Source organism: Mytilus trossulus, unplaced genomic scaffold, assembly GCF_036588685.1.
Source record: "Mytilus trossulus isolate FHL-02 unplaced genomic scaffold, PNRI_Mtr1.1.1.hap1 h1tg000398l__unscaffolded, whole genome shotgun sequence".
NCBI lineage: Eukaryota > Metazoa > Mollusca > Bivalvia > Mytilida > Mytilidae > Mytilus > Mytilus trossulus.
In genome coordinates, this window is record NW_026963347.1 from 589,914 (window position 1) to 662,002 (window position 72,089).

A 72,089-nucleotide genomic window follows, 5' to 3' on the forward strand; every position below is an offset into this window, starting at 1 on the left:
CCGTCATCCTCCCCCCTTTTATTTGAGTTTTACACGGTAAGAAATAGTTCAAGATTTGAAACTTTAATAGTTGTATATGTACAACATTTATTTTATTTATAACACTTTCATAAATAATGTCAGTCTATATTAAGATTTGGGAATTTCCAAACTATCAGATACTTAACATTCCCGTGACGATCACGTTAGATTTTCAGTAAATTCATTATTCTCTACTTGAACTCACTGTAAGCATGATCTTACTATTGTTTTTAAACCATTTTTGTTTTGATTTTATTAAATTAGTGACAATATTTAGATGAAATTAAACCCCGATTACAGCATCCGAGGATAATGTATTTTCAAATAGCGTTCGAATGTTTTATATTAAAGTTTCTAATAATGTATATGATCATATATGTACTACATTGTAAGTCTTAAGTGTTATAATATTCGGTAGTAATCATTTTTTTGTGTCATACAATTACATTTGTGTAGGTTGTCACATATAAATTTTTTTTAGACATAAACAATATGTTAATGTAGCTTAGGACATTCCTTCTGAATATGCATGAAATTTCAGCATGAAATATTTGCCACAGGATGTTAAACAACCAACCATCAATCAACAGTGGGAAAGCCAGTGACATTGAAGAGCTACTTCCGGTAGTCCCGCGGGAAAGGGGACATAATCTAAAAATTTTGAGGTGGCGCTGTAACCAGCGTGTAAACAAAAAAGGAGCCTGTGCTTCAGACAATAAATCTAATAAAACAACTTATCATCCATCAGTATTTGAGGTTAATTTTTCATTAGAATAGATTTTGTCACACGACTGCCTAATTCGGTATTCAAATAAGTGCTCCGTCACTGAAATATGATAAACCAAAAGACTACCTCCGTTGATTTCCAAAAAAACGCGGGTAATCCCCACGACTACAAACAACTGACACAAATGCATCCTAAAGCTTTTCATTGGTCTAAATATAAATAAATGTGACCTAGAAACATATGGGCACATGACTTTGTACAGGATTCCCCGTCACTCTGAGTCTTGTTTACATAATAAATATCAATATAATATATTGAATATATATATAGGACATTAATTGTCTTAGTATAAAGCTAGCATTTAAGGTAGCGCCTTCCTCATATTATAGTATACTTCTTCTTTTATTTGATTTATGTACACGGTAAGAAATATTCTGGAATTGAAAATTATATTATGCGTAGTACAACCTTTACTTTATTTATAGCACTACTAGGCTAACATTAATGATGTCATTCTATATTTAGATTTGGGAATTTCCAATCTATTAGATATTTAACATTTACGGGACGGTCACGTTAGACTTTCAGTAAATTCTCTACTCGAAATCACTGTAAGTATGATCTTATTGTTTTTAAACCATTTTATTAAATAAGAGACAATATTTAGCAGAACCTTCAAAAGCCAATGATATCTTAGCGTTCGAAGTGTTTTATTATGAGTTTCTGTACATTGTAATTCGTAATTAATGTTTGCCCTACTTAAATCGATAGTAATCATGTATTTATGTCAATATATTAGACTTTAAAGGAATTTGTATCTATTAATTTGATATTTTTAAATTATAATAATTTGTTTTAAGTTACTGACGAGTATTCTTTTTAAATGAGGCATCATGCACAAACTGTACACATCCATCACTGTCATCAATAGCCGGACGGAAACAGAAAATTGCGTATTATTGAATATTAATTGTACGTGTTACATGTAGATTTACAGGAAATGTTGTTTTTCCCACCATTTTGAATAACAATTATAAGTACATTTTAAATACCGTTGTTGATAAAAAAAAATAAGAAAAAAATATTGTTTTTCTATTAAATGATACAATTCATAAAATCCCATTTAAATTTGAATAATGTTTTCGAGACATATTGTTGTTTTCGAGTTTATTATACAATATTAACTGATAAAAACAATGACGTAATTACATGTACCACTCAAACCCGCCATATTGCTTTCAACTGACATAATAAACTATAATATATATTTTGTTTATATAGATTAGACCGTTCTATATAAAACATATCTGTTATACATGTAATAGTTGTCTGATTCAACTGTGACAAACTTATGCGTTAAATAACAAAACGAAAAAAAATTAAATGAATATCATATTTTCATATTTAATACCCAACATTTCATTAATGGAAACAAAAGTTGTTTAGTAATTGGTAAGCATCAATGTCTGCATAAATTATGTTTAACGTTTAGTGTAACATTGGTGCAAAACTGGTTTAAATTGCGCCAATAATTGGAACTATATTTCAAAGTTATTTCAAAGAAACAAGTCTACAAAAAGAAAATTTCGTACAGCTTTAAAAAAAACATTTGACGATTATGAAAGTAATTAAGCAAAAAACTATCGAAAGTAATCTTGATATTGATCAGAAAACGGTTTGGACAATCACAGATAATCGAAAAAAGAAACCAAGCGCCTGTAGTGCGTTAGTGAAAGATGGTGTGGATTATTCTGATCCTAAAAAGATCAACGATATATGTCTATCTCATTTCCAAAATTTCCGACGACAAGTCAGTATATATCATTCCATCTGCACGGCTCAAATAAAAATATAAAGATGTGGCATGAGTACCAATCAGATAACTGTGTATACAGGAGACATAAAAACGCAGAAGGTAGAGTTGTAGCAAAATTAAGGACAGTATTCTTTTAGTAAAAGCATTTCATTCATTTATTTAATTCGTATATTTCCCGGCATATATTTTCACGAAACTAGGTTGTACTCATTTTAACTTTTGCAAAACTTGTAATGGGTAATGATTTTTCGTAGTTACAACCTGATTACCCTTTTTACATGCTATCAATGCATCTTCATATTCCAAATTTTTACTTCAATAAGTCTAGAATGATTAAAAATCCTACTTGTCAACTCGGATGATATTACAGTTTTACTTTCACATTAGCTACTTTTAGAATATATTGACAACGTTTTCAGAAAATTAAGTCAGTTTGAAATTACAAAGTGTAGAGCGTTGAATGAACAAATAGCTGACAGTTCACAGTATTTTGTTGTTTAGGTATTATGGACACACTGCATATCATTTAGCACATATTGACAGTTACTGAATAAACTTTTTACAAAACTGCTCTTATTTATCTAGAACAAAATTGATTTTTTTCCATATATACAAACTAACGAAGTTTGAACTTTCAAAACAGTTTAATACTGTGACTTTTCGAATTTACATTCGCGTATAATTACTGATAACTATGTATGGTATCGGTTGGTGACTAAACTTGTGGCAACACTAATACGTATGGATTTATAATCGATTGTATTATCATTTCGTAACATGTCTACTTCGTACATAACAAATAATATCAGATTATTACATGGCATTTTTCATATCGCATGTATTATCAGCCCTAGGTTCACATGGTTCAATATCAACCTAAGAGCCGCATGGCTCGAAGGCTGATGTTGATCGAGTGCTGATAATACATGCGATATGAAAATAACATGTTATGATCTTTTTATCATATGCTTCAACAATAGAGAAAAACAACAGATTCATATATTGATCCTTTTTCGTTGTCCCCAAATAGAAGTCCAAAGAGTGAAAATTCACGGAAGTTGGACCCCAAATTTAGGATATTCAATAGGAAATCTTTCTATCATATTCCTCAACAGAGAAGAAAAACATTTCATATGCCCGAATCGACAAAAAAATAACATAATGAATATGTTTGGAAAATGCAACTTTTTTTAAAAAGGAACTTTCTAAATTATGTTTGAACCTGTTAAAAATGCATTTATTTAATAATTTTGTTTGTTTGTTTGTTTGTTTGTCTGGGTTTTTTAAATTTTTTTTTACACATTATACTTTCCAGTATCCAAACAATTGTTTTGTACATTTCTTTGTATTGTTTTTCACTGAAAACGTAGCATTGAGGTGTATTTTCCGGAATTTGTCGAGTACATGTATCACCGGATAACGTTACGGTAAGGCATGTGATATCATAACAATCGAAGCATGTGATAAACTTTTCATATCAACTCGCTAAGCATCAATTCAAAAATATGGAATTTACGTTAATTTAATGTTATTATCATACAGTAAAAATCGTATGTTATTTAGTCTAAGTATATGCTAATATATATATAAATTATGTTTGGTTAGTAAACCTCGAGGATAGCCACTTTGATACTAGTACACTGAACAAGTAAATATAATTGTTAAGGATTCAGCTGAAGGACGCCTCCGGGTGCGGGAGTTTCTCGCTGCATTCAAAAACCACTGGTAGCATTCGGCTGTTGTCTGCTGTATGGTCGGGCTTTTGTCTCCTTGACAATTTCTCCATTTTCATTCTAAATTTTATTTCTATTAATTTTGTATTTCTTTTTTCCAGAAATTACATAAGAAATGGAGTATGTTTATAGACTTCTACGTCCTGAGGAAAATTATGAAAACGGTATCAGAGCAAAAAATCCGAATTCTTCAACGTCTGTTTTCCGACACGTCCTTGGCGGAAGTTGGGGTCCTACATCAAAGTACATTTCAACATGCGGAAGTTTGCAGGCCCTCAGGGATTTTGCATCAAAATCAAGGAGGCCAGGGGAAATTATCAAAATAAAAATAGATATGCTGCCGGAAAATGTTGAAATAATAGATCTCCGAGACTACCTCAAAAGGATGGAATACATTGAACACACTAATGACGAAGATGAAATTAGGAAGTTCAATAACTTTGCAAACAAATTTGAGGAAGTACTTTTGGCAGGTTGTATTCCAGCTAGCTGCATTGAGCTTGTTTAAATGGAATTTCAACTTTTATATTTTTGCAACTAGGTCGACAATTGTGGTCTCGGACCATGTTATTGTAGTTTTATGACATACTTATTTATTTATTTATTTGTTTTGTTAATTTATAAGAAACATGTATATATATTGCATGCGGGTTTTAAAATCTGTTTTTAACCATCAAACTGTGATTCGTCATATTTAATTTGTGATATGATTTTTTATACTTTTTTAAAAGTTGTATGTTTACTGACTTTCAATATTTAAATTATAGTTAAGAACTGTTTAAATTGTTATATCTTGTATTATTAAAGTATTTATATTGATAATGGCATTCCTATTTTGTCAATTTATTTCATTTTTCACATTCTTTTTTAAAAATGAAAACTCGCAAACAAAATGAGGCATATTGGGTTACATGCCAAGCTAAGTATGTATTTCAGTCTCATCTTTTAACACTCGATACGAAATGGTCAAAAGACCACATTACATGTACATAGACAATAACTGTTTAGTGTCTTTGAATATCAGCTGTATTTGTACGAGGCTAGGAAACAAGGTGTATGCGAGCTTTTAGCGAGCTACTACACCTGTTTCGAGCCGAGTACAAATACAGCTGATATTTAAAGACACTAAACAGTTATTGTCTTTATCCTGCAATTAATTCTGTATATTGTTTCAACTTGTATTTAAAAAGACACAAAAAACTAACATATTTAGTATTTATTTTCGATTTGTAATCCCTTGTCAGTTGAGGCCCGCGTAGTAATATCAAAATCCCACATTACGCTGAAGACGGGTTCGCAGAGCAAGAATCTCGAATGGTGAACAATAATTCATCGCTCAAGATGAATAATTATCTATTTTAACATAACAACTAATTTCAACAGTAAAAACAAATAACAAAACATTGTTAAATTTGAAACAGAAGTGTACGAGTTGTCCTACGCTTCAGACTTGACATTCACTAAACATGCATGCTGAAATTGACATGGCTGATTTTGTAACACAATCATACACATTCAGTATTCAAGTTTTGAAATCGACAATTGACATAGTCATTGGAATGCAACTGGAATACACATTCTGAGGTCACACAGGTTCAAACAATACTCAGTCCGTCAGTGGGCGGAGCTTTAAAGCGATATCTGTATAGTATACAGATACAGCATAGCGATATCTGTAGGGCTGTATCTGTATAGTAGGACACCCAATTGCAGGATAAATATGAATTATAAGAGCAGCTAAACAAAAAAAAATTGACAAAATTGTGACAAATACGGCTAAGGTCATTTTTGTCTAGAATAATTCAATCAAAATTTCACGTACATTTTTTAGACTTAGCAAAATCAACGAATATGTGGTATGATTGTCAATAAGACAACTCTTCATACGAAACCAAATGGCACATACATATAAACTGTACGGCAATCAACTTTGAGTAAAGACCATATTGCATAGTAAGCTGTAAAGGCCACTAAATGATAAAAAAAGAAGAAAAACAAACACATTTGTACCACAGCAACAAACGACAACCACTCAATTACAGGCTCCAGACTTAGGACATGCACATACATGATCGTTTGATGTGTTTGGGCTTTTGATTTTGCCTTTTGATTTTGGACTTTCCTTTTTTAATTTTCCTCTGAGTTCAGTATTTTTGTGTTTTTACTTTAATTTTATGATACAGAATGTGACGGTGTTAAACATGTTAGCACGATCCAACCATCCCCTAACCTGAGACAAGAGTTGTAACAGTACGACATGAGAACGAACTATATAAATCAATTGAAAAACAACCTTAACTCGTCAGATAGATACAAATAGAAACACATACATAAAAAAAGCACAGAGTGGAAGAGGGTGGGTACTTGTACATGCATCTCAACAACACTTAGTATATTAAATCTGTGAGTACTCGCAGTTACTGACAGCTAGTTTAAAGCATCTTCGCTAGCTAAGGGTTCGATCCACTTCCGCCTCTTCACCCTTGACAGGTTCAGCCAACACTTGTGATAACAATGATGCGCAATCTATCGATTATTTAAGGTAACGCTGATTTCAAATACATTGTTGTTGACAAATTGTAACTCTTGAACTCTCTTCAGTGTTGTGGTAGCGACTAGACTTTACAAACTTCGTGAAGCAGAAACCGAACATATACTAGTAAGCTGATATTCCAACATTAGAGCCAGAATGTGAAGCATACCTAGGAACTTAAACATGTTATATAAGTCAAGTAAGATAAAAAATGAACTGTCACTAGATATCGTTGTATTGAAGGGTAAAACTTTGTTGCACAATTAGAACGTGTCAATTTTTTTTATCTATTACACATTTTCTACATTTACACGTAATCCTATGATGACTTGGCAATTTCATGTAAATTTCATTAGCAACACCACGTGCTTCCTTAGTTTTATGCGACAATTTTACATCTCAAGCGAGGAGCATGATATGACAAATTATCACTCAAAAAGATCAGAGAGAAAATGCATAAAATAACGATAATTGGATGTAACGTATATACAAGAGATCAACCAATCGACACAAAAGTAAAAAAAAATGAATTATAGAAAAACTTATCGTCCCCAATTAACAAGTGCTTTATTAAAATGAACGCGTTTCAAAACTAGGAATAAACTATGCAACTTAAGTTCTTTAGTCAACACAAGATTCCATTAGTTGTTGGCTTAAGTTCAGTGGCAAATATTTCATGCATGTTCAGGACGAAAACAAATGTAAAAGGTGGGTTCTGTTATATAGACCGTTCGGGATAAAGGTAGGACAATTTTGGATTGACATGGAAAAATGAGGGTAACTATGTTTGATATAGGGACAGACCAATTGGCCTTACAATATAGGCTACCTACGTATACGGTTTCATTTTATTGAAAACGGTGTTACAAGTTATCACTTTTGGTGCATATATGTTGATACTTCAAACAGATTGTATAGGCACTTTTTTATGGAATTAGGCTTATTCTGGTTTAAAATGATATGGTGTAGTGGTTAATGCATCGGACTGCTAACACAAAGGTTCCTGGTTCGATTCCCGTTGGGATGAAAATTTCAGGAACTCAATTTTCGGCTCTCTCTTGACACCATTTGCGAGTATGGTCTTAAGGAAACGATGATAGTCCGTCGATAAATGGCTGACCCGTGTTAAGAGAGAGCCATATCGCTTGCACGTTAAAGACACCCTTGTAGATTTCGAAAAAGAGCAGGCTAATGCCGCTACAAGGTAGCACTCGCACCCGCAAAGTGGAAAGGGATTAATAGACATTTGCGAAAACTCGCATACACCTACGATTAGGATTACGATTACACTTACAGATAACATTTAAACTTCGGTCGTCTCAAAGTGTAAATACAAACAGTCGTTCAAAACCAATGCTATCTCTTTTATGATGATTTTAAATATTAAACAATTGAGTTTTCAATCAAAACATGTAACATATTTAATATTGGTTGTTGTGTTTAACTATAATAGTTTTAGGTATGCCATATGTTGAAGGCCGTACATTGACCAATAATGGTTTACTTTTATAAATTGTTATTTGGATGGAGAGTTGCCTCATTGGCACTGATACCACATCTTCATATATCTTTATATGAAAAAATGAACGAACAGAATTTCATACATAATTTGACAACTGAGATTTTTTTTAAGGAGAAAGAGATTCAACAAGTTGTTGTTTAAGAACTACATGTATATATAATATTTTTTGCGTGATATTTCATGTCCCTTTCGGTAATTTTTTATAATCTTTAACTTTATCTCAATCGAGAAAACAGTTTGTTTACGTTTCCTCTATCAACAAACATTTAAAAGTATACGAAAATTTGTTTTTGCTGATTATATTTATGTCGACCTTTTAAATATAGAATTTGAACTATAATTCATCATCGTCAGACTCTGATGAAGAGACACCAAGACTACGTAGGAACGTCGGAACCTTTTTCGTAATAAACTTGCTGTAGGCCTCGTGATTTTTTCTAATCAAATTCATGAGCGGCATTTTTGGGGTTTTGGTTTTTGTAGCTTGGCCCTCTTGCCAGCTTGTGGTTGCTCAATTTCCTCCTCATTCGAATTCGTGTTGTCTCGTTCTTTTGGTTCCTCCGACTCTTTTGGTTCTTCCTGTTCTATATTTTTTTTGTACTGGAGAAGCATTTTTTTTTACGGTTCTGGATTAAGTGGCCCGTTATAATCATCTTCAGAGGATAGATTCTCAAGTATCTTATTCCTTTTGGCATTTGCAGTTGATGGGCCAGGGACATTTTGATGATTTGTTTCTTTGATGCAACTATTGTAGAGATCTTGTGCTTCGGTTGTCAGACTATGGATATTTTCCTTTACTGTGTTAATTATTCTGTCCCCCGAACACGGATGTGTCTGATATACCCTCAGCATAAGTAAAAACTCCTGGTTAGATACTGCGACAGTTTTCTTTTTCCGTTTAAGGAATTGAGGGTCATGTAAAAAAGGGGTCAAATAATTAAAAAAAATATTAAACAAGAAATTGTAAAAGTTATTAAAACCAGGATATGTTTTTGAGAGCAAGACATCCAACGCGAGTTTCTTTAAAATTTTGATTATTATGCAGAGAAAATGTAGAAAGTTAGACTGATAACCCACTATAGAATAAAGATTGAACATGCAATCGGATAATTAAAAAAATATAAAGTTATGGGGACTTTGTGGAGCATCCAAGACAGCGATTAATATCTGTTGTGACCATATGCGCTGCCTTCGTTTGCCGCCGGAAAGATTTATTTACATAATAAAAAAACATCTTTATTTGTTTTTTGTTGTTTTTATCATTTTGAGATGACCCTTTGTTTTTTTAACTGTAATCGTAAGTCTAAGGTGTTATCCTAGGTGTAAACCTAGTTTCCGCAAATGTCTAATATAAGTTGCAAAACTTGTTTCCCAATCCACTCTAAATAAATATGTTTAAACTAAAATGATATCACTTCAAATTATCCTTTTGAAAGATGAAAAGTCTACAAAACCAAATGCAAAAGAACGAATGGTTTTATGATGAACCAGTAAGAACGTTTAGCAAAAGTCAAATCTAGATTGTGAATTTGACCTTAACTCCATTTAAAGGTCATAGGTCAAGTCAGTGATCTCAAATAAAAAGATCACAGGTTATTGTAAGGTTAAGGAGTTATACTGATTACAAATACATAAGGGGAGAACATTCCTATAAAGGATGACCGAAACACTACGACTTGTATTAGATGTGTTGAATTTGCGCCATGTTATAAACAACTATTTGGCAAACGCAGTGTATCCTTAACTATACCGGTTTCATAAAAATAAAGATACTAGTAACAAGCAAAGTTCAAACCATAACCTTGAACTTTGCCATTGACATGTTTTAACTCAAAATGGCTTTAGAACTTCATATCAAAACATTTTAGGCTTATATGATCTATTAGTATGAATTTATATTATAGGAGTCACGGGGATACTTAGTCTTGAATTGGTCGGGTATGTTCAATTTCAGTATAAAAACGTCTTAATTGTTAATGCCCCGTCTCGGCAAAGGGGACATTAAGTGGTACCAATTCAAATAATAACACCTACTGCAGTGCTATCAAACAGAGGTATATAGTACTGTAATAACAAGCTTAAGATAATAGCCAATTTTAATGAGTGTGTAAGTAACCTTAATATCTTTGGTAAGCTTGCTTGCTAGTTGAACCGTGCAGTCATTATTAGGTTAGGTAAACTATCCTCCTTTAAGATTAGACTATTGCGAGAGACAACCAATTAATATGTCTGTAAGACCAGACTACTTCGAAAGCAGGGTATAAAAAAGAGGATGTGGTATGATTGCCAATGATAAAACTCTTCAAAAGATACCAGAATGTCACAGAAACTAACAATCATAGGTAACGGTACGGCCTTCAACAATGAGCAAAGCCCATACCGCATAGTCATCTATAAAAGGTCCCAAAATGACAAGGTAAAACAATTCAAACGAGAAAACTAACGGTCTCATTTATAAATGTATATTAAAAAATGAACGAAAAACAAATATGTAACACATAAACAAACGACAACCACTGAATTACAGGCTCCTGACTTGGGACAGACACATACATACATAATGTGACAGGGTTAAACATGTTAGCGGGATCCCAACCCTCCCCTAACCTGGGACAGTGGTATATATATATACAACAGTACAACATAAGAACGAACTATAAAAATCAGTTGAATAAGGCTTTTAAAACTCATCAGATGGACAAAAATACAAGTGGACGTAGTATACCTTACTGTATAATGACTTCAGGGTTCAGCTAACAATCAAGCTAACCAAAGATAGTATTTTACCTACACACTCATTGCAATCGGCTGTAACATATAAATAAAATATGCTTCAGTTTAGACATTATTTAGTCAAACTATATCTTCCTGTTAGATTGCATTCATAGATTAAATGTATAGTTACTAATTACCTTCTATAACTTACAGATAAAATATGCAAATATCGTATACCAATTTATTGATTAACTTCTCGTTTATCTACTCTTATATAGATTTGAAACGTGTATTATGATATGCCTGGTCCGGAAGAGTTGGGTTATCCAATATTGAATATTACTATATATACTTCCAGCTTAATATTTGACCAAGCCCATTCTTTTTGTTGTTTGAATATAAAATTATCCTATTGTGATAGGTAACCGTATTTCAATACACATTGCAATTTTGTTCCAATTCTCTATACATTTGTACAGTCTTTGATTAAAACTTAAGATGTTCAATAAAATACTCATTTAGTACTTTTGAGACAGGGTGTAGTCCTATAATATAAGACTCTGGAGGTTCATATCATTTACATTCAACGTTTTTTATCGGATATTTTTTTTTTACTATCAATGTTGAACCCCAGAGTCTTATAACAAGTATCCATTTTCTCGTAGTGGATTCCCAACGAATTTTTGTGGGAACTTTGAACGACAATTTGACAATGTTTACGAAAGTTTTAAGTTTACTGATGTCATTATCCTTTCAAGTGAATATCTCAAATAATAAATAAAATGTCTTACCTTATCATATGTTGGATTTATATCCTTTTTTTTAGCCACTTTTCAAACTGTCCCCCCTTATTTCAAATTGTCAAGCGGATCAAGTACGAGAAGTTCCGCAGGTCTTTCCGAATGTTAATCAGTTGTACATATTTCAGAATATTCATTGGAAAACGAATTTTGTTATGACTTTAAGATGATTATAAATGTTGAAATGATTAAATTCATTTTTATTTCGTCATCAATAGAAAAGGAAGCTTACCATCAAATCTTTCTAAACCCTTAAGAGGCGACCATTTAGTATTCATAAAAAGGTAAAAGGATGGTTGTATAAATGAATGCTATGTCCCGATGATAACATGAATTACACGGTGATAATTTCTACAAAGACTTATGAGGGAGGGTAGGAGGGGTCCCAATCCCGAAATCCCGAGCTTAAAAACACGAAATCCCGAAATCCCGGCCTTAAAAACCACATAATCCCGAGGTCCCGAAATTCGAATAAAGAATTCCCGGATCCCGAAAGGGTCAATCTCGAAATCCCGAGCTTAAAAACACCCGGAGTCCCGATAAAGATCCTATCCCCCCTCAGTTATTGAAAGAAAGAAAAACTGTGTAATGAAAATAATGGTCAAAGCTGGAAATGGTGACTATTATTACATACACGAATAAGGTAGTTGGCTTTCTCGATTTACTTTCTTTAGAGATTTTTTTTTCATGTTGGAGATTTGCCATTACAGCGGTTTTTTTTTCCTCTCGCGGAACTGGCCATGTGGTATAAACTGCTTACATCAACTTCATTTAAACTCTATTAATGTAACATTATTTTGTCTCATCGGCTTCAATACCACATCACCTTGCAATTTTGATTAGGGCTAATTGCATAATGCTTGTAGAGTAAAGCTTTGGTCGACTTGCTACCTAAGCTTTGTAAAAAAGATTCACATATCAATACAATATATATGTATACCTAGTTATACATTTAATACATAGCTCACCGGTAATAAGCAGTCTGGGGTCAAATGTAAATAAATAAACTGTAAAATGTGATTCTATAAGTATTTTGTAACATGTTAAAAAGTGATTCAAATAATATGAATATTACACAAATTACGCAAACCAATAATTTTATTAATTTGAATTTATGCATTACAATATCTTTCATGTTTCTTGTGCTGTTCATCTGAAGGCCACTTTTCAATTTCTTTTTCTTATTTATGATTTTAAACGACTTCATGTACTATTTCAAAAAAACTTATTTTCTTCTTGTCATATTCAAACAATAATAATACTTCAATGAGACATCACACAAAAAAACAAACGTAAAATTGCGGGATCAAAATACATGGATAAAAAGTTTAAATATCAAATGTCCAAAATCAGTGTTGTCCTATTACCGGTATATTGGCAATAAGCTGACAGATGCGCTAGGGATGGATTTAGTTTGATTTTATCATGATAACTTTACTTTGTCGCTTAAAGCCACCGGCAATATATAAGCGATATCATAAACTGCACCAGCACTTGTATCAGATGTTAGAGGGTGCAGTCTCTTCACAAGTACCAGTACTCTCTGGTGTACCCCAAGGCACAGTCCTTGGTCCATTACTGTTCCTGGCCTACATTAATGAGATGCCAGAAACAGCATCTACATCAGAGACCAAATTGTTCGCGGATGACAGCCTTCTCTTTCGTACTATCACCAACCAAGCTGACAGTGAACTTCTCCAAAAGGACTTAACAGCATTGGAAGACTGGGAAAACAAATGGCAGATGAGTTTAAATGCCAAAAAATGCCTTGTCATTAGAATATCCCCCCAAAATAGACCAGTGATACAAACATCGTACCATCTTCACGGTCATACTCTAGACACAGAGGAAGCAAGTAAATATCTTGGAGTAACCATCAGTAACAACCTAACATGGGATACACACATAGACAATACAGTAGGCAAAGGAAACAGAACTTTGGGGTTTATACGTAGAAACCTCAAAGGCTGTACAAAACCTGTAAAGGCAGCTGCATATGTGTCCATGGTAAAACCTGCAGTGGAATATGCAAGCACAGTATGGGACCCAACCGCTCAAAATAAAATCAAGGCAATTGAACAGGTTCAGAAAAGAGCTGCACGATTTGTGAATAACAACTACACAGACCGAACACCTGGCTGTGTCACAAATATGGTTAAAAATCTAAAGTGGGAAAGCCTCGAAGAACGGAGGAAAACAAATAGATTGTGCATGCTATTCAAGATCCAGCATGAACTTATAGATATAGACCGTCACCAATATTTGACGCCGAATGATAACCGGACCAGAGGTAAAAACCGCTTCTTCCAAGAAAGAACAAGTACAGACACCTACGGCCAATCTTTCTTCCCGAGGACAATCAGGGACTGGAACAACCTACCAACAACAGTTACAGCGACCAACACCGTTGAGGGATTCAGAGCTGCCCTGAAGGCATGCTCTGAAAGGAAGTAGGAAAACCAGTTGTAAATAATTTTAATTGTATATTTTTTTGCGAACGTTTTAAATGTAATTTGTAAATAGCCAAGAGAAATCTTTCTGTGTTGCCCGACACTGCGTAAAGTTTTCGCGCGGAACCATTAACATTCAGCAATGAATCCGGTTCCTTACCTGGAAGAAGAAGAAGAAGATGTTAAATTGTAAATGCATTGACCGTAGACAACTTCATAGAAGATAAATCAGATACAAAGAAAGACGAACGATGCGATTTTCAGCACTGCCGGTGTCCTTCTTGTAAATGTTGTGCAAAGTGTTTAAAAAAATGTACTTGTCGAGAAAGGAGCACATTTAGTGGACGAGTTTCTAAAAACACCCAGAGATTTAAATTGCATTCTTTCTAGAACTTCCTTCTCTAACAACTTGCTATTATTCTTTGAAACAACTCGATTTTTGCCTCGCCAGCTATTATTAATTTCTATTTATACATACAAGAAAACGTTTGATGAATGAGAATTGGCTCGCTCACCCCCGTTGTTGGAACTCGTATTTTGAAAGATATTTATCTACTCATCCGCCCTCACAACTAGAAATTAACTTCTACTGATGCTTTAATAACAACTTGGACAAGAGAACTTTTGGTGAATGAGAATTGGCTCGCTCACTGTTGTATGAACTCGTATTTCAAAGGATCATCGCCTCGCCCGCTCTCACGACTCGCAATTGATTTATGTTCATTCTTAACAGTTTGGACAAGATAACTGGCTTGCTCACTCCGTTGTATAAACTCATATTTTGAAGGACATGTATGGCCCGCTCTCATAACTTAAAATTAATATCTTGTGATGCTTAACAACTTACTAAAGAACAGTTGGTGAATGTGAATAGCTCACCTCTGTTTTATGAAGCTGTACTTGGAAAATCATGTATTGCACGCTCTCACACTGGTGCACTCTCACGGAACATTTCAACTTTATACCGTTAGCAGCTAGCAGATTTCATGAACATTTGAACTCGTATTTCGAAAGAAATCGCATCGCCCGTTCTATTGAATAGAGAACATTTCTTTTGTGAATTTGGCTCGCACGCCTCCGTTACATGAACTCATATTTTCAAAGACATTTATAACCTCGCCCGCTCTTACAACTCGCCCATGATTTCTGTTGATGCTCAATTAACAACTTGGAGTAGAGAACTTTTTTGTGAAAGACGATTGGTTTGTCCCCCCCTCCGCCCCCGTTATGTGATTGAACTAGCGAATTTGCATTTCACGGAAAGTCGGCAAAATTGGACAGTTATTGGATACGAACTGACTTGCTTAATGAATAAGTTATACCTATAATTAATGTTTAAACATATTTTTTACTAATCTGTTGATACATTATAACTGTATTTTGGACATTGTTCTTTTCAACTGTAAACAATATAATTATACCGTTTTTTTCGGGGGGGGGGGGGGGGGGGGTTAAAATAGAACCATGCCAATTTTTTTTATTCTTTATGTTGTTCTCTATTCTGTTAACCCCATTCGTAATCTCTCAGCACTTTTTATGGTTATCTCAATAATTGCATGACACCATTACAATTGGACGGGTTTTCGTTCGTTGTTCTATACTGGTTAAAAATATTATCGTCAAATTCGTTTCGTTCACGAAATCCTTAAAATAAAGAATCGGCACATATATTTGAAATAAAATGGCGTGAAAAAAATTGTTTGTCAACTCAGGATAAAAGTGATGGATTAGGAACATTATTTTTAACAATTAATACGGTAAGAAGTTACTTTCATTCATATTTAGGTTGTTCCTAATAATTTTATTTGTTTTGGCAGTGGATTATTAATTTTAATTTTTGCTACGAGAAAAAATGACAAATTTTATAAGACTCTGGGGTTCAACATTGATAGTAAAAAAAAAATATCCGATAAAAAACGTTGAATGTAAATGATATGAACCTCCAGAGTCTTATATTATAGGACTAAGACAGGGTGATGAATTGGGCGTTTTTATGTTTTTGATAGTTTTGTAAACTGTTAATTCATAATATGTCAACATATTTTACCCTAACATTCGTTGTTTCTTTCGTCTACTTAGTTAACATTGTCATTGTAATACAGCAAAATAGATTAATTCAGTGTTTTTCTTCTACAAAAAAGTGTGGATACAGATCAGTGTGGATAAAATATGTGTATGTTTGACAGTGTATTCGTGTATACAACTACATGTATATACATTCCTGTGATTATACTTTTTCAATGTGCAACATTCCTTTGGATTTTCCTTTCAACATTTTTAACTTTGGAATAACTTCAAATCTTTTTGAATACATTTATCATTTTTATTTTACCAAGGTGCGCTAATGGAACACAGCGACCATGTAGATGAGAGTGTTCAAACCCTGAAAAAATTAAAGAAGCAGAAGATTTCAAGTATTGCCAATCCCAATGAATATGATTTGCAATTTTTATTATGGAAAGCAGTAAGAAGAGGATCACATAAGATGCACTTCTGTATGATGCGAGATGTTTACCGAGGACCTGCAAGCATGTACGTGTATGGTTCTATTTATGTTACTTTGAGGTATTAAGTTCTTACTTGGGTTTGTCCTCATTAAATTAAATTATATTTTTTTTCATTAGTAAAAGAGTTTGTTGAAATGTCAAAATTGTTGCTATGGAGATACATAATGGATTTAATTAAAAACCATATACGAGATCTCGCAGATACCAATACAGATGCTCATACAGATGTAACTCCTACAAGTTATTAAAATCTTTTAGATTTGAACAGGACTGACGGACAAAAGGATTAAAACCTTTAACTTGCTAACAAAATCAGCACGGCATGTATAAGTGCATGACCATGTACACTCAGGACTAATCAGTGTTAGAAAACTACCATACATTTATTGCTAGTAGCATGCTCATTGTTAGGTAAACTTGTGTTTTTTTATTTGGCTTTCGGACAAAATAATGTTGTGTTTACGTATAAATAGAATGCTTTAATCTCCACTTTAAATATTTACATTGAATGGGTGCTTCTTTAAAAGCTCATTTACTGAAAGTTGTTAATATCATCTTACCGTACAGCAGAACATGTGCAACTGTGAGTTGTGTGTTAAATCTTTATTTTACAAAACGCATTTGCATAACAATGATCTAAAAGAAAAGCAATTTGATAAAAAGCTCCAGATTCGTATCCTCCCAGAGACAGATTACGGGGTGGGGGTTCTCTGGTTGGAATCCTCTTTTTTATGGACGATTAACTCTTCAGAATTTAACATATGGTTGAACCCCTTCCCCCTCCCATCCCACCTTCTACCACAACAACCCATCCCTACTCTCTCCTGGGTTAAGAATCTCTTTTAAAAAAGCTGGATCTGCATCTGACCTTCTCCGTATTTGTATCATAATTGTTACATGTACAGTGCTTTTTGAAATAATTATATCAAAATAAAATAACTTCATCAGCTGTTACTCAAAATATGGACAATTTTATGATTTTTTACAGCTTCCAACATACTTAAGTTTAGCCTTTTTTAGCTTGATCAAAACAGTTCTTTTCTTTAAAATGCATGCAAAAATTTTTACAGTGTTATTTTAGTTTCCCTGAACTTGCTAGGTGATGCATATGACTTAAAGATATACATTTGGAAAGGGTATAATTAGAAATGACAACTACCACACTGTCCACACAAGTGACTATTTATCAGACAATGACAATCAAGGAACGATAACTGTGTTCGCGGAATAGCGTTTGGTTGACACACATTCTGTATTGTATGAATTAAGCTTCATCATTGATACATGTAATGTCTTCATCAAGTTCATCAAGTTCGATTGCATTTTCATCTGCATGTCCTTCGGTATCCCTCTCAAACCGTCCGCCATGTTTTATTCCAACTATTGTCATGATAATGGTGAAAAACATCATACATCCTCCATAAAACACTAACTGATGTAGAAACATGTCATAGCCTTGGTATTCGTAAAGATATCCAAGCACCCATAGATACGAAACGCCACCCAAAGCACCACCCATTAGGGCAAATGTGATCGCTATCCCCGTAAATTCAACATGGAAGTCTCCCCAACCAATTCCGGTTGGGAATAATTGCGAAAGAAAGAATCCCATTGGACAGGTAAGTACCCACAGGGCCAGGTCGTTTTCGCGTGCAAATATTTCCAGTAGGATAGCTGTTACTAGAACGCCAGATGCTTCAATTACAATCAGAATACGGACAGGTATAAATCTTCCAGTTAATAGTCCAGTCAGTCTGCCGATCGCAAAACAGATCCAGAATGTTGTGTTTATAAGAGAACCGTCATCTCCGGAAAAATTATGCTTATCAATGGCATAACTCCTAATAAATTTGCTGTACATTCTCTCGCCACCAACTGCGTTGAAAAAATATAAGAATATTAACAGAAATATTTGCACACCAAAGCAGCGGTTACCATCTGCGCATGTGGCCGGATCCACTAACTTGACTGCTTTCCGGAAGTTGGATTCTTTAACTTCACCTGGAACATGCACATGCGCGTAGACTGTTGTACGATTGCAAAATTGATATAGAAAAAATACAACAGATAATGAAGCAACTATGATTGACACAATCAAGTAGGCCGATTCTATTTTCGACTTTTTAAGAAATATTGCTGTCGTTGTTTTATTTGTGGTAATGGCTGTTACAGTTACTGGATCAATTACAAACGGTGATTTTGTTCCGTTTATGCTTGATACATTTGTTATATCTACCGATGGGGCGAGGACAGCTAAGAACGGATTGGCAATTTGTGGAACGATGAAGGATCCCATTCCAAAACCAAAGTGTAAGATGTGAAGTGGTCCAGTTGCCTTCCGTTTCCAGAGATTTAAAATCAGTTTCTGCCCAGCTGTGGAATAATAAATTGATTTTAATATCAATCAACAATTTATGTTTTTTTTTAATAATTGTTTCGATTTTTTTCTTATTTCGATAATCGATATAAAAAAAACTTTTTATGTTCGTTGAATTGCAGGATAAACAAAAATAATTCATATATATATATACATATAAATGCTTTCAACGTACTGGCTTCGAAGCAGGAGAAAAATGCTGCAAATACATATATATATATATATATACTTGCTATTTTCCAAACTCGAAGTGAGCAATATGCCACTGAGTCAAAAGGTTTCAACTATACATTATAGGAAACGTCTGGTTATATAAAAGGTCGGCACCAAAGTATTGCGCAATACTTGAGGGTTTGGATTTATAGTTGGATGTTCCTCAAGTCTGTATTCTTTAGTTTTTGAAGACATCCTCTCTAATCGCTATAAATTTTGCACACGAGTTCCCTGTATTTTAACACCCCATTATTCTCTTCTTTTTTTCTTTTTTTTTTGGGGGGAGGGGCATTGTTTTTCTATTTTCCTCTTTGTTTAGTCCTTAATTCTTCACTTTTTGGCAATTACTCTCTTTCTGTAAACCCCGTCTATACCCTAATACTTAACCTTCAGTTGATGTTTTTTTTTATTCTTGATATTAATGTTTAGGTTTACAACGTTTATAATGCTTTAATTACTCACCTATATTTATTACTCCTTCAAATGTACCGCCTATTACCAATAAAACTCCTAACATACCAACGTTCGATGAATAAGGTGCTATGATTGTTGCTATGGCTGCTCCGTCTAAACTTATGGCTATCATTAGGTCACAGTAGTTCCCTAGTTTGTCGACTAAGGGACCGCCGATAAACGACCCAATGAAATAGCCAAAACTACGTCCGGAAATTGCTCGTGAAACCAGTTCATAGTCAGAGTTCGTTTTGATGATTAGGTCTTTCTGTGTTATTCCTGATATTTCTGTGTATAGACCCTACAATAGAGTCGTATGAAATTAAGTCATATCGCGAATTCATTTGCCTAATGTTCATTTTTTCTTTTTATGGAAGTTACTTCATTAGTTCCCCCCCCCCCAAAAAAAAAAAATGAGTGATCAGTTATAGTTGACATTTCCCCGACCTTATTCCTTATGACCTCTACTACATTTATATGTCCGACCTATAATACTTACTGTTAAAGTGTTCTCGTCCTCAACATGCATCAAATATTTGCGACTGAACGTTACACAACCGATAATGTACGTATCAATCAAGATTTATAACATTACAGGTGTATTGGGTTACTATCAATACTTTATCGATGAGTGTCAAGGAATTTAGGTTATATCTTAAGTGTTTCCTTATTTGATATTTTATTCAGATAAACGCATTGTCGATATGAATGTTTTTGAAGTTGAAATAGAGTGTCCATATTTTTTTTGTATAAAATATTCAGGCCGTCGCTTTTCTCGTTAAAAACCGTGTCAAAACTTTGTCATCTTTTTATGAGGGTTTGGATGCGGATTACAAAAAAATGTAAATAATAGACTCTGAAAAAACGGACCAAAAATAAAGAATTAAAAAATAATGAGGTGCTTAAATGTAAAAAAAAATAGAAGGTAGTTGGCAAAAGTATATTAAGAAAAAAAAAGATAGTAGTTGGCAAAAGTATAAGATAAAAATAGATAGTAGTTGGCAAAAGTATAAGAAGAAAAATAGAAGTTAGTTGGCAAAAGTATAAGAAAAAAATAGATAGTAGCTTGCAAAAGTATAAGAAAAAAAATTAGAAAGTAGTTGGTAAAAGTACAAAATGTATCAGAAAAAAATAGATAGTAGTTGGCAAAAGTATATTAAGAAAAAAATAGATAGTAGCTTGCAAATGTAAACGAAAAAAATAGAAAGTAGTTGGTAAAAGTATAAGAAAAAATAGATAGTAGTTGGCAAAAGTATATTAAGAAAAAAATAGATAGTAGCTTGCAAAAGTATAAGAAAAAAATAGAAAGTAGTTGGTAAAAGTATAAGAAAAAAATAGATAGAAGTTGGCAAATGTATATTAAGAAAAAAATAGACAGTAGCTTGCAAAAGTATAAGAAAAAAATAGAAAGAAGTTGGCAAATGTATAAGAAAAAAATAGAAAGCAGTTGGTAAAAGTATAAGAAAAAATAGATAGTAGTTGGCAAAAGTATATTTATTTAAGAAAAAAATAGATAGTAGCTTGCAAAAGTATAAGAAAAAAATAGAAAGTAGTTGGTAAAAGTATAAGAAAAAAAGAGATAGTAGTTGGCAAAAGTATATCAAGAAAAAAAAGATAGCAGCTTGCAAAAGTATAAGAAAAAAATAGAAAGTAGTTGGTAAAAGTATAAGAAAAAATAGATAGTAGTTGGCAACAGTATATTAAGAAAAAAAATAGATAGTAGTTGGCAACAGTATATTAAGAAAAAAAATAGATAGTAGCTTGTAAAAGTATATGAAAAAAATAGAAAGTAGTTGGCAAAAATAAAAAAATACAGAAATAAAGGATCCCCATCAAGACCCTCTTTCATACATGTAGTTGACGATATAAGTTTGTTTAGCAGTGAGATAACAATGAAATACAAACTAAATTGATATACTAACCTAAGGTCAAACGGTCTATATAGTGTTATGGGCTAATCTAGCTTAAGTGACAGCACATATGAGCAGTTTAATATTTTGAGTTATTTTCTGGCACAAAAAATGTATTAATATTGAAATCGAGGTGTCAATATGATGAAAAGAGCAAAATGAAAACACAACTAACAAATGTAGGCTATAATAACAAAAAGAAATACGAAAGAAATACGAAAACAAAATGACAAAAAGGATAACAACACGTATACCACCTATGAATTGAATTGAAAACTTAGCCGTATGAACACTTTAAAATCTTCTGGCACTATAATGACACATTTGAAAAAAATCATTTGACCTGACCCCTCTGGCCTACGGAGGCACACATGTGTCCATACCGGCTGCACCTAATGGCCACACATGTTTAAATGTTTAATTGATGCATGCATCTGTTCATTACAGTATTTCTTTGATGGCTCTGATTGATCCATTGGTCGCCACTATGTTCAGGCACACATGTTACAAAATCAAATCAACGGTAGCAAGAGGATTAAGAATAGAAGAAAGGTTGTAATGGTCGTTTCTTGTCCATCTCTTCATCTGAATTGAATCCATCATGTCCATGTTAACGCTGCCCTCCCGAACTGATTTTGGTACGTCGTATTTATAATAGATCCGACACACTCACGTGAGTTAGGGTTTTATTATTGTACCATAGAATATCAATGATCAATGTCTTTCTATACCTAAATATTACTGAAAGAAAATATTCATACATGTACTTACTATCATAGCCCATGTTAACACTAAGAAAATTGTTTTGATTATCTTTTGCGTTAATGTATATTCCGAGTTTTCATTTTCATTTTCCCTCCTTTCTATCTTCACCATCTTAGCAAAAATATTGAGCTATTTACATGCGGATGTCTCTAGGCTATTCGTTTACGAGAAAAGGACTCTTAAAAATAGGATCAAGTGTATAGGTCAGGGACAAAAATAGAAGCACAAATGTATACGGAAGAACCCCTGCATATTTTATTGTTTTACAAATCTGATAATATACAATAATATAACACTTGAAATAGTTTATGCTGATACAAGTTATCTTTAACTCGTATAGTTCAAGCCCTTACCTGTCCGATTCTCTCCACCTTTCTAGGTTATGTAGACGTGAGTGTAATATAACGACTGGATTATTCGGGTTTAGTTATCTACGACAAAAGCTGTGACACTACACTAAATATTATCTAAGACTTTATCGTTAGAATCATTGACAAATAAAAACGAAACCAGGGGTAAACTCATTACAGATTGGACCTTAAATTGAAGGGGTCATGACAAAGTAAAGGGAATTAACAGAACTATTGATGATCTAGTGCAAAAGATAAAACACTAATATTAAAAAAAAAAAAATAAAAAAAAAAAAAAAAAAAAAAAAATCAATTTAATTTATCACGTTTCGTGTTCGGTAAGGACTTCAACTGTTTGAGTTGTTCTACTTTGTACTCGAGGTAAATGTTATGTAAATTTACGAAAAGATGATTTTAGCTTTCCAATTGTCAACTTTCCATTTCTAAGTAGCAACATTCTAGCAGCACCTGCATACTATGGGTGATCGTAATATGCGCTCCGGAAGGGTTAGCAGACCCTGGTCCACATGTGACATCCGTTGTGTTGCTTATGAGATAGCAAATCCGGTTAATTATCTAATTCGGTAGGTCACATTTATGAAAGAGAACGGGATTGTAGTTACGACGTAAGGAACTTATCCGATATCATTTGTGAAACGCTTATTCCATAACGGTCATTCAATAATTCGGGATGGCGTCCGTACAATGTACTAATAGATGATTTCAACTTCACCATTTGGAACTTTTGATTTAAAAGGTTCCTAGTGAGCAACAACCCGCTATCAAGAAAATCATAATAGGAAAAGCACGAGAATATCGTATCAATTGGGAGATACATTGTATATAAGCAACACAACGGATGCCACATGTGGAACAGGGTCTGCTTACCCTTCCGGAGCACATATTAAGATCACCCCTAGTTTTTGGTGGGCTTTGTGTCGTTTATTCTTTAATTTTCTATGTTTTCGATTTATGAGTTTTACTGTTCATGATATCTTTCGTCCCTCTTTTATGTTGTCAACATTCATTTTTTTAAAATAGGACTACTAACACAAAGGTCTCTTACCGGAATGAAAATTTCAGGTAGTGAATTTCATTGCGAGTATGGTCTTGATGATAGTTCGTCGGAAGGGGACGATAAATGGCTGCCCTGTGTTAAGAGAGAGCCACATCTCTTGCACGTAAAAAAAAACCCTTGAAGATTTCGTAAAAAAAACAGACTTATAACACTACAAGGCAGCACTCGCACCCGCAAAGTTGGAAGGGATAAATATAAGTTGCAATTACTTGTTTCCTAATCCACTATTAATACATATGATTAAACTAAAACAGAAATGATGAGAACCTATATGTTTAGACTTATTATAAGTGTGGTTACGGACCAGTGTGAATAGTACTTTTTTATTGTTATTGTTGGTGTGTCTTCCCAGATGTTTTGGATCATTTGCTAAGTCTTCTTGTATTGTTCATTGTGTGAAGTTTTTAAACCGATTCCAATTGCTGTTGTGAGAGCCACACTGAATTTCAGATTACTGTACATGTAAGAGACAAGGTCCCAAATTGCCGTAGTTTCATTCATTCAATATATGGTTATAATGTTCAGTACTGTTTAGGAAAAGGAAGATAGTTGCTTCGATTTCCAGCATGATTTTGTACATGTATACTCTAATTGCATGATAAGTAACATAATTTTGTTTTGATTTACGAGATAGTGAGTCTTCTGGCATGGTTCATTGTGTAAAGTTTTTAAACTGAATCCAATTGCTATTATAAAAGTGAAAGCCAAACTGGATTTCAGATTAGTAATACATTGAAATAGACAGGCCCCCAAATTGTCAAAGTTTCATTCATTCAATATATGGTTATAATGTTCAGTACTGTTTTGTAAAGGATGATACATTTCTTTAGTTGTATCGATTTCCAACATGATTTGGTAAACTGTAGTTGCAAGATAACATAATTTTGTTTTTATTTACGAGATGTGATATATATTTAGATATACGTGTATATGTTTTAATATGTTTTATTCAGTTTATATGTGAAAAGGAATTGTACAAATGATGTCCGGAAACGCCTATTTAGTTTACGCTCTCTCTGTTATTAAATGTCGTAACCTAAGACGTGTTTTTATTTTGATCTAATCCCAACCCAAAACCCCCCAAAAAAATTAGATATAGGCAACACACATTGCCAACTAGTATTAGATTACCTTGGTATCCTTATTGGAAAAAAAATATTTTTAGTAAGTAAAAAGTATCTTTGTTTTATTCACCAGGATGCCTTGATTGAACGCAACCGACAGTCCCAAAAATTGTTGTAGTTGAAGAAGTGAGCTGAGGTAAACCACAATGCGACAACTTTTTCCCTTTTGCGGAAGAGGGGAGGCAACTGCCTTCGTCTGCCATCTCCCCCACTTGCCCGCATTACATAAGTATAACAAAACATTTAAATATTATCAATTTGTCTGCTTTAAAAATATTTGACGAGTATTCATTGAAGAAAGGAATTAATGCATATAACACGCGATAGAAATGTTATTTTGCATTCGATGATTTCTGTGTTAACATTCATCATGTTTATAGTTTCGGGTATACACACAAAACGAATATTATATTAAATAATACCAAATGATACATGATCAATATATAATAATTAGTCAGCTGTACGTGTATATTAGTTGCGCTAGTCCCCAAATACATTTAGTTTCATTCGTTCCATAATAGTGCCTTCGTGATATTCTTTGTTAGTGTAGCTTTCTTGTAATGAAAGTTCTGCTGGCTTCCAATTCGAATTTGGTCTCATAGAGAAAAAGAATTTCTGCAAGGAAAAAAATGGTTTTTAATATCTGAGAGATATAGTATGCTGTATAAATGTATATTAAATAAGTAGTTTATTTTGGTAAACGGACAGAAAGTCACAGGACAAAAAGTCACAGGACATAAAGTCACAAATTTGATAGGACAAAAAGTCACAGGACAAAAAGTCACAAATATTTTTTTGACAATTGTTTAAATATATTTTGATATATTTACTTTTTATTACATATATTCATTTTTAAGTTAGGGAAATTGCTAATAAACCTTGATAAATGTAAATGTGTTAAATTTTAATCATGGAAAGGATATATTTATTGGCAAAATGAAGCCATTTAAGTACTTGAAGGCCGTACTTTAACCTATAATGGTTTAATTTTTAAATTGTTATTTGGATGGAGAGTTGTCTCATTGGCACTCACACCACATCTTCCTATATCTAAGCCACTTTTGACATTTTGTTTTCATAACAATCATGACAATTATTTGATCAATATTGATATTTATTGAATAAATGTCAACTACAAAGTTGCTTCATATATTAAACTTCAAGAAAATTACAATTTTTTTTTTTCAAAATAAGTGTTTAAGAAAAACAATCTCAAAATTGAATTGTGACTTTTTGTCCTGTGACTTTTTGTCTGTGACTTTTTGTCCGTGACTTTTTGTCCTGTGACTTTCTGTCCTACATTCGTTTATTTTTATGCCCCACCTACGATAGCAGAGGGGCATTATGTTTTCTGGTCTGTGCCTCCGTTTGTCCGTCCGTCTGTGCGTCCCGTCCGTCTGTCCCGCTTCGGGTTAAAGTTTTTGGTCAAGGTAGTTTATGATGAAGTTGAAGTCCAATCAACTTGAAACTTAGTATACATGTGCCCTATAATATAATCTTTCTAATTTAAATGACAAATTAGAGTTTAGACCCCAATTTTACGGTTCACTGAACATAGAAAATGATAGTGCAAATTTCAGGTTAGAGTTTTTGGTCAAGTTAGTTTTTGATAAAGTAGAAGTCAAAACAACTTGAAACTTAGTGTACATGTTCCCTTTGATAACATCATTCTTATTTTAATGCCAAATTAGAGAATTTATTGCAATTTCACGGTCCAATAAACATAGAAAACGATAGTGCGAGTGGCGTATCAGTGTACTGTGGACACATTCTTGTTGTTAACATAATATAAGCATAGTTGAAGGTATAATGATACTCGCGATATATAATGAGTACTACATGACAAAATGTTACAAGGTACGATACAAGTCAAATTCCTTTGGAAAATAAACTTTGCAACAACGATCTATGTGTCGATTTAATCATAAACTGAACATTTTCATTACTCAAAAACAAAACTAGTATTATACTGATTGTAAGGACTATATATGTGGTCGCAACTTCATTTGCACTTAGTCTACTCAAAATATAATTTTTGAAAGCAAATAAAAGATGTAAAGTACCAGCTTGAGCTCTTTCAATTCAACTTTGTAATCATTTGTAACGGCAGATTGTTTACTGTCATTTACCCAGACGCATCAACAAACGGTTTCTCAATCAGAAAATTTTCACACATGTACAGTTAACTGATAATACAATCAGACACAAATGTTATAGTTCCATGACAATGCATGCTTGCGTTATTTTTCAATCGAAAATGTCGAGAAAAAAAAATCGCTCGCGAAAATTAGTTGGTTTACCTCTTTTACGGTGTGACCCGGAGCCATCTTTATAGATCGAATAGCAAACACTGGAATAGGTATCAATGGTAACAATGACAATATAAATCCAAAAGCAATGGCGGCATTCGGATACTGGTAATCACCATGCGTTGGAGCCTTATAACTCACCATTCCACTGATAAAAATAGTCTGCAAAGATCATAACTAAATGTAATAGAATGAGTTGGTTTATAGATTCTGTTCTTCAACGACAAAAAACATGATAGTGAAAATGAGATCAATTAAATATCTTGTAAAATCTGTGAAATACTGCCAGAAAAAAATTCGTGAACACTATGTAATTTTAAAGACTTATAACTCCAACAAACTAAATTGATGGATTTTTCTCTTGAGTATGCAACTCTATATATTGTGTCCTAAATAACTAATGATTTTTGTAAATTTTGTTGTGTGGTGTCAGATAAGTTGAGCTGACAAAATGTTGCAAGGATATCTTCAGGTCGATAGTCGACGTTCAACGGGACGAAACTCTATCAAAAGCATAAATAGTTTGGGTGCATTAAACCAATGTGCTTGTTATTTTTTTTCGCTAGGTGCCGGCGTCAAACATTAGCGTATAGACCGGCGGGCACCAAACGCACAGAGAACATTGACAAAGTCGAAAAACGTTAGTTGCACGCCATCGTAATACCGTCGTCGTACATCAGCGTATACATTGTAGCTCCGACGTACGCCGGGCTTGTTAAAAAATCATGTACGCTGCCAACACGCTAGTAATTTTGGATGCATTTAACCTGTCAATAAGCGTGTATTAGACATGTGAGAATCGTACCTAGGCGTGTATTAGACATGTGAGAATCGTACCTAAGCGTGTATCGGGCGCCCTGCGAATGTCGGAGATAATCGCTGATGTGAAACGCCGGTAAAATTGCTATAGTGTCTTACCAGGAGTAGTAAAGGTGCAATAAAACAAATACATATCCTTAAATATATCGGAATTCCTTGTCCATTCATCATCTTAAAATCTTTGGAAAGCTTATTTGTGCCTGCAAAAAGAATAATTTATTGTAAAATATCGTGTACTTTAAATATTTAGTGTGCACTTTTATACAGGGGAGATTTTTCACTTGTTTTTTTTTCATTTTTTTTTTGGAATCGAAACTCGTATTTAAAAAAAATATTCATTTTGGTATTGGTATAAAATAACTCAAAATATTTGGAAAATTATGTGCCGTTCCTACTATTCCAGAGGATTTGGGAGAAAAGGTCAGGAGAGGAGTTGTGATTAAAAAAAAAAGACATGATGAAAATTTATGTCAGGATAAACTTTAAAAAAAAATATACAGGACCGAATAGAGTAAAAATAAAAAGCGTTTAGACGTTACGCGCGATGTTCGTACCTCATTGGAAAATCGGTGTAGTTGACATAATGCAAGTCCAAAATATCTTATTTGGTGATATCATATTCATTGCTATTGTACGCATTTTGAACAAAAGTGGTTTTTTTTAAATAAAAAAGAAAAATATATGTTGAAACTATGTTTTATGCTGCATGCGACAAGCTTCAGTTTCGAAAAACGGCTATTTTTAGGCTGTCCCGCGTAACATATTTCATTTATTGTAACCACTAAACTGTAATTTTCTTCTAAACTATTTAATATTTTGAAAAACGTTTTTTTCCATTATTTAACAAAGAGGTTCCTTCATTTTTTATGCATTTTTTATGACGTTTTGATGACGTCATAGAAAAAATAAAGTGTTCCATACTACAAGGGCAAATCTGTCCCACGGGAGAAAATAAAATGGTATTCCAGATTTGAGAATCAAAAACATTTATCTAAAAGGAAAAAAGTTAGTATTTGTATTTACTACATCAATGTTATTTTGCTTAATTTTATGAATTTAAAAACAAATATCCTGAAAAATGATATATGGTAATTTATGAGCGATTTTTCAAAGGCTTACAAGGTTGTCGCACCGCCATTTTTTGACGTAAAAACGAACTCAACTCAAATTTACGTCAATTGTTTGCTTATCAGAGCTCTTATAATGGTAGAATTTTATTATTTTTCAAAATGTTGTTTTTCTTAATTTTTCAAAAATCTAAAGTACATCAATTTTCGATAAGTAGTTAAAACGCGTCGTCGATTTTGCGGAGTCTTACAAGAATGTCGCACATGCTTAAAACCAACGTTTCAGTCGAAGTTTTGGTTTGAACGTTACGAAATATTAGCGACGTTATGTTACGCTTACATGTACGAACATCGCGCGTAACGTCTTAAAACAAATTCTAGAATCTATACCCTTGTTAATTTCAAAATCTGTCAAAATTTCGGCTTTGGACTATTTTTATGTGTTTAAAACTTGGTTTCATTCATCTCTTCAAAAAAGCACTAGTTTGTAAGAAATTAAAAACGAACGCATGAAGCCGCCATAAATATAAAATTTATCTGACCTGTGAAAAAAATTCAAGGCAAATTGTACAACACTCAAAACTAACGTACATTTGTTTATCATATTTAGAAATGTTGAGAAAATACTTACCATAAATCCACCCAAACACGATACACTCGATCATTCCGATAAATGGCAGAGAAAAGGAACAATACCAGTCCATTATTTGAAATAAGTAGATCCCTGACTTAGAAAATAAACAAAATTATATCAGTTTGACCGACAATTAATTGTCTTTCATTTGATGCCCGTATCTTTACCTACAATGTATAGATGCCTTTTAGTTTATTGAGAGGCACTGCCTCATTCACAAAAATGTTATTTTTTTTTTAATTTGGCGGCTATTTTTCAAGTCCTTTTATAGTTTATCAGATCGTTCACATTTTAATTATTTTTTTTCGTTTTGAACTGTTTTGTCCTCGAGAACAACACTGAAAGAACATACTAGTACATTAAAGAATTGCGCCTCTAGTACATTAAAGTACGGCGTATGTTATAAATGTCGGTATAGATTAAAATGTTTATCTTGTACTGCTTTGTTTTATGTGTGTCATCTCTGTTTTACATCATTGCATTCTTTGAATGCTATACATTGTCAAAATATCAAACCGTATTCGAGAAAACTTTAAGATATTTATACATGTACCTGGAAGCAGAAAATAATTCCAGACATGGCAAAGAAACAACACAATACGATGATCACAATTGTTCTTTTCCTCAACAAAATAGGCCAGATGTCAATAGCTGCTATAACAACGCACTCAAAACTACCAAACTGAAAAAAAGTATAATACAAGTACATTGTCTTGCTGATAATACATGTACAAGTGAACTATTATAGTTTTTGATGTATATTGTAAATATGTTGAACTTAACTAATAGATGAGAAGGAAAATATCGCGAATATTAATTGTCATGCATATGTAACACTTGGGTCTTCCAAGTATATATTAAATACATAAAGAAAACTAACAAATCGCAAAAATAAATATCCTGGCAAAGTCGGCTGCAAGAGCTATAAGCAAAACAGAATAATTGCTTTAAATTTATTGGTAGTTTTTCAATGTTATTTTTTTAATATCTTCTTGTCTTTCAGTATGATAAATTAATCTGTTGTCCTGCTTTTAATGATTGCCGTAGTAAGCGTAGTAAGCTTCCAATAAGACTCTTATAATCCATATAGTTAAAAAAAAATAATAATAAAAAAAAAAAAAAAAGGCTGGAAAACTATATCCGGCATAGTATTTTTCTAATCCTGAATAGGCAAATACCGATTAATTGTTGAAACAGAATTTACTTTTATCTTATGATGTTCGCTTCGTTTGGTTTTTTTTATGAATTTTCACCAAATATTCGAAATCCTCTTGATTTATGGATGTAGTGCTATTAAATATAGACCCATTAACACACACTTTTCTTTTGACTATAATAGTACATTTATTTTTAAAAGTCTTAATTTCAAAATCTTCTAAAATCCTTGTTTTTCCCCATTGTTTTTGAAAGAAAAAAGGTACCAATGTTAAATGTTTAAAATCAAGAGAGAATCATTTTTCGCCAACTTTCTAATGGTTTATATCTCGAAAACTCGTGGACCTACTTTTTTTTGCTTTTTACGTTCCTTTATGTACATTCTATGATTTTAGTAAAGTTTTTATTTTGAAAAAGAGTAGCGAACATCATTGATACTTACTCTTGAATCAAGGGCTAAACTAAGCAGCATGATAAAGAATAAAATGGTCCAGATGTTCTGTCCAGGAAGGTGTGCAAAAGCCTCTGGATACGCAACAAAACCAAGTCCAGGACCTAATAAATTATTGTATGTAACTTATGACCATTGTGAAACTTGATTAATTTTATCTTTATTTATTCATATTTTTAATATTCTTGCACGTTTTTACATGCAGATCTTTAAAACAAACAGAGTAGGTCCAAAAAAGCATTTTATCCTTATCCACATCTCATTTCTTATCTGGGTGATAACCACATTTTGAAACTTGCTCGTAAAAACCTAAACATTACTCAAACTATTTGAGTAATCATACCTTTACATACATGTAAACAAGATACCTAAACACGTGGCCTTTTTTGGCTTCATTGCAAAGAATCATGCAAATTACAGTAAATGAAAATAAAAATAAAATCTACTGAGACGACCAGTCATCGATATTAGAGCACGTTGTGTCTGATTTTATATAAGGAAAAGTTCGGTGAGCAGGTTTACATCATGTACAAGCACTATTTGAGCTGCGTCGGATAGAAATAGACCTTATGTAAATGAATATCATAACATATGTTTACTAATTTCGGGTTGAAAGAAAATCTATGAACAGCCTGTAATATTTCAAAATTGAATTGATATAAGAACCCAACAAAAAAGACCAAAATTCATCTATTATTTCTCATCTGAATATTTCAAAATCCATCAAACACTTATACATAAACATGTTAACGCGGACTTGCATAAGGTCGATTTCTGTCCGTCGCAGCCCATTTTTACCGACTTCTTTATTATCGTTTTCATAATATCTTCCTTTTTTATTTATTGTACCGGAGTTATGTATTTATAAAGGTTACTCGGGAACACGTGTATTTGTTTACTTTTAACACGTGTGTTTAAATCAAAACATGTTTATGTTTAATTTGATTGGACCATCAGTAAGTTATTACCGGTTTAAGTTAATCATGATAACTTCATGCTAGAATTTTAGCGCTAAAATTATAATAAGATATCTAGAATTGTCATTCGAGGTTCGCCTATCCGACAGAAAGGTTCGTTTTTTCTTAAATCGCCACTTGGTAAAATGTCCGAATCTTCTCCACGTCTGGAATTGAATGAAGACATACTACTCGAAGGAGATAATAGTTTACCGCCACCTAATATTCATAAAGCAGCTGATAAGTCGTCTGATTTGGTAGATACTGTAGAGCTTTTTAAGACAATTTTAGACAGCAAGTTAGGTGAGTTGAAATCTGAACTCATACAAGAACAAGATTGCCTTAAGAGAAAAATTAAGGAGGACGTCACTCTAAAATTTCAGGGGGAAGGAAACAGAATTCAGTACACCTTTAACGAGGAATTATTAGACACTGTTAATAAACTTTCAAAATTCATCCCTAACTCCAATACTCAAGCCTATAGATTAGTTCTTGACATAACTGATAAGATCAAAAGCCGTAATAAGAAAATACGCATAGCTGATGCTTCCCCTGCTGGTTGGGGAACCGTTAGGGAATACGAATCCAATGCCGTGGCTTCAGATTCTGAAGATGAGAGAAAGATACGACAAGCTGAGACCAGAGCTATCCGTACCTCCAAGGAGAAGTCAAAATCTCGCCAGCAACCTTACCCTAAAAATCCGCCTCGTCAACAACCTGCGGAATCTTATGGTAACCCTGCTTACGCTCAGCATTATCAACGTAATCAGCAACAGCCCTTTCGTGGGAGCTTCGCAAGGCGTGAGCCTTGCTCAATCGACACGTGCCACTACTGCAAGCAACAAGGCCACTGGAGAAAAAACTGTCCTCTTCTCGCCAGTCTCAGGTCATCCAACAGCAACTCCACAACCTACCAGAAGTAGTAAAGTAGGGCCTGAACGTCACTCTCCAGTCATTGTGAATGATAAGTATTTAGACACTATTAATGACCAATTTTCTACATGTTTTGTTGATAACGATTATATAGAATCTTTTTTAGATCAAGTTCAATATTTTGAAAATTGTCAGTCATATGATAAATTTAAAGGGGTGAAAGGTAGATTAGCTTGTCATGTAAAGTATTGGGAAAATATAGGTGCTTGTCCTTTTGTGCTTGATACAATAAAAAATGGTTATGTTATTCCATTTATAGATACACCTTTTAAAATGTACCACAGAAATAATAGATCAGCACGGCAGAATACTGAATTTGTCACAAAGTCAATTGAAGATTTAGTTCAAATAGGTTGCGTAATTAAAGTGCCTTTTCAACCATATGTGGTAAATCCATTGAGTGTTGCTACTCAAAAGTCCGGTAAGAAACGACTTATTTTAGATATGAGTCAATTGAATAAACACATAAAGCGCGAAAAAATAAAATTTGAGGATTGGAAGTTAGCTATACAATATTTTGACAAAGATATGTATCTGTTTAAGTTTGATTTAAAATCTGGTTATTTTCACTTAGACATATGCTCACAGCAACAGACTTTCTTAGGTTTTCAGTGGGAAGGTCAATTTTATTGCTATACTGTTTTAGCTTTCGGAATTACTACCGGTCCGTACATTTTTACTAAATGTTTGAGGCCACTAGTAAAATTTTGGCGTGGAAACGGTATAAAAGTTGTTTTGTATTTAGATGATGGATTTGGCATGAGTCCAGATGAAAATACATGTAATGAGCAATCGTCCTTCGTAAAAAGGTCTTTGATTGATGCTGGTTTCCTTATTAACGAGGAGAAGTCTGTTTTTAAACCTGTTACCGAGTTAGAATGGTTGGGAATAGTTTGGAACTCGAAAGAATACAAATTATCTATTACTCAACGTCGAGTTGACGATTTGATTTTCTCATTGAATGTAATTTTGGCTAAATTTCCCTATGTTACAGCTAGATCTTTAGCTCAGGTTGTAGGTAGAATTATTTCTATGACTCCCGTAATCGGAAATGTGGCTAGAATTATGTCAAAGTTCTGTTACATGGAAATTGAAAGTAGAATTGGGTGGGATATTCCCATTACAGGGTACAAACCCGTCGAGATTTTATCAGAGTTAAAGTTCTGGTTAGAAAATGTCACCATGATTAACTATCGTAATTTATGTCATTACAGTAAATCTTCTGTTGTCATATACTCAGATGCTAGTAATATTGCCGCTGGTGCATACACCGTTGAATTAGAAAATAAGATTTTCCATAAGATGTGGACATGTAGTGAAACGGTACAAAGCTCCACATGGAGAGAGCTGAAAGCTATAGAGTTGGCCCTTTTTTCTTTTAAGAATAGTTTCACAGGAAAAACTATAAAGTGGTTTACTGACAATCAAAATTGTGTCAAAATTGTTAATTCGGGAAGTATGAAAGAAAATCTTCATGTTATAGCAAAATCTATTTTTTCATTTTGCATTCAAAAAGGAATATCAATTGACATTCAATGGATTCCCAGAAAAGAAAATGAAAAGGCTGATTATATCAGCAAAATGGTTGATTTCGAGGACTGGGGAGTCACACATATATTTTTCAATTTTTTAAATGATATGTGGGGTCCTTATTCGATTGACAGGTTTGCAAGTGTCGAAAATAGAAAAGATATGAGATTTAACTCCTTATTTTGGCAACCTGATTCTGAAGCAGTTGATGCATTTTCCCAAGTTTGGACCAATGAAAATAATTGGCTAGTTCCACCAATTAATCTTGTGATACGATCGATTAAACACATTATAGCTTGTAAAGCTCGAGGCACGTTAGTTGTGCCTAAGTGGATTTCTGCTGCATTCTGGCCTTTGATATTCGATAAACATCTGATTTATCAAGATTACGTAAAAGATGTTATTGTGTTTAAAAATACTGATGGTATTTATAAGCAAGGTTCGAATAAGAATACGATATTCGGAATTGAACCGTTTGGTTCGCCAGTTTTGACTGTTTTGCTAGATGCATCTTAGACATGGCCCTAATATATATAGATATATTTTAGCAGGCATGGTCTGTTTGTGACATGGCCCTAATATATATATAGATATATTGTAGCAGGCATGGTCTGTTTGTGACATGGCCCTAGTATATGTATATTGTAGCAGGCATGGGTGTTTATGTTGACATGGCCCTAGTATCGGTAATGATATTGTAGCAGGCTTGGTTTTTTATTTGACATGGCCCTAGTATCTATAATGATATTTTAGCAGGCATGGTAATTTGTTTTACAGTTTATGGCCCTAGTATCTATAAAGATATTGTAGCTGGCGTTGAAATATTTGAATATATATTATATTTTACTGTGTATAGAAATCTGAAATATGCTAATAATTCGTCCTCTGTATATGTATATAAAATGTTATTGCAATTTTACGTTTTTCAGATATTTTTTCAGTAGGACATTGGTCAGACTTTAATTCACAAGTTGCCTCTAATAATGATCTCAGCAGTTTGTTCAAACAGTTACCAGAATTCCTTCTTTCGTCCAAGGCTGCGAGTACTCAGAAGAAATATAGATATGCCTTCAATTCATGGTGTAAGTGGACTAGTCAATATTCTTTTTCACCATTGCCAGCATCTCATTTACATATTTCTTTATATTTAATTCATTTGTCTGAAACTGCAAAATCGGTTTCAAAATTAAATGATGCTTTTTACGCCATAAAATGGGCACATAAATTAGCTGGCGTTGCTGATCCCAGTGAAAATAATCTAGTTGCATCTGTTCTTGAAGGGGCTCATAGAAAAATAGGTCATTCAGTTGTCAAAAAAGAACCTATCACACCGCATATTTTGAAAAATATTGTATGTAAATATGCTAATAATACTTGTAATTTAAAAGATGTAAGAATAGCATGTATGTGTTTATTAGCCTATGCTGGCTTTTTAAGATTCTCCGAGTTAGCTAACTTGAGAAGGTCTGATATACAGTTTTCCCCTACTTACCTTACACTTCATTTAGTCAAGAGTAAAACTGATGTATATAGGGAAGGGAAAGATGTTGTCATTTCAAAAACTGGGAATATTACATGCCCGGTAGATGTACTTCAGCGTTATCTAAAGTTAGCTAACATTCCTGAAGAATCGAATGATTTTAATTTTAGATCTATTTGTTATTGTAAATCTTTGAATATATACAAACTTAGAAAGAGTAGTCATATTTCTTACACCAGAGCCAGAGAGTTATTGTTATCTGCACTTGACAGTTTAGGTCTTGATAAAAAACAGTTTGGCTTACATAGTTTGAGGTCAGGAGGAGCTACTGCCGCGGCAGAAGCTGGAATAGATGACCGGTTGTTTAAGAAACACGGGAGATGGAAAAGTGATAAAGCCAAAGATGGTTATGTTAAAGAGAGTATACTCAACAGATTGTCAGTATCTAAGAATTTAGGCTTGTAATATATATTGTTTGTCCCCCCTTTTTCTTTATGTCCCTTTCTTTATCAATCGAAGCTTTCTGTGCTGTCGGGGCGAGCTGATAACCAACAACTGTGTTGAGTTTTTACTTTGTAAATGCTTTATGTTCGTTTGAAGTATTGAATAAGAACATAAACGTGTTTTTCTTTTACTGATTTTTCTTTGTCTTTTGTATCAATGAATTTCAATTGTATATTATTTAAGACCATATGTTGGCCCCAAAATGAAATCACGGTTATTCCTATTTAATAAATAACACCAAATGACCAGCTGTAGATTACGCAATTTTAGACACATAACCACAGTCTCCAAATTGCAAACATTAAAAAAACTTAAGTTTTAAATTGAATACCCACACAACAAGCTGTGCCTTGTGGTGAGATTAATTTAACTTTATGGTAATGTTATAGCATGTCGACAAAATACAGTCAGTAATAATTTATAAAAACTATTGAAATCGAAATTAAATAAATTCTCATAAGCAAGATAACAATTTTACATTGAATCACTTCTATTCGATTTGGCCCCGTCATGCTGAATGTTTTTATCCAGTAAAGCGCAGGATAAATAATAACGGTCTATTAAAGGACTAAAACTAGAATAAATAAATATTTATTTAATTGAGTTCCATCAAACGACCTTGTCGCTTGGATGCTGTTCTATTGATGTTTCCTGTACCTTAACGTTTGTTTAGATACCATAAGATGATTCCACCAGGTTAAATTATTTGGCATTTTTAAACTTCATAAATTAAACAAAATAGGACTTAATCCAACAGAAAATTAACATCAGTTTGTGGATATTTTAAATTATGATGACTTTAATATTAGAATATGATGTTTTATTACAATAAACGCAGTGCCGATATAATATAAAAAAGAAGATGTGGTATAATTGTCAATGAAACAGCTCACCACAAGAGACCAAATGACATAGAAATCAACAACTATACCAGGCTTTAACAATGAGCAAAAATCATATAGTCAGATAGTTTCTATGCATTACATTTATTTTATACCTGACTTTACGACATCTTGGATAGGTATAGAATATTTCTTTGCCAAATATCCTAACACAGAAAATATAACTGCACCGGCTAAGATGCTTGACCCTTCACATACAAAGGTTAGAATACATGTATCTCTGTAATATATAAAGGTTAGAATACATGTATCTCTGTAATATACAAATGTAGGTATACATGTATCTCTGTAATATACAAATGTAAGTATACATGTATCTCTGTAATATACAAATGTAAGTATACATGTATCTCTTTAATATACAAATGTAAGTATACATGTATCTCTGTAATATACAAATGTAAGTATACATGTATCTCTGTAATATACAAATGTAAGTATACATGTATCTCTGTAATATACAAATGTTAAAGAAGATTATTTCCTAGTGAATAGATTTGTTTCAAAGAAAAATAATTTAGAAAAATGACATAGGTTTAAAAATGCATTAAGCAATACACACATCCTTCTCGATTTGTTGATTGTTGTTAACGGTTCATGAGCACTTCTACGTCAGAAACCTCCTCAGTCATTTTCACTTTATTCGTTTTTTTATGTAATATCTGATATTAAAGGTTCTAAAGAGAATTTTAACGATTTAGAATTGCTCCTCTTGTATAGAGATTTATCTATGAGTGACGACCATCGTTTTGTTCAGCGCTATTACGTTGGTGTAGACCCAAACTATCCTTATTTTCATAAGGATTATGTAATGTAAAATGGTAAAATTTGAATGTAATGTATTTGAATGTAATGTATTTGAAGAAACAAAGCAAGAATAATCTTCTAATTATTAACGTGTAAATAAAAGAACTATTTATGTGATCCAAAAGTACTTACCGTAGAGTGTTATTGTGAAATTTATTGAAACTGGAAAATGCATACAGTGCACCATTGCTTATGCCCAAGGAATAAAATACTTGAATTGCAGCTGCCACCCACACCTGCAAAAGAGAGGCAACAGATACCAAAGGAAGATTCAAATTCATAAGCAAAAAAAAAACCCAGACAACGCCATAGCTAAAAGATAAAAAATACCTACAGAGAAACAACAGTTCACACAACATAGAAAAATAAGGACTCAGCAACACGAGCCCTACCATAAAAATGGGGATTATTTTAGGTGTTCTGGAAGGATCTGTAGATGCTGCTGCAATCATAGTAATTAAACTGGAAGATATACCAAAATACCACGAAATGAAAGAAAATGTAAAATATGTAATATTTTAGACGATGAATTTCATTTTTTTTTTACCTGAAAAATAAATGAAAATAAAATAAAAATCTTAATAAAATATTATATACAAAAATAAGTAAATTTTAATACACTTAATTTTACTGATAAACACGTGATTACACTAAATCCCTCAACACCAAATGATGTAAAAGCATTTTTTTTTTATTAAAGAGTCATTAAAACTGAGGAAAGGAGAACAATAACTTTATTTATCATATTTCTTATAATATTGTTGAGTTTTCATTATGTTTGATCATGTTTGTTTTGTTAATGTATTTGCCATAACTAAAATTGTTTTTTGTCTGTTTTTGCAAATAAAGAATTATTAGAAAGGTAACACGTGAGCTTGATCATTATAAATTATGTTATTTATGCGTGCTTGTATAGCATTTCGTTATTGTTTGATACTTTTATTGGGTGAAAAAACCCATCAAAAACGATTTATAACTATTTTATAGTTTTCACATGTTGTCGAACTTGTTAGGTCCGTTTGTTGCCTGTTGCAAGGCAACGTTTTTGTGCCTATCCAATATAAATCCACCCTCATTCTCCAGAAACAGTCCAATTTTCCTCGACCTTTGTTCCGGGCGGATTCTATTACACTCATATGCAGCTTAGCTTAGCGAAAGGTAGTGCGACGTTATCAGTCAAACAAACTTTATTAGATTAACTCTCTAAGGAACGATCGTTTCCATTGGTCATTTCAAACCTTCGACCTCACACCTTCGAAAATAGAACACACGTACTACAACGTTGAATGGACTGATTAATATTCACGTATCTGGTCAAGGTCGTTTAAGCTTCCATCGACGTATTATCATACATGATTCCAATCACAATTCTAGCTTTTATAAATGTGCATGTAAAATTTATTAATGGTTTTATAGTTTTCTGCAATTGGTAGTACATATATAATTTTCTGCAATTGGTAGTACATATATAATTTTCTGCAATTGATAGTAAAATTACAAACTTTAAAATCTTAACAGTTTTCACATCGAAATATTTAATTCAAATGTGTCCTCTGGATCAAGGGACGACATCAAAAGTTCAATGAAAAATTAAAAAAAACCTCAATCCACATATTTTTTTTCATTGACTCCACCTTCCCCCCCCCCCCCCCCCCCCCCCCCCACCCCCACCCCAAGTTGCTCATCCTGCCTTTTCTTTCACTCAATCGAATCAATGAATTAGCGTTGTACTTGAAAATGAAACCGTACTTTTCTACAAACACCTTTCATGTTCTTTGACAAGTTTAAGGTATTCGACATAGGATAGTGATTTTTTTTTCTGATTCTGTTTACTTGAGAGAAAAAATCCCGAAATTGTAAGTAAATGCATAACATGTAACCAACCAAGCTTTGTTAAAAAAAAACGCAGATGGCAAACCATGCATGGCACAGGGGAATTAAATGTTGTTTATAAACTACAACGATATACTTCATGAGGTTTTGCTATTCTCGGTTGAAACACGAACGTAAATTGTATATTGTAAATATGTACATATAAATAGAAACAATCAGTTATTAAAAAAAGTGTTTATTCATAAAATGTTTTGATAAAAAATGGGTTTCTTTAAGTACATGCATTTAGTCATCCTTAATTTCTTTATATTTTGTTTATCAGTTAATCATACATGTTTCGTTTTGTATTTCATTTTAAATACGAATACATACTACATGTACTTTAGCAAATAGTTCAACAATGTTATGCAGCTCTATTCTTACAGTATGAAATTAAAAAATAAATGTTCATCCATTTGAAATCGAAAACAGTACATTTATATTCAAAAAAGAAGATGTGGTATGATTGCCCTTCTGATCCCTTCTGTCCGGTGGGTGTCCTGGTTTTTACGGATGTGTTGTTAAAAATTACAAATCTTAAATGCGGGATAATACATTGTTTACTTTAAATAAATATATAAAAGAAGATATGGTATGATTGCCAATGAGACAACTCTCCACAACAGACCAAAATAACACAGAAATTAACAACTATAGATCACCGTTCTGCTTTCAATAATGAGCAAAGCCCATACAGCAAAGTCTGCCATAAAAGGCCACGAAATGACAATGTAAAACAATTCAAACGAGAATTATTCCTTGTAAACTACGACATTTCTCACAAGTATTAATTTATAAATTTGTTCAACACATGCAAAAGAACTGAATAATCTTCGCCGATGTAGCATTTCAATTTATTACAACAACATGCCTTCACTGATCTCATTCAGGTGCACACATGATAAGATTAAAGTTATTTTGTTTCTATTTTGATTCTATTTTGGTGGACAATTTCCTCCTTTTATGGTACGCTTAGCTACTGTGTGTATGTTTTATAGCATGAAAATAATAAAAGAGGAATGTCAGTGTAACCCATCATTAATTATTGTAATGGATCAGTATTATGAGATACTTATTATAAGTGACTACGATATTGTTAGGATTATAACCTATCGTCAGTATGAAAGAAATTAAAAGTGGTTCATATATTCATCCGTATAAAAGCGGCACATGCATTTTTATTTTATCCTTATATTTCTCATCATGCGGTACACGATACTGTAATTGAGTTGCTGCATGCATAAAGAACTTAGAATATTACTTAATACAAAATATCAGTATAATATTTCGACCCCACTATTTGAAATTAACAAAATATTTATTTAATTCTTTTGACCAAAGGTAAGTAAACTAAACAAATCATTGTTTTTACGTTCGTAGTAACATAGTACATTCCATTGTCGGTCACCTGTGTCAATTCACGTTCACACTGACTACATTGTTTTTGTATTTGAATCTTTCGGCCAATGAAATGAGACGTTACAAGTTGTTTGTTTATGATATGCCAGAATGTTATCAATGAACTATCAAATGCTAAACTTCACTGCATTTTAGTATACATAACCTACTGTGTGTATTGTTAATTTTGTTTTCGTCCTAAACATGCATGTAATGTTTGCCACTGGACGACCAATAACTAACAATCATCGAACTTGGTATGCATTTGCAAGAACCCCGACCGTGTGCATGGCAATTGGCAACCCTAGTCAATTAAGAATGGAGTCGAGCGCAGGTGCGGAGTTCTATTCCAAAACACTAGACTGACAGGGTAGTGATACAGTCATTTTAGTTGGACTACTCAGACCACTCGGCCACCGATTCCATCTTTTAGTAAATAATACTTACTTCAAATGTGAAGGCTTTAGCAAAATTTGGTTTAAAAAAGAATATTATGCCATCTACTGAACCATCGAGGGTAAGTCCATGAACCAAAAATATAAATAGAAGTATATATGGAAGGATTGCTGTCACGTATACTATCTGCAAGAAGAAATTAAGATCATAATAAAAAATAAATCCAATCAGCTCGGTATTGTGTTTACGATATTTTCGTAGTAGCCTTAAAAGTTAAACAATCTAAACGAATAAAATAATATACAAAGCTTTGCTTTTTATGCTGTTTTATGATCAAATAATGAATATTTAAAAAAAACAACCATTTACGATAAAGACAAAAATATATTTTAGTATTTTTTAGATTTTTAAACATTCTTTTGATACATGCAATAACAATATTTCTGTAAGTTAAAAGACCAATACATTTTTGATTTTACAAACCTTGCCAATGCTTTTAACGCCTTTAATAACACACAACCCGACAACTAACCAGATGATTAAGAAACACAACATCAACTTCCAGTTAATAGTACCGACTTCACCTATCCCAGAAGACATCTGGAGCACATTCTCCCTGCAACATATGTAAAAGGTTGGAAACATAATTACTGAACAAGTAGACGTATTTGTCTAGTGGCCATGATGCATCCGGGTGCGGGAGTTTCTCGCTGCATTGAAGACCCATTGGTGGCCTTCGGATTTTGTATGCTCTATGGCCGGCTTGTTGTCTCTTTAATTGACACATTTCCCATTTTTATTCTCAATTGTATGATAACATTTCACAGATAATAGTATATATGCTCCTAATGTAGTAACTCAAATCCCGTCCACTTTTCTCTAATGTAACATACCGTATCAGACTTATTACCCACCGTGTACTTACATGTGCAACACGACGGGTGCAACATATGGATCAGGATCATGTTTTTATCGACTTATGAGTTTCAATATCTCTCTTGTATCATTCGATTTTTTCTACAATCCTACATCTCAAACACTTTCTTAATAGTCGGGAATACTGAATTTAAGTAGATTGTAATTACTAGTAGTGGTTAATTTCTATTGCAAAAATATAGACCTAGTAGAAAGATCTAATTGTAATCCTTTAAAAGATTTGTAGTCGTTTGATTGATTGTTGATTGTTTAGTGTCAAGCGATGTACTCGTTTATAACTTCCTCGTTAATCACAAAATACGGGGTTCACAGGTTTGAACAGAAAATTGAATAAGTTAACTTGGTTTTTATCCTTTCATCATTTATCAAAGGTAAATGTCAGATAATGTACCTCCAAAATTCTTCCGGTGCTGTAATCCAAGATCCATTTGTGGTACAAACAACAGTCGCATTCACCAAACTTGCATTGTACTGCGTGTAACTTGTTACTGCATAAGTCAAATTTGTGGTATCGTTTTGGTATTTAGACTGACATTTATACCCTTGATGCGAAATGCAATTTGGACTGTTCCATTCATTGTCACAGGTTGTCCAGGGTAGAGGACTGACGAATGAGTGTCCAATATAATACAATATCCAAGCGTTGATGATAGTATAAATGACACCATAAAGAAAGATAACTGTTGTCATGGAATATCCTACTCCTGAAATGAAAGATGAGGAATCTTTATCTATCAGTACAGAAGGGGAGAACCTATCTCCAGACGTCGGAATTTGGCTTTTCAAGCTGCAGGAATATTGGATATATTGAATATTTATCCCCTCGATACCCCCTTTTTAATATAAAAAAAAATAGATGTGTCAAAGCGACACGAATAGCCCCGTCTCAAAAAGTTTCTGCAACTTCAATAATACATTTGGACACACATATGATATCAGTCTCCCATATCAAAAATCAGCTCCATATCTGGAGGCGTGTAGAAAAAAAAGTCTGTATAACTTTGATTTTCAAAACTTTTCAAAGTTGTGAATTCTTAATTTTGTCAAAAATTAGTGGAGCAGAAAGAAACTTAAACTTGATCTGAAAAATCAGCCCAATATCTGTAATCTTTTAGAAAAAAAAGTCTGTATAACTGAGATTTTCAACAATTTATCGTAGTCCAAAGTCTGTAATTTCGGCAAAAATTAGCCAAGCAGAACAAAACATAAACTTGATCTGTAACTCATCTTGGTTAACTCAAATGCCAAAAATCATCCCTATAGCTGAAATAGTTTAGAAAAAAAGTCTGTATAACTGTGATTTTCAACAATTTATCAAAGCCCAAAGCCCGTAATTTCGGCAAATATTAGCCCAGCGGAATGAAACTTAAACTTGATGTTCACTCATCATGGTTAGATAACATACCAAAAATCATCTCAATATCTGAATAAATTTAGAAAAAAACACCTGTATATCTGCTTTTCAACAATATTTATCAAAGTCCAAAGCCCGTAATTTCGGCAAGAATTAGCCAAGCGGAACGAAACTTCAACTTGATCTGTAACTCATCATGGTTAACTCACATATCAAAAATCAGCCCAATATCTGAAAGTGTTTAGAAAAAAAAACTCCGTATAATTGTGATTTTCAACAATTTATTCAAGTTCAAAGCGCGTAAATTCGACAAAAATTTGCAGAGCGGAACGAAACTTTAACTTGATCTTTAACTTAATCTGTAACTCGTCATGGTTACCTCACACACCAAAAATCAGCCCAATATCTGAAAAAAACTCCTTATAATGCTTTGTTGCGAAATGACGGAATTACGGAATTTCGGAATAACTGACAAGGGTAAACCTTAGTCTATATGGCACCGAAAACTTCGTTGCGGGGCCATAAAAACACTTTGCTGAGAAGTTCTATGTTAAGGTGTTGCTGAATTAATAGATAGAAACAAAAACACATTTGAACGATTGTGTTTTTGTTCCGAAGTTGTTCCGAAGTTGTTTTGTTGTACAAAGTAACATCCTTTAAATGCATTCGTATACCCATCGGTTAGGGATCTGCTATTCCTTTCGGAGCACCTGCATAAGGTCACATCTGTGCTTACCTTTTAGTAATGTACAAACATTCAGAATTTGTCGACGGATGTAGTTCAGAACATCTTTGCTCACCTTTCAGTAATGGACAAAAATTCTGAATTGGTTGATTAATGTTGTTTGGATCATCTGTGCTTACCTTGCAGTAATGAACAAACATTCTGAATTTGTCGACTATTGTTGTTCAGAACATCTATGCTTACTTTTCAGTAATGAACAAACACTCTGAATTTGTCGACTTTTGTTGTTCGGAACAAATATGCTCACCTTTCAGTAACGGACAAACATTAAATACATTTGTACATCCTTTCCCTAAAAACTGCCCAACAGATGCTTCAAGAAAGAAAATCGGCAAGGAGAATGTCACTAGACACACGATGTACGGTATTAGAAAGGCACCTGAAATTATATATTTTCAAATATCATGTAACAACAATTATATATCGTACTGTTGAAAACAAAACAAGTCGATATTGACCAAACATGATACGACGAAAAAGAACAGACAAATGAAGATGACTTTATCAAAAGAGAAAAAGACAATGTATTGTTATAAAAGTTCCTCATAAACACTGTTTTTTTGTTCTTACATCTACCACGTTTTATTTTTATAACAAATTTCGTTGAGAACTAACACTAATTAATGAGTTCAGTTTTCATAATAAAGGAAGACGCTTATAACTTATTGTTTGATGGCAGGTTTGACAATGTGCTATATTCTAACCTCCTCCATTTTTCATGCACACGTAGGGAAATCGCCACAAGTTTCCAAGTCCAACACTCCAACCCATGACTGATAAAATGTAATCCATCTTATTTGACCATTGTCCTCGATCAATTCCTTCATCAGCAGTAACTGTTGTTGTCTTGCTTAACGGCATCTTTAACATCTATGATATGAATACAAAGCAGATGTGTGCTTTATTACATTAAAAACAACAATCAACCAAAATAACCGGAACATGCTTAATATGAATAAGTATGTAACAATATACATAATACTATTATACATGCGTACTATAGTCAGCGTTAACTTTTCCCCCGCAATCAGCCTTCTATTGTACAAATAATAGGTATACAAAATATATTTTTACTAAATTCGTAATTGGCCGTTTCAGAATCAAAAGGACTATGGGTAATCGCATTGTTCGTACCCCAAAATGAAAATAACGTTACTACATTGGTTGAATTTCCATTATTTTTGACGTTTTCAACCAATCACGACGTTTCGGTGTACATTTTTGAAAATATTACCCAGAATGCATTAGATTCTGAAACGGCAAATTGAGCAAATTAGACCTGCTGTTACTCCGTTTCAAAGTTAACGGTATTGTGAATATTTCTTTTTGTATGACAGTTCCTTTTGGGGTCTCCATCGCGGTCTGCAGTCTTCATGTATGTCGGTTTCTTAAAATACAATCAGTATAGATCTGTTTGAAATAAAATAACTAAAACTTAACGTGCATGCTGTTAATTGGAGAATACAAAAATATAAAAATGGCCATTGTCGAAAATATAAAATTTGGTAGTTCTTGATGCGAAACAAGAGCTACAATGTACTTTTAGTTCTTAATTATTTATGTTAATGAAATCATCATAGATACAAGAATTGAAATTTTGATTTTTTGCCAGACGCGCGTTTTGTTTAAAAAAAAAGACTCATCAGTGACGCTCGAATTAAAAAAAAAGTTATGAGGCCAAATCTATTTGTATTCTATTCTTAATGTATTTTAAAAAGTAATTCCACCGGACGTTCTGGACAAACTTATCATAGATTCCAGGATTGAAATTTTGTATTTGCACCAGATGAAAGTTTCGTCTACAAAAGAGTAAAAAAGGCCGGAAAAAGTACAACAGCATCAATTAAGTCAAGGGCGAAGGAAATAAATATATATATATAAATACTTACAAAAAATGTACCTGCTTTTAAGCCTCGTGTATGTCAAAGACTGATAAAACGAAGTCATTGAGCATAGCGAAATTGTCGTAATTAAAAAAAAATGAATAAATTTACACTTCAGTTACAGTATTTAAAAACACGACGTCAAGCATTAGTGATACTAAAAAGAAATTCATTACAAAAATGTTGTCGACTAAACTTGTCTGTCATTCAATTTATTCATTCAAATTATAATAAATACCAAAAATTGAAAAATATAAAAATTTTAACTAAAAAACGTTAACTTGAACAATTAAACATGTTTTTTCTTGTTTATTCCAGCCTTACTGACAAATATGGCATTCATATTTATAACATACTTCATAAATATTTAGATTAGACCCTAACAATACATTTTCAAAGTGGATTTATTTACCAGAACGAAAAACGATTATTTGGTAGGTTAAACAAGTGTACTGATTATTCTAACTTTAAACAGTTTGTCATGGTTAATCTTGTTTTTGTGTAAAAACGTCTATAAATTTTTTTTATTATTATTTTTCTTTAAAATTTTTAAATTTAGAGTGTACAATACGTGTAGCTAATTACAAAAGCACATACACGTTTTTCACTGTAGGTGAGAGTAGACGAAAAATCAAGCAACTGACCTTGTAAATAAAAGTACTGAAGTACTGAACATCGGAAGTCCGCAATTTATAATTGTAGATGGTCACTAGCACTTGTTTCAAAAGACAAAATCACATCTTTTTCCCGGAGGAAAAAATCACATGTCCATATCTGAAAGTGAGGTTTATGTACAGATATATATATTTTTTACTGAGACAAGTTCGTGTGTTGATGAATAATAAATGACAGGAAATTCAACCTCATCGTGATAACTGTCACCGGGGAAATAAGGGTGACTTGTAAGGTGTGCAACAAGAGCCTGACTGAATGGCCTCTTGTTACGGAAATTGTGTGATGCACCTGATCACACAACGAACGATTGCTGTGAATAGCAATGAAAACTCTAATACTGAAACTCTGGTGAAAACTGACTACTGAGACTCTGGAACTAGCGATAAATAAACCAATAATTCAGCATGGAATACTTTTACTTTTATTACGGATGGACTGTGTTCAGGGTAAAGTCCTGAGTCCGAATCTTGCTTATAAAAATTATAAGCAAGTATTTATACAGAATTGAATTAACAAGTATAGACATAACAAATAACAATTAATTTGAGTGATATTGTTCACTGACAAAGATTAAACTATTTTTAGAACTTGAAGAGTAGATATTAAATGATAATCTGATTATAACAATTAAGAACATACATAATGAATAAGGTAGAATGTCACTAATTACCCAACAGATTGAAACATGTCACTCAATGTCCAAACTAAGAATTAAATTGCATATCAAAGCATGTTGATTTTAAGTCCTGGATATGAAATGTAAATAGAAACGAAAATATAAAATAAAATGAATTATAAAACACAGAGAATTAAAGTCTAAAATATCAAAATTGAGAATTTTATATTAAAGTCCAAAATATTAAACGAAGCTGCTTTTTCCACTGTCACATAACCATTAAATTGTAGTGATACAAATCAGTATAGTCTGGTTAGTTGTTATGTATTATATTATTATTTGTATATGATAATAGTTACATGTATATTATTTTCATCCATTTGTACAGTGTATTATTTTATTCTACTATTCTAATAGTGTAGTGCAAGTGCATGGTGGACTCTGTTGTAATAAATCGTCATCTGACAGCTTTAAATTTCGAATCAGGACAACTATAAAATGTAGGACCAAAGCCTATTCTGACCACTCGGGCCAATTTAAAGACAACTCGGACCTCTGTTATAGAGAGTTCAGACTAGTTTGAAACGCTTGTCAGACAAGTGGCTCTTCGCTGTTCTTACGTTTACTGATTTGTTTGTTTGTTTGTTTGACAATGTTGTTTAATTTCGTCTTAATATTATACGGTCCCTTTAGTTGTAGTAAATGATCATAAAATCTTTAAAATGATTGAAATGTCTTTTACCGCCAGCACCAAAGGGTAATTTTCTACTACATTTGTATCCCTAGCGTCGATCAACTTGATTAAATTTGATATTGTGGTTTGTAAAATCTCTACTTGTCAGATATCTCAACAATTTTAAATATTACCGTTATAATAAAAATATATATATACCATGATTCGGCAAAATAAGTTGAATTTTTGTTATCGTCATGGAGAAATTAATTCTTCGTTTCTTTGTGGATTTTTTTAATGGAATTTCTGTTTGTAATTTTGTCCAGTTTTTATCATGATAGTGGAATCTTTCTCTTCGACTAATGGGGTCAAATGCCTTTTTATCTCATCTGGCCCGAAAGGCCGAGTGAGCTATTCTCATTACTTGACGAAAAATTCTTCTTCTCAGAAACTACTGGGCCAAATTTAACCCTAACTTGGCCACATTCATCATTGAGGTATCTTGTTTTAAAAATGTGTTCGGTGACCCGACCATGCCGCCTAGATGACCAACATGGCTAAAAATAGAGTATAGGGGATACAATATAGATTTCGGCCTATATCTCAAACCAAAGCACTTAGAGAAAATCTTACGTGAATAAAATTATTTATCAAATCAATATCTATTGGCCCTGAAATTTTCAGATGCAACGGACAACCCGTTGTTAGTTTGCTACCCCTAAATTAGTTATTTGAAGGAAATTTTGCCGTGTTTGGATATTATTTTGACCCTTTAAGGAGTTATTGCCCTTCTAAAAAAAAGTTCAACGGGAGATACCAAGAACTTGTTGGTAAATATTCCGTATCAACTTCACAAATGATACAAGATGGTCTTGAGGTATAGATTTTGCATACCGACGTTGGTTATCATCTTAATAACGTGTTATAGTATTCTTTTATTTGTCTTTACTAATATTACTTTTACTGTTAAGTCATTTTTTTTTAGATATTCATTTGACTTGACTCTGTGCGTATTTAAAACATCATACGTTGAACGACAAAATTATTTCATTTATTAATATTACTTTTACCTATGGATCTGACATACTTTGAATGACAAAACAATTTTATTCAATAATACTACTTTTTCTGTTTAGTCTGATTTTTATTATATACATTTGACGTGAAACTGTACTTATGTATCCTGTCATACTTTAAAACCACACAATTATTTTATTTATTATTAATTTATTACTTTTACTGTTAAGTCTGTTTTTTGTTATATCTACTTTACGTGACTCTGCATTTATGTATGCCGTCATACTTTGAACGACAAAAATATTTTATGTCTACCTCTGCGAATTTCAAACGCGCAATTTTACACCAGTACTGAAAACCTTCCATCCTTTACGGGTAGACTTTACATAGATAAAAAAAGTCGTATAAGATAAACAAAATATGTATTTTAAATTTGATGTATCCCTGTTTGTGCTTTTTCGTTAAATTTGTTGTTTTTATAGTGATTAAGATGATAACTCAATATTGACTGCTGTCCCCCTATTTTTGACATTTTTACTCTTTGGATATGTTTGTTTTGGTCATGCATCGTTGACAATGTAATGGAATCTGATGCGACTGTCATAAAAGTGAGAGATTAAGCTAGCTATACAACCAGGTTCAATCCACCATTTTCTACATTAGAAAATGCCTGTACCAAGTCAGGAATATGACAGTTGTTATCCATTTGTTTGATGTGTTTGGACTTTTGATTTTGCCTTTTGGTTTTGGCCTTTGCTTTTTGAATTTCCTCGGAGTTCAGTATTTTTGTGTTTTTACTTTTTAAAGTCAATTTTTAACAATTTTTCGTAAATGTTTGTAATCTTGTTTTAAAAATGTGTTCGGTGACCCGACCATGCCGCCTAGATGACCAACATGGCTAAAAATAGAGTATAGGGGGTACAATATAGATTTCGGCCTATATCTCAAACCAAAGCACTTAGAGAAAATCTTACGTGAATAAAATTATTTATCAAATCAATATCTATTGGCCCTGAAATTTTCAGATGCAACGGACAACCCGTTGTTAGTTTGCTACCCCTAAATTAGTTATTTGAAGGAAATTTTGCCGTGTTTGGATATTATTTTGACCCTTTAAGGAGTTATTGCCCTTCTAAAACGTTCTTTGAACGTTATGTGTTTAGTGGGTATTAGGTCAAGATCTATCTGCCCTGAAATGTTCAGACCATTCAGGCAATCCGTGGTTGGGTTGCTGCCCCTGAATTTGTGATTTTTAGAAAATTTTGGAATTTTTGATTATGTTGAATATTATTATAGATAGAGATAAACCGTAACACATTAATAATGTTCAGCAAAGTAAGACCTGAAAAAAGTCAACATGATCAAAATTGTCACTTGATCCCTGAAGGAGTTATTGCCCTTTAAAGTAAATTTTTAAAAATCTTCATAATTTTTTGTAAATTTATGCAAAATCATGCAATATTTTCCACTGTAACAACTTGGCCAAGTTCATTATAGATGGAGATAATTGTGAGGAGCAAGAATGTTCAGTAAAGTAGGATCTACATACACAATAACAGAAACTTAAGTTTAGTTGCCTTCAACATGTTCAACGTAATAAACATGCATTACATTTTATAATAACGTAAGCATTTAAATGTATGGACCCTAAGAAATTTGTTTAAATATTCTCACAGCTTTTTTTTTAAGTACATGGTTGATGATGTCTGTGAACTCTATTTTAGATTGAATTTCAACTTTTTTGTGAAAAAATGATTTTTCTTATTTTTTTAAGAAATAAGTTTGATATCATATTACATGTATCATGTAAAACTATTTTACATCATCTAAACTTATCCGCTTTCAATTGCTAGTATAATCTATAATAATAATTGGTTCATGACACATCATTTATAACGAAATATCTTCATATTTTTTTAGAATAAATTATATAATGAATATTCTAAAAAAAATCGACAACGCGAAATTTATAAGATGTACATGTATCATTCACGTCACAAACATTTGTAAAATACCGTTTTAAATTATATAATTTGACAAGATTTAAACGCTATTGATAAAAAGACCACAAAATCTAAGTCGGTGAAGCATAAGATTCGAATACAAAAGTATAATTATAATAAAATGAAAGACTCCCAATTACTATATACCTCCCGTGTTTGTTAAGTGTGGAACTATTGATACGGAAAAAATCAAGGACGTATTACTAATATACGTCCTTGGAAAAAATAAATAAATGCTAAGTGTATTTCGTGCATTTAACCTATTTCTCCCCGTTATGGACGAAGAACATATATTCACCATAGCAGCATTGCCTGCCCTAATAAAGACTCTATCAGTTCTTTTGGAATACATTTCATTCGTCATCTGATTCTTACTCTTAGTCTGACTTGACCACCGACAAACCAATCTTTTAATTCATATTCAGGGAAATATCCTAGTCACATTGTAATAACTGACGTTGTGAGTCTTTTTAGACAGAGTTCCGGTCAGGATGGTTAGCTTTCCCAGGGAAATAAAACCCTTCTTTTTGCAATGGTTTCAATCGTACCAGTTTCATCATATGATATCAAAAATAGTTGAAGTTAGTGTTTCGACTACTTAAGATGAAACCCATACATGTTTACCTAATACAAGAAGCATATGTAACCGTCTAATTTATTGGCCTTCTTTGAATGATTGGCAGAAATTACAAGATGGGTGGCCAAAACTTCTGTTTGCAATAAGCCTAGACTTTAGACGAACAGTTTGTACATGGCCAATAACGGACTAACAAGAACAGTAGTTTTCAGGAAACAGACAAAGTAACATAAAAAATGTGGTACACACATTTTAAACACGGGTTATTTGAGTGTCCGTTATTACAAGATGGGTGGCCAAAACTTCTGTTTGTAGTAAGCCTAAGGCGTTGGACGAACTGTCTGTGCATGGCCAATAACTTACTAACAAGAACAGTAGGTTTTCAGGAAACAGACAAAGTAACATAAAAAATGTGGTACACACCTTTTAAACACGGGTTATTTGAGGGTCCGTGTAACACTTATCAATTCAAAATATTAAAAAGTTTTCAAATTTTACATTTTTCGATTTTTAAACAAAATTTCAAATTTTTTTTTTTTTTAGGATTTTGATTTTGATATTTTGAAATTTTGATTAAAAAATCAAAAAATGTAAAATTTGAAAACTTTTTAATATTTTGAATTGATAAGTGTTACACGGACCATTTGAGTGTGTATCACATTTGTTATGACATTTCTTCACAGACAGAAAAACTACAAAATGTATTCTTTAAATATTATTTTTAAATCTATTTTTGCGAGGAAATAGTCATCATGGTCATTGTTGAACATGTTTCAATTGTTTATCTGTCTTAGTGCCTCAAAATATTATGGATATGAAAAATATTATCGCCTACATGAATCATTATATTACATTTTAATATGTTTATACAAAATCAACAATCAGATTAGACCTAAAACTACATGTAGATGTGTCAAAGCGACACGAATTGTCCCGTCCCAAAAAGTTAAAAAATCTTCAATTTTAATAACACGTGTGGACACAAACATGATGGTAGTCTCACATATCAAAAATAAGGTCAAAATCTAGAGGTGTATAGAAAAAAAATTTGTATAACTGATTTTCAATAATTCATCTAAGTCCAAAGTCTATAATTTTAGCAAAAATTAGCGGAGCGGAACGATACTTAAACTTGATCTGTAAATCGTCATGGTACACTCACATACCAAAAATCAGCCCAATATCTGAAGGCGTTTGGAAAAAAAGTCCGTATAACTGTGATTTTTAACATTTAACAAGTCCAAAGCTCGTAATTTCGGCAAAAATTAGTGGAGCGGAACGAAACTTCAACTTGATTTGTAACTTATCATGGTGAACGTATAAACCAAAAATCAGCCCAATATTTGAAGACGTTTAGAAAAAAAAAATCCATATAACTGTGATTTTCAACAATTTCTCAAAGTCCAAAGCCAATCATTTCGGCAAATATTAGTGGAGCGTAATGAAACTTAAACTTGATCTGTAACTCATCATGGTGAGCCCACAAACCAAAAATCAGCCCAATATCTGAACGTTTAGAAAAATAATGGCTTGTTGCGGAATGACGGAATTTTGGAATTTCGGACAAAGGTAAAACTAATTGGCACCGACAACTTCGTTGCGGGGCCATAACAATAATGACCCGAGGTATTTTATAGGTGTGTGTTTCCTAGTTGTTTGAAAACATGTGTGAATTGATAGCACAGAAAGGCTGCATTTTTGAATTTCTAAGATTCAATATAATTTGATGGTTTTATTGATAGAGTAAGGAAAAAGAATATAATGTATAAAGTTGTCGAATACAAATTATTTCCGACTTCAAATTTCAAATGTTCAATGAATCACTTTTACGTCATCGTCAGTGATTAGTGTCAATCTAGAATTGCTTGATGGTTCTTGTTGATTCCGTCGGTTGTTGACCAAATCCCGGAAATTGCCGAATATGTCTGCCATAGAATCGGCTACTCTCGAAATATGCTTATGACTGTTTTCTAGAAAATCTCTATTGTTTTCGATAGCTTCCATTGCTTTTTTCATTGCGTGTTCTGCTACTCTGGAAAGTCCATTCTGACCATTCTCAATTATGTCCTGTCCTCTCTGAACCACCTGACTTGTTATATTATTTATTCTTTTGCCTGTCTCGTTAATTCTTTCACGTGGGACGCCTAGGTCTTCTAAATGGTCTGCAGCGAGATTTAGGTGTTCCCGTGCATGAACCCCTATGGTATCAGCCACATCTCCAGCGGTATCAACGGCATCACTGAAACACAATATTAAATACAATATCTAGTACAAACTTCGGTTTGTCCATGTAAGACCTTAGTAAATGTCAACATGATCAAATAAATACAAGAAGATGTGGTATGAGTGTCAATGAGACAACTCTCCATCCAAGTCACAATTTGTAAAAGTAAACCATTATAGGTCAAAGTACGGTCTTCGACATGTAGCTTACTACAAATCCATATTAGAGTTATTTCCCCTAGATGTCTTTAATTTTTTGTATCGTTGTGCTGCTGTCTAATTTTCGTATACTCACATCCTCTTTTTACAGATCAAACATTATAAACAAATTAAGGTTCAAATATTTATGATGGTGCAGTTTGAAATATTAAATACAGGCATCCATTGACCAGACAAACGGGCCTGTACTGTCTATTTGTCGGAGGGAAAAGATCCCACGATAACATACTAACACATACATGCACTTACTTACCAACAAACGCCTAAATTTTAGATAAATAACGATAAAAATTAAAGTAGACATCGCGTCACAAAGAATCGCTCTATAAAATTCAAAAGTATTTTTTTTGTTAATATATACTTTTTAAAATTTTATATGTTTTCTCTATTTTATTGATGAAACATACATTTTTATTTATATTCATTGTCTTTTTTTATGGTTTTGTTTACCCTTAAAGAGGTCAACTGTTATTCAAGTGAGGATCGCAAGGGTGAATGGCCATTAGTGAAAGTACGATATTTTTGCATTTAACCTTGTAGACGGTTGGATGTTTAGGAAAATAATTGTTTATGTCTTACCTTATGTGATCTCTGGCATTTTTATACAATTCTCTTGCCCTCGAAAACCAATCCCATCTCTAAAATAACATAAATAAAAACATAAGGACATTTTACCTCATTGTGACTTAGACAGCATTAAAAGCTCAGTTACATTGCGTTTTGGGTTTTTAAGTAGCTAGCATGTTTTGATTTTGTTTCACGAATGCATACCTCGTATCCCTTCTTTTATAGTATCGGCTCCAGCATCTATGAAGTTTTCATTTTGTATCCTCGCAGAATTTACGTAGTTTTATTTATTAAGGCACATAAGAAGGCAGTATGGTGGATGTCTTGTTACTGATATTATAAACTTTCCATTTATTTCTCTGCTAATGCGGTAAATATATAATTTGATTGTCTTAAGATAAAACATATGCGTGTACAAATGTATGCATAAAAAGACATGTAAATACACATATCTTACTTTTTGTCTGTGGGCAGTTGGTACTGCAAATGTAAGATCCACAGCTATAACTAGACAGATGATACTTGATACTATTGACATCTTCATGATTGTGGTTCCCTGAATGAATATAATTTAAATATGTATATGTATATTTAAATAATTGAACTGGATTTTTCATAACTATATATTGTCGTATAAGCTGCATTTTACGATCAGGAACTCGCTAGAAATATCATCATAATAGGGTTTTTTGTGTAACTATTCATTTCTTCCTAACAAACGCCCATCAACAACGATCAAAATCAAGTCTTAGGCGAGTTAGCCAGTTATATGCTATATGTAAAACGTTCTGACCCTATCCTATATGATATTTGTTTTTACGACTGTCTATTTGTACCGCCCTTCAGCCCGTTCGACACCCTAAAAGAACCTTTATTTTGGAATTGAAATTACTTGTAATTTTTTTGTCCTGAAGTACCTGAAATATTTTAAGCTGAACGTTACAAACAATTTATTGACTTAATGAGAAAATCTTTAAAAATTTCAAAAAAGTATATTGTATAAAGTATATTGGTTAAAGTAGTTGACAAAATCAAAGCTAGTCTAGTTCAACATACGGGTATCTGAGTCATATCATACCTAAACAGATCAAGAACAAGGAACCAGACTGAAGGCAAATAATGTATAAAACTGCTTAGACTCATCTTTTTGAGTCACATGTATGAGGATGACTGGTTGTGCATGTATTCTGCTTGTATCGTCGCTCGGACATACTTTTCTGACTCCGAATCGACCAATTTTTAGTTTCCAAAATATTTAATACTTTTAAATATGGAGTATATATTGAATGAGCCAACAGTAGCTTCTTGATATGCGTCATACACATATAACGTACACACTTTGCTTTGGTAAGTGGACATATGGCTGGAATCTCCTTTTTATTTGACTTGCATGTGTTTGACACCCCCTTCCCCTTTTTCCCCTTTTAAAATTAACTGGATTCGCCCCTGGTATGTACCCACATTATTATAATAACCAACACTTTTACCAAAATAAATTAAATGCAAGAAATGTGAAATATAATAAAATACTCATTAATGATACATGTGATACCTGGCTAATAATTGTGTACACAAGACACTGTTTTACAGACGTTCCAATTACAGTTACAAAGTCGAATTATCTCGATTATAAAATACATTTTTTACATTACAATTACATTATTCATTTGCATTAAAGTTATAATTGAAACAAAACGTTCCTAATTTAGTTACTTGTAAAAATATCGTAATTATAATTTCAATATCACACTTACCAGTACAATTTACAGCTTTAATGGTGTAGATATTTGGTAGATCACTGATCATGTACGATGCTAAATCAAATGTCCTTTTATATATATACTAACTTTAATACTTGTCATTAAACGCCTTCATCAGAAAGTGAAGATTTCCGTTTAAGAACGACAAAACCTCTTCACACAAGATGTTCTGAAATTTCACTTCATTTCATTTCAACTTAAATATTTTAAGCTTGTCCGGAAATTCAGCGTCATGTAGCGTAAACAAGACATAATGACTTGTGTCTGTTATAGATAAGAGTTGGCGGAATGGACAAAGTCAAATAATTATCAGAAATCACTTGTAGGTGTACACTTTGTGAGACACTTTATAGTATTATTTTCTTTTTGAAAGTGGATTCTTACAACTTTATACAACTTGTTGGACAGTCCACTACAACTTTAGTCTAAACTAGTCTTAAAATAATTGTTTTCGTTCATGATCGGATCGTTGGTTGTCTTGATTTATATATTTTACATTTTTCATGTCAGTTACGTTAACTTTATATGCCAGCTATGCTGGCACTTATGGTAGAAGCATCGTTTTGGGACAAAGAACGATAACTCTTGCTAGACGACCCATCTGAAAAGTTTCGTCACTCTCGTTAAATCTCGTACGATTATTTTTTTTTAATGGCTGCCATAATTCTCGTTTCAACGCGATCTTGAAAAAACGGGACGGATCGGAATAATTTCGATGTTAATTACGTCATGAATTTTTATTTGTTTGCAAAAACAAGAATTCAGAAATTTTGGTAACTTTTGTAGTTTATTTAAATTTTATCGTACCACGGAAATTACCGAAGTTAGGGCAACAACATCTGACGCCATGTTTCGTCTGCTACAACATGTCATTATCAGTGAGGTCAAATCAAGTCACCTAAATAATAACAGGTACTGCATTTAAAAGTCACAAAATCATAGTAAACGATAACATATTTAGTGTAAAAGTTCCGTCCAGTCATGGGAACACAGTAAAAAACTCTGCAAGTAATACATTTCGGATTTTTTTTTATAATGGCCATGCGGCATGCGGGGTAGACTCCAGTGCACCGGTTGTGGTTGACCATGACTACTTATGTTCACCTGCCACATAATTCCCCATACCAAAGAACAGTGATAATGACGTTGGTTATACTGTTGATCACGGTAAGTCATGAAACCCACAGACTAATTCAAAACTAATGATTACCCCCCCCCCCCCCCCCCCATAATTCACAATCTGTCTGGTTGTTTTTTTTAAGTTGGTTAAAAAACTAACAATAAATGTGCAATTTGGGTACTCTCATGTTAGCAACTTCACAGCTACAAATTTATTTTCATAACTTCCTTTGGCAAACTCTCAACAAATCTTTTCAATGATTATGTCACATAGATCCCTTTATAACTCAAAATTAAATTGGTGACCGTGCAACTATATTGTAAACAAGAATATTCTAAAAAATAAGCACAAAATAAACTTTTGTCTGGTTCATAGAAAAAGTTGGTGAAAAAAACTCACAATATAGATGCAATTTGTGTACTTTCATGTTAGCAACTTCACAACAGAACTGCAAATTTATTTTGTATGACCAAAACAAACAAAAAAGTACAAACTTAAAGGCAATAAAATGCTTTGCCATGCACAGCCTGATACGACCGCATATGTATATTGAGCATATAAGGGAGTCAACATCAAAAGATCAATGAAGGATAAAAAACTGAATTCAAATAGTTTGGGGATGGGGGGTTAAACTTGCTGCAAGTTTTGTTTAACCTACATTGATTTTACATATATTCATATGGGTCAATCAATTTTTACCAAATTAAGTTAAGAGGGGGGATGGGGGGTCAGTAAATAAAACTATCTGAATTAAGTTTTTTATCCTACATTAAACTTTTGATGTTGTCCCTAAATACCACAATTTTTTTTGTCAGTTGAAATCAAACATGTTTTAATTTTGGATCCTTTAAACTTCAATATGGACTAATTTGAAAACAGGTAGCAGGTAGACCCAAATATTTCTATTCAGCAGAAGTCTCTAACTACATATCTCCTTAATTTCATATGATAATAAGTCCTACAAAAATATTGAAAATGTGTACATTTAATTTTTCTTGTAGCTTCTCATGTGAAAGCAGTACCTTTTTGGTCACTATTTATGTGTTGCGTCTAAATAAGAATTGTAACACTTCATAGTGACCGAACAGGTTAAACAAATACTTCTGAAGAAACCGAAAAAGAAGACAACTTGAAACAGCACCAGCCATGCCAGTATACATGTACATGTATGTATGAATAAAAACTCAGATCAGAATAGCATGGACAATACAGGGGCGGATCCAGCAATTTTTAAAAAGGGGGGGTTCCCAACACAGGACAAAGGGGGGCCCATTCAAATGCATTGATTGGCCAAAAAAAGGGGGGTTCTGACCCCTGGAACCCCCCTTTCAATTTCAATACAACATGTTAGTTATATGTCCTTGTGAATATATCTTGAGGAAAGTTATCAATAAATCTGCAGATAATGCAATTTTATCAAGAGTTTTGTACATTTTCTGTTATAATTTTCATACAATCAGTGAAACATTTAAACAGGCTAAACTAAATCTTTATTGCTGAAAGTGTCAAACAATGACAAGTGTTTTATTTACCACTCATGTGTTTTTGTGAGAGAAAAAAATCTTGTGCAATATTTGGAATTAAAGGGAAAGAAGATCCTTTTTGCCTCGCACTGGCGCATGTCAATTGTGAATATATACTTACCAAATATATTTTCTTTATCTTGATACTCACAGAGACATTATCAAGAAGTACATATCATAGGAAAAATACACAAATTACAGATAAAATATTAAAAACACCCTATTTTAAGTGCATCTCCTGCCAAATCAGTATTTGTTGTATCTATATATATACTAGATAAGTATAATCAATGTAAATAAGGTAACTTTTGGAAGAAAATCCCAAAATAAAAAAATAAAATACCCCCAATAATAATGTACCATAACCCCAAAATCAATTCTAATCTTCCTTTTGTGTATTGAACCTCCTAGTGAAATTTCATGGAGATCCATTATCTTATACTCAAGTTATTGTCTAAAACCAAATGTGTCTTCTTGAAAACAACTATGACATGATTAAAAGCATTACTGGAAAGCAAATTGTTGCCATGCTTGTATTTCCCATTTCCATTCTCAATTTTATTTTGCTGTCATATAAGAACTTGAAAAGTAAGCTACATCATGTACATGTATAAACAAAAACAAATATATGCAAGAAAGGGCATAAAACCATATTGGGCTGTAGTTTTTTATTCTTAGTTTTACGAACCCTCCTACCTTAATTTTTGCCAAATAGGAAAAAAAATAAAATTAAAAATATTGATTTTTATTTTTTTTTCTCCTCCGACCCAGTGTTTTTCATGCAAAAAAAGTTCATAACTGCATGAAAGAATCTAAATTTATGCTCTTGGTGATTTAGTAAGCTGTTGCACATGGATTTTCAATTCAAACTTTGTCAAGAAAAGAAAAAATAGTTGTTACACTAGTAGAAAATCTCCTGGTGAAATAAAAAAAAATAATTTTGATATTGACGGTTGGTATTAAAAAAAAAATCAGCAGCAGCAGTTTTTTTTGTTTTTTTTTTCGTCCTCCTACCCATTGGTTTTTTTCAAAAAATTTCGTAAAACTAAAAATATAATAACTATGGCCTAAAACCGACTCAGAATTTAATAGTACATGATATTTATGTAGAACTCACAAACTTGAGATGATCAGAAATACAAATGGTTTTTATTCGAGTCAGATTTTTATTACCCAAACCCTTCAGCGATATCAATTAAAATTATTTAGTCAAAATTTAACACTAGTATTAAGGTTTATCATAACAGTCAAATTGGCAAATATGACCTTAATAATAATTATCACCTAAAAAAATACTGTGTACAAACTGACATATGTGCGGTTTGGGAAGATTTTTATGTTTTTAGATATATAAAAGTTAAATTTATTTTGCATACCTGATAGATAAAATCATTTTTGGTAAAGATCTGGATTCAAAATAATTTTTTTGTCCTATGCTTGAACAGATTTTTTATTCATCAATTTTGGAATCAGAATATTTTTTCAGGAAAAATAGCATAACCCCTCATGCCTTTTCAAGTTCTATGTTTGTTCCCTAAACATTTTCCATCTGAACTTTCTTTTAAACATAAACAATACGTTAATGTAGCCTTCGACATTCGTTCTGAACATGCATCAAATATTTGCCACTGGATGTTAAACAACAAACAACCATCAATACATAGGACATTGTCTTAGTATAAAGCTGGCATTTAAGGTAACGCCTTCCTCATATTATATCTCACTATACGCGATAAGTTTGCTTTGTAATAGATATCTTACCAGTGACCTATTATTGCTTATATTATGTCAGTTGGTCACTTGTGGATAGTTTTCCCTTTAGACATCATACCACATATTCTTATTTTTAACAAATTATAGCCGTTTAGCTGTAAATATTTCATAAATTCATATCAAGTCTTGGGAATACTGGCATGATAGTAAATGTTCATGCTATAATTCAAATATTGAACTATAACAATGCTTGATTTTATGAAGAAAATGCATGACATATATGGAATGAAAGGGCATTCCTAGGTAGGCATTAACCAAATATGCACACACCGTTGGTGTTGCTGTAATACTAAGGTCTAAAGCAATGAGTAATGAATTAAAATTAGATTTTGTTTATATGTGTCCTTGGTTTTTCTATTGTTTAAGACTTTTTGTTTACCTGTTTTTAGTTATTTGTGTTTGGTTTGCTGTCTATTATTGAAGACTATTATGTTGGTTATTGGTTTGCCATTTGTTTGCTGTCTATTCATGAAGACCATTATGTTGACCTTGTTTGATAATTGGGTTGTCATTGGTTTGAAGATGTTTATTCATGAAGACTTTATGTTGACCTTCTTTGGTAATTGGGTTGTCATTGGTTTGCAGATGTCAATTCATGAAGACTTTATGTTGACCTGGTTTGGTTATTGGTTTGTCATTGGTTTGCAGCTGTCAATTCATGAAGACTTTATGTTGACCTTGTTTGGTTACTGGTTTGTCATTGGTTTGCAGCTGTCAATTCATGAAGACTTTATGTTGACCCGGTTTGGTTATTGGTTTGTCATTGGTTTGCAGCTGTCTATTCATTAAGACATTATGTTGACCTTGTTTGGTAATTGGTTTGTCATTGGTTTGCAGCTGTCTATTCCTGAAGACTTTATGTTGACCTTCTTTGGTTATTGGTTTGTCATTGGTTTGCAGCTGTCTATTCATGAAGACTTTATGTTGACCTTCTTTGGTTATTGGTTTGTCATTGGTTTGCAGCTGTCTATTCATTAAGACATTATGTTGACCTTGTTTGGTAATTGGTTTGTCATTGGTTTGCAGCTGTCTATTCCTGAAGACTTTATGTTGACCTTGTTTGGTTATTGGTTTGTCATTGGTTTGCAGCTGTCAATTCATGAAGACTTTATGTTGACATGTTTTGGTTATTGGTTTCATTGGTTTAACTTTGCTGTTTGATAGTGATATTGTTTTTCATCTTATTATTCATAGCTAACAACAAGATTGAAACGAGTCTAGTCATTGACTGTTAAGGTTCCCAATATCTGCTTTTAATAACCGCAACAAGGGAAATACAAACATATGAAAAATGAAGATGTGGTATGATTGCCAATGAGACAACTATCCACAAAAGACCTAAATGACACAGACATTAACAACTATAGGTCAACGTACGGCCTTCAACAATGAGCAAAGCCCATACCGCATAGTCAGCTATAAAAGGCCCCGATAAGACAATGTAAAACAATTCAAACGAGAAAACTAACGGCCTTATTTATGTAAAAAAATGAACGAAAAACAAATATGAAACACATAAACAAACGGCAACCACCAAATTACAGGCTCCTGACAGGCACATACATAAATAATGTGATGGGATTAAACATGTTACCGGATCCCAACCCTCCTCCTAACCTGGGACAGTGGTATAACAGTACAACACAAGAACAAACTATAAAAATCAGGTAAAAAGGCTAAACTCATCAGATGGACAAAAATACAAGTGGACGTGACCGTGTACTGATACATCCCGGCACAAAAAGACACAATGAACAGATCTGAGAGTACTCCCAGTTATCGGACAGCTAGTTCAAAGCCACTAACAATTAATAGAAAAAACATGCATCTAAGACTATACATTGGATAGAGAGTTGTCTCATTGGCACTCATACCTACATCTTCCTATATCTATATATTATGTGTGTCTTTGGCGCAACTTGCGATTAGCCTTGTAGTCAATTTATTTCTTGTATATCTCTGATCTCTGTCCGCCAACAACTACATATACAGTACCTGTAATTGGTGACCCATCAAGGTTTATTATTGAGAAGAAAGTATGTATGCCGAATAATGAATGAATGTGGAGTTTATATGAAAAAGACAGTATATTTATTATTTATAGAAGTTTGAAGACGTATGTGACACCTATTGCATCTTCAAAATAATTTGGGAATTGTGACTCCAATTTCTTTTCCCATTTTCCACTGTTTTCGAAATCTTTTATCAAAGACCGCATTGATTCGGAATATCCTGGCACATCATGATAGAGTTGTTTCATTGTCAAAACAATATTTCCACCTGCAAAACAAAAAATATTTAAAACAAACTTTTAAAGTATAAAACTACACCAAACTAACATCTTTTTTTCTTTTTTCGCAATTTAAGAAAATTTTGATCTGCAGGAACAAAAGGATGAATTGAAATGGAAATTTTGCTATATTTATTGATGATCTAAATTAATATATAATAATTAAGAGGCGCAAGTTACCAAAGGGAGAAACAATTTGAAACCTCATCGGTTGACGTGAGACTTAGAATCATTAAAAAAAAACACGAAAAACGACGAAAAGACACGCAACAGTCTATACAGCCTTACATAAAAACTAAAAATGGACAGTATTAACCCCTAAAAATACCGTGATTGGTTTAAGATGCATACGAATGTTAAGCTGTCCTGATTTATTGATGGTCTAAATATCATTACTTTCGAACAGATCAATGTGCTATTTCCGAGTTCTTCGTTGTTAATGAAAATATGATTCATATTGACGGTATCAACTGATACAAATAGATCCCATGTTACAAAGTCAATAACGACATTAACAAGAGAGTCGAAAGATAAGAGGGGCTTTCAAACTCATAGATAACGTGAATATGTCCATAGTACACGGATGCCCCATTCGCATTATCATTTTCTATGTTCAGTGGACTGTGAAATTGGGGTCAAAAGTCTAATTTGGCAATAAAATTAGAAAGATCATATCATAGGGAACATGTGTACTAAGTTTGAAGTCGATTGGACTTCAACTTCATCAAAAACTACCTTCACCAAAAACTTTAACCTGAAACTTGCACTATTATTTTCTATGTTCAGTGGACCGTGAAATTGGAGTCAAAAGTCTAATTTGACCAATTAAATTAGAAAGATCATATCGCAAGGAACATATATACTAAGTTTGAAGTTGATTGGACTTCAACTTCTTCAAAAACTACCTTGACCAAAAACTTTAACCTGAAACTTGCAATATATTATTTTCTATATTCAGTGGACCGTGAAATTGGGGTCAACAGTCTAATTTGGCAATTAAATTAGAAAGATCATAGCATAGGGAACATATATACTAAGTTTGAAGTTGATTGGACTTTAACTTCTTCAAAAACTACCTTGACCAAAAACTTTAACCTGAACGAACGGACGGAAGGACGGACGCACAGACAAGAAAACATAATGCCCCTCTACTATCGTAGGTGGGCATAAAATAAACTGACAACGCAATATCTGAAAAACAATTACCAGGTCTTTGTTCAACAGCCAAAAAAACACAACATAGACAAAAATTAAGACTAAGTAAAACGAACCGAACCAAAAACGGGGGTTGATCTCATGTTCTCCAGAACGGGTTATAGATTCTTTTCCACATGTGTCATCCGTCATGTTTGTCAAATTATTAAAAACCCGGTAAATAGTATTATTCGGTAAATATAGAGCTAAAGACTATTGCGGTTTGCAATTATATGATTGTTCGCGAATGTGTGCTTTGTACGCAAACGAACATGAACATTGCACACTCGTCACTAACAAGCCTAAAATATTTCCAACTACATGTAGATGTTATTATGAAACAAACTATCCATATTTCATACAATATTCTATAATAAATAAATTTGGTGTTTTTACTGTCTTCTGATTGGTTAAAATTATTAGTTTTATTTTCAATGTTGTCAATTTTAATGGCGACACGCCGACTCTGACGTTGAGTATTCATACGCCAACATGTGTGTACGTTTGTTATTGTTAATATAAATAATATAAAAAGATTTTTGAGCCTTATTTTTGATAGAAATTTATTTATAATGAATGGCAATGATTTATTTTGATTTTATTGAACCATAAAACTAATTTTTGACTCTTCACATTTTACATAATCCGCTTCGCGGATTATTCAATGTGAAGAGTCAAAAATTAGTTTTATGGTTCAATAAAATCAAAATAAATAATAGCCATTCATTAAATATAACTGTGTACCTTTTTTCGTGAAACGCAGAAAATCATGAAGCGAGTCAACCGGAATGTGGCCGGGAGCCATACAACCACATGTGCAAACACAATCATATAAACCTGCAAATATTAAAAATTGTATGAGTATCATAATTGCTGGTGATTTGTAAAAGATTACATAACAGTAACGCACATAAACTGGACAACGTTAGCATTAATGTCACAAAATCCCCTGTTTTATCGCGAAATCAAAAGTATTGAAGTAAACTAAAAGTTAATAGGTAAGTTCCTATAGCTTTGGCAATAATGATATTATATTAAAACGTTTAAAGTCTAAAATTGATGCCATACAGCTTGTCGCATAAAAAAATAAATATAGGGTCTTGATGATGGAGGGTGGGTCATTTGTTTCTATATTGCCTTTTTAGCTCACCTGACCTAAAAGGTCAAGTGAGCTTTTCTCATCACTTAAGAGTCCGTCGTCCATAAACTTTTACAAAAATCTTCTCCTCTGAAACTACTGGGCCAAATTTAACCAGAATTGGCCACAATCATCATTGAGGTATCTATCTTTAAAAATGTGTCCAGTGACCCGGCCAATTAACCAAGATGACTGCCATGGCAAAAAATATAACATATGGGTAAAATGTAGATTTTGGCTTATATCTCTGAAACCAAAGCATTTAGAGCAAATCAGACATGGGGTAAAAATGTTCATCACATTAAGATCTATCTCACCAAGAATTTTTACAAAATTCAACAACCCGTTATTGGGTTTCTGTCCCTGAATCGGTTATTTTAAGGAAATTTTTGGTAATTATCTTAGATATCATTATAGTATCTGATAATATTTAATATCTAATACTATTAATCATGTTTTAACCTTATTTCACATGATTTACAAAGCATCAGTAAATACAGGTAAGCGACACAAGCTCTTGAGAGCCTCTAGTTATTAGGTACAATTCTCTATTCTATAAAGTCTTTTACCCAATATCATTTTGAAAAGTTTATGTTTAGTCCCCACCACCAACATTATACACTTTTCTTGGTTTTTTTGTAGTATTGCCTTATTATGTCCTACTATGTTAACCCCACTCAGACCCTCTTAAAGGAGAAAACACTATACGTTTATGATCGCGTTTGGTTACGATGACGTATGCCTGCCAATAACGACACTCTACTGTTATGATCCATGAGGGTGGCGATGGGGTTAAAAAAAACCCAGAATAATGAACCAATACTTCAGAAAATAGGCACCAAAACAGAGAAAAATAGACCCAAAAAATGGACAATAATAGGATGCAAGAATATAAAGAACAAAGAAAATAACCTAAAATATGAAGAATACAAAAAATGAACGGCCCTTTCCAAACCATTATACATCATAGTTTTACCATTTGCATCGATCAATGTATCTTTCTTAAGATAGTGATTGTGGTAGTTTCTGTAAAGGTTCTTATTCCTTGCGCTTGCTAACATTCCACCTGCTGGTTCAAGTGCATCGATTTTGCTGAATCCAAATTTACCGAGCTAAGGATGAAACAAATTTCAATTTCAAAATTTATAATTTATTGAAAATGATGTTGTGTTATTAGGCACTTAATTAATGATCAAGAACTTTTAAAATTATAAGTTTTGTTGGAATAAATTTTATTTAATTCTGCACAAAAATAGTGTTTAACCGACTACTGTCTTTGCTTAAAGTATTCTTTTATAAGAGTCAGTTGTAATAATCACTTACTTTTAATTCGTTTTTATTATAATATAATAGAAAAAAACGGAGATGTAGTATGATAGTCAACTATCTGAGTCCAAAGAATATCATTGATTGTTGGTGTTTTAAGAGCCATTTTGGATTATTTCGTGGCGGTCAGTTTTTATTGGTGGATAACACTGGAGTGCCCGAAGAAAACTACCGACCTTCTATAAGAAAACTGAAAATCCTAGTCATTTAAGATTGAAGTCGAGTGCACCCGCACGGTCGGTTTTCACTAACTCAGTGTTGACTGGCTAGTGCTTACACTAGTAGAACTATTGAGACCACATGGCCACAGAGTCCAAAGGAAGAAGATGATAACTTTTCGTTGCATTACATTGTAGTTTAATAAGTTTTTTGTTTTTGTTTTTGTTTATCTTTATCTTATCACAAAATTACCTGTTCTCCAACCAACCCTGTCCCAGCACCTATATCCAACAATTGAATCGTGTCCCTCTCAGATTTGTCATATAAAGAGGCTATAGTCTTTGCTGTAACTTCTGGTCCAATGTACGCTTGTGCTGAAACCGACTGTTCATCGGAAAAACATATGCAAGTACTTTGTTACAAAAGTTATTTTTTTTCAAATATAAATACTCTAACGTTTATTATAATTAAAATATACACAGTGTCAGATAATCTATTGCCATATATATAACTGTATGCATTGTTTATACAGCTGATTCAGAACACACATTTTACTTAATAATGAAACTTTCCTATAGAATTTAGTAACACATTATTCTGTTAGCACCAAATGCACCGGACTGATGTAGGAACTTTTTGAATTCGTCCAAATGAAGTTTCAAAGAGCTTAACATATTATAAAGAGATTATAATTTCCCCCTAATTTGTGAAGACCTAACGATGACCTATAATAATGTAAATTGACTACGGACTGAAATGTAGCCTTGTAACGGGTCAACTACGTCCCCGGAAAGAGTTGTTGCATGCCTTCGTAACGTGCATAGAGCCTAATGCTTCCTCTAAATGAGGTATATGGTTAGCGTCAACAATCTGACCGAATGTGGCTGCGTACTTTTACATCCCGCACATAGTTTTACTGCCGAACGGAAGACTAAGAGTAAAACTTGTATCCCCACGTCAATTGAACTTTGTTTGATAGTTGTTTAATTGACATCGTAACTCGTAAAGAAGGGACATTATAAAACAATGCTGAAGCATTGAGGTTTGGAGTTACTAGTTATTAATGTAATGACCTTAGTTGCTGTAGCGATTCCGGTAATCATTTAAGGGATCACTTAATGTTGACCTCAGAATAACGAATTCTAAGAATTTCCTTGTCCAATTTGGCATATAGATAAACAGTTCCTATTTAAATGAACGTGTGAGAAAAGTTGCAAGCTGATGCCTCAAGTTTAACGACTTTGAACAAAAGAACGGACGAACAACCTCCTTCTCCCTACTATCGTAGACAGAATACAATACTGACTCGAGTTTGATGTTATTTTTATCTATACATATATTTATATACATACACTACCTGATCATATCCGTTCTGTCCCCATTCATCATAGATTTTGACTGCTGTGTCTGATGTCACTTTTCCTACCAAAATTTCCTTCAATCTCTCATTAAAATGATCTAAAACAAAAGAGAAAATTTATATTTACATGTAGCACTGACAAAGGTAACGGCATTTCCAATACGAAGTGTATTCATTTGAGCAATGACGATGATTTAAAAGTTGAAATTATTTCCCATCAATCTTTTAAACTTCAAGCACTTTATCATTATGGTTGCATTACAAAATATTTGCTAAAAACGAAAATACAAAATCTGAACCCGTTGAAGTAGAAATCTCACATCACGATACTGCTTTTACAAATTTTATATTGGCTATTGACAATGATTTAATGGTGGAGAAAAAAGCATTCCTCATGACAACGTTACTTGATAAATACAGATCTTTCCTTCCTCCTAATTCTAATCTAAAATATTCTACTTGGAAGTTGCAGTCTAAACTCATTGAATTTTATAGGAACTCAGTTGTCATACAAACACAACAGGGTCAGGGTAAGTCTAACATCATATTCAGTAGCAACATAACTATTGGAGATGCCATATCAGCTGCTAGCCAATTAAACACTGACCTCAAAATCTCAGAAATGCAGGCATCAATGTCAACTTTAATAGACCCAAATAACGAACAGATATTGCATTCCGCCGCAAGTATATTAAGGAAAGATATCGAAACTCTACAGATTTCCACAGACGAGTACCCAACTTCGGATGAATTGTCTCTTCCTTCTTCAATGCAGTCAATGCCTTCGTCTTTATTGAAATTCATTTCATGGTTACTTGACGATACTGTATACAACCAAGCATATTCACAAGAAGTGGCACCCGATAAATTGCGTAAATGCTTGGCGATTGTCGAGTCTATTGTTTCTGTGGCCAAAAACAGTTTTACTCCTTTTCATTTAGGATTGGCCTTACAAGTGTACCATGAGTTTGGTTCGAAACACCTTGTTGAAACATTGAACGCAAATGGATTTTGTGCTTCGTATAGTGAAGTTCGACGGTATCTGACAAGTGTTGCCAATCATGAAATTGAGCGAATCCAAGATGGTGTGTACGTTCCCTATAATGTTTCCCATGTTGCAAATGGTGGGGGTCTTGTTCAAGAAGGTGCCGATAACATAGATTTAAATACGGAAACAATAGATGGAAAAAACACATTTCATTCAATGGCACGGGCAGTTTTCCAAGTCAGTAATTCCAAAGAATCGTCCATGGAACCAGTTAAGATAAAACGTGGTAATGAGAGATCTTTGACACTGACCGAGGATGCCATGTCCATGATGAATTGTGTTATTTTCCATAAACCAAAAAATATAACAGAACCACCCCGAGTTCCTAATGCATATGGAAAAATTTCACTTTGCGCCACAGATAGAACAAATTCACATGATATGTTATGGGTGCTATTGAGATCTTTGTCTAGAGGTGTACTTGAATTACCTTTTGCATTGCCATCTGACACTCCCCAGCTTCCTTTCTGGAGTGGGTACAATAGCACTATTTCAGAAGTGAGGACAGAATATTCAGTTGTTTCATACCCACCCATAATTGACTCAAAGCCAAGTGATATGTCTACAGTATTTACTACCATGAAAAAATGCTTGGACATGACCAAGTCTATAGGACAAGATCATGCTATCCAGACATTTGACCAACAACTGTATGCAATTGCTCAGCAAGTAAAGTGGGCTTTGCCAACAACATTTGACTGCCATGTCTTACGAATGGGTGGATTTCACACATTATCGTGTTTTATTGCTGCAATTGGTAAATTATGGGGCGATGGTGGTCTTCGTGATTTGTTAGTTGATTCATCTGTGTATGCTGCTGCAACTGTGGATCAGATGTTATGCGGGAAACAGTTTAACCGTGCAGTAAGAGGCCTTACATTAGTTTACGAGGCAATTTGCTCTTTGTGGTTTGGAGCATTCTTTCGTTGGCTTAATGATAAGATTGAAAAACTTCCAGAAAATACATTGACCCTTTTTTCCACGTTTATGTCAATGTTTCAGGCAGGGAAAACTGTAGAAGCCAAACATTTTGCTGAGGTGAAAGTTTTTTTTGAAACAAACATTTTGCCTTTGACTGAAGAGTTCCGGATTTGGGGTTGTGAAAATTCCCCCACATTTTTGTTCTGGAACATGTTTTTGGAAGCCATTGAAATACTTCTACAAAATGTTAGATCAGAAAGAGAGGGAAATTGGTCCCTTCACTTAAGCTCTACTGCTGCAATGTTGCCCTATATATATGTGACAAATAGGATCAACTACTCAAGATGGCTACCTGTCTACCTGCTTGATATGTTATCATTACCACTAGATGTAGAATTAGCATTTCAACGAGGTGAGTTTTCGATACGCTAGAAGCCTGGAAAGTTCAACGGAGTATGGAGTGACATGGCAACTGTAAAATCTGTCATTAAAGATTCTAAAGGTTGTGGTGGCATCAGTGGCATAACACGACAAAAGCCAGCCCTGATGAGATGGTCTTTAACTCGACATGTGCTTGCAGACTTTACGTCAGAAATGAAAACTCGGTCTGGTTGCATCAATGACAAAAGCGTTGAGCATGATGAGGTTAAGCCAACAGCTTTGATTCGAGATGAAGAACAAG

At 33.0% G+C, this 72,089-nt stretch overlaps 6 protein-coding genes across 6 annotated transcripts in view; 2 read left to right on the forward strand and 4 right to left on the reverse strand.

Annotated features, from left to right (window-relative positions):
- The first annotated feature begins 4,412 nt into the window (after positions 1 to 4,412).
- Positions 4,413 to 4,805, forward strand: LOC134702100 (uncharacterized). Its single transcript, XM_063563191.1, has one exon. It carries the CDS (start codon positions 4,413 to 4,415, stop codon positions 4,803 to 4,805), a length of 393 nt encoding a protein of 130 aa, XP_063419261.1.
- A 12,858-nt stretch (positions 4,806 to 17,663) lies between these two features.
- On the reverse strand, positions 17,664 to 22,693 carry LOC134702116 (sodium-dependent glucose transporter 1B-like). Its single transcript, XM_063563211.1, has 3 exons — positions 22,549 to 22,693; positions 19,877 to 20,168; positions 17,664 to 19,197 (listed from the first exon to the last, which is right to left on the reverse strand). Exons 1-3 carry the CDS (start codon positions 22,651 to 22,653, stop codon positions 18,089 to 18,091), a joined length of 1,506 nt encoding a protein of 501 aa, XP_063419281.1. The 5' UTR covers positions 22,654 to 22,693; the 3' UTR covers positions 17,664 to 18,088.
- A 2,672-nt stretch (positions 22,694 to 25,365) lies between these two features.
- On the reverse strand, positions 25,366 to 42,913 carry LOC134702122 (sodium-dependent dopamine transporter-like). The gene is made up of 10 exons (XM_063563218.1): positions 42,791 to 42,913; positions 42,359 to 42,493; positions 38,774 to 38,877; positions 37,930 to 38,054; positions 31,521 to 31,633; positions 30,477 to 30,605; positions 29,921 to 30,017; positions 28,322 to 28,422; positions 27,395 to 27,565; positions 25,366 to 25,709 (listed from the first exon to the last, which is right to left on the reverse strand). The coding sequence occupies exons 1-10, from the start codon at positions 42,905 to 42,907 to the stop codon at positions 25,575 to 25,577; spliced, it is 1,227 nt and encodes a 408-aa protein (XP_063419288.1). The 5' UTR covers positions 42,908 to 42,913; the 3' UTR covers positions 25,366 to 25,574.
- Positions 32,632 to 34,501, forward strand: LOC134702132 (uncharacterized). The gene has a single exon (XM_063563223.1). The coding sequence runs from the start codon at positions 32,632 to 32,634 to the stop codon at positions 33,406 to 33,408; it is 777 nt and encodes a 258-aa protein (XP_063419293.1). The 3' UTR covers positions 33,409 to 34,501.
- Positions 42,914 to 54,503: 11,590 nt separating the features above from the next.
- LOC134702114 (uncharacterized) lies at positions 54,504 to 57,679 on the reverse strand. Its single transcript, XM_063563209.1, has 4 exons — positions 57,550 to 57,679; positions 56,253 to 56,351; positions 55,808 to 55,866; positions 54,504 to 55,025 (listed from the first exon to the last, which is right to left on the reverse strand). Exons 2-4 carry the CDS (start codon positions 56,337 to 56,339, stop codon positions 54,599 to 54,601), a joined length of 573 nt encoding a protein of 190 aa, XP_063419279.1. The 5' UTR covers positions 56,340 to 56,351; positions 57,550 to 57,679; the 3' UTR covers positions 54,504 to 54,598.
- Positions 57,680 to 64,049: 6,370 nt separating this feature from the next.
- LOC134702125 (uncharacterized) overlaps positions 64,050 to 72,089 on the reverse strand; it is a 19,983-nt gene continuing 11,943 nt past the window's right edge. The window contains exons 2-6 of the mRNA XM_063563219.1: positions 69,436 to 69,536; positions 68,331 to 68,462; positions 67,570 to 67,705; positions 66,200 to 66,292; positions 64,050 to 64,251 (exon numbers count right to left, since the gene is read on the reverse strand). Coding sequence (XP_063419289.1) covers positions 64,070 to 64,251; positions 66,200 to 66,292; positions 67,570 to 67,705; positions 68,331 to 68,462; positions 69,436 to 69,536 — 644 coding nt within the window. The 3' untranslated portion in view covers positions 64,050 to 64,069. The remainder of the gene's footprint in view (positions 64,252 to 66,199; positions 66,293 to 67,569; positions 67,706 to 68,330; positions 68,463 to 69,435; positions 69,537 to 72,089) is intronic.

What these genes read in the sequence shown, in the direction of transcription:
- LOC134702116 (XM_063563211.1), bottom strand. Translation starts at nt 22,653, where the DNA reads ATGGTGAAGATAGAAAGGAGGGAAAATGAAAATGAAAACTCGGAATAT. An exon ending in TGTTAACATGGGCTATGATA is followed by an intron (nt 20,169 to 22,548) that starts GTAAGTACATGT and finishes ACTCTATTGTAG; the next exon opens with GGTCTATACACAGAAATATC. An exon ending in TGAAGGAGTAATAAATATAG is followed by an intron (nt 19,198 to 19,876) that starts GTGAGTAATTAA and finishes ATTATTCCACAG; the next exon opens with CTGGGCAGAAACTGATTTTA.
- LOC134702114 (XM_063563209.1), bottom strand. Translation starts at nt 56,339, where the DNA reads ATGAAGATGTCAATAGTATCAAGTATCATCTGTCTAGTTATAGCTGTG. An exon ending in CAACTGCCCACAGACAAAAA is followed by an intron (nt 55,867 to 56,252) that starts GTAAGATATGTG and finishes ATGTTATTTTAG; the next exon opens with AGATGGGATTGGTTTTCGAG. An exon ending in AATGCCAGAGATCACATAAG is followed by an intron (nt 55,026 to 55,807) that starts GTAAGACATAAA and finishes ATTGTGTTTCAG; the next exon opens with TGATGCCGTTGATACCGCTG.
- LOC134702132 (XM_063563223.1), top strand. Translation starts at nt 32,632, where the DNA reads ATGTCCGAATCTTCTCCACGTCTGGAATTGAATGAAGACATACTACTC.
- LOC134702100 (XM_063563191.1), top strand. Translation starts at nt 4,413, where the DNA reads ATGGAGTATGTTTATAGACTTCTACGTCCTGAGGAAAATTATGAAAAC.
- LOC134702122 (XM_063563218.1), bottom strand. Translation starts at nt 42,907, where the DNA reads ATGTCTTCTGGGATAGGTGAAGTCGGTACTATTAACTGGAAGTTGATG. An exon ending in CTAAAGCCTTCACATTTGAA is followed by an intron (nt 38,878 to 42,358) that starts GTAAGTATTATT and finishes TCTCTTTTGCAG; the next exon opens with GTGTGGGTGGCAGCTGCAAT. An exon ending in TTTCACAATAACACTCTACG is followed by an intron (nt 38,055 to 38,773) that starts GTAAGTACTTTT and finishes TATATATTACAG; the next exon opens with AGATACATGTATTCTAACCT.